Source organism: Marmota flaviventris, chromosome 7, assembly GCF_047511675.1.
Source record: "Marmota flaviventris isolate mMarFla1 chromosome 7, mMarFla1.hap1, whole genome shotgun sequence".
Classification (NCBI taxonomy): domain Eukaryota; kingdom Metazoa; phylum Chordata; class Mammalia; order Rodentia; family Sciuridae; genus Marmota; species Marmota flaviventris.
In genome coordinates this window covers 36184730-36256818 of record NC_092504.1, presented here as the reverse complement: position 1 = coordinate 36256818, position 72089 = coordinate 36184730, and positions in this window count along the sequence as shown.

Below are 72089 nucleotides of genomic sequence, written 5' to 3'. Positions count from 1 at the left end.
ACCATTCTTGTCATTAATTCCAGTCTTCAAATGTCATGAATTTTAGTTGGGTTAGTTTGAAAATAATTATGTGGTAATAAGGTACTACTTTTATTTTTTAGAACTTTCTTATCCTATGCCATTAATTATACTGTCATCTAAATTTATATCACTGAAGACAGACTAAATTTTTTTAAAAATGGAGAAAGTATTAGGTAAATTACCTCACATAACTTAGGTAAGCAACTAAATATTATCTCTACCCTAAACTTGAAAGGATATTGAAAGTTCTCACATACCAGTTTGAATCAATCAATATTAAGGTCACACACAAAACTGTGCTATGCTTCTGATAATTGTGTGATGAATCTTGCCAGCAGAGAGCAATCCTGAGCAAAAAGAGCAATGCTGGAGGCATCACAATACCACACTAATTACACTACAGAGCTATAATAACAAAACACCATGATATTGGCACCAGAACAGCTATGAAGACCAACGGAATAGAATAGAAGACACAGAGACAAATCCACATATAGTCATCTAATACTCAACAAAGGTGCCAAACAATATGTTGAATAAAAGGTAGCCTTTTTAACCAGTGGTGCCAAGAAAACCAGATATTAATAGTGTAAGTATGAAACATCATCCCTGTCCTCACCATTTAAAAAAGTCAAGTCAAAATGGATCAAAGACCTAGGAATTAGACCATAAACTCTGCAACTTCTAGAAGAAAATGTAGACTTAATGCTCTGACATATTGGCACAGGTATCAAATATATTTTAAAAACTCCTAAAATACAAGAATAAAAACAAGAATAGGAAATGGGATGGAATCAATCTGAAAACCTTCTGCGCAGAAAGGAAAACAATTAAGAGCATAAAGAAAGTCTACAGAATTGGAGAAGATTTTTGCCATTTGCTTCTCAGATAAGGGAGTAATATTCAGAATAAATAAAGAACTCAGAAAACTTAGTACCCCCCAAAAAACTATAATAAATAGGAAAAAGAATTAAAGAGATATTTCTCAAAAAGAAATTGCAAATGACCAATAAATATATAAAAAAGTTCAACATTTCTAGCAATGAGGAGAATGCAAATCAAAACTACACTGAGATTTCATCTCTCACTTGTCAGAATGGCAATTATAAAGGATACAAATTATAATAAATTTGGGGGAGGATATGGGAGAAAATGTACACTAATACATTGTTGTTGGAACTGTAATTTAGTACAACCACTTTGGAAAAAAGTTTGGAGATTCCTTCAAAAAACTAGAACTAGAACCACCATACAATCCAACTATCCCGCTCCTTGGTACATGTCCAAAAGATCTAAAATCAGCATACTATAGGCGTGCAATACATTTGTGTTTGCACCAGTGCAATTCACAGTAACTAAGCTATGGAACTAGCTTATAGCCAGATGAATGGAAAATGAAAATGTGGTATATATACACATTGGTGTTTTTCTCAGCCATAAAGAAGAATGAAATTCTGTCATTTATTGGTAAATACATGAAACTGGAGAACGTTGTACTAAGTGAAATAGGCCAGACCACTAATGTTAAGGGTTACCAGGCATGGTGGCACATGCCTAAAATCCCAGCTGCTCAGGAGGCTGAGACAGGAAGATCATGGGTTCAAAGCCAGCCTGGGCAACAGTGGAGCACTAAGCAACTCAGTGAGACCATGTCTCTAAATAAAAATACAAAAAAATAAGGCTCAGTGGTTGAGTGTCCCTGAGCTCAATACACAGTATACCTCCAAAAAAAAAAAAAAAAGAAAGGCAAAGGTTGAAGTGTTTTTTCTTATATGTGGTAGTTAAACAAAAATGGGGTTGGCAGAGAAAAAAGGGAGGTTGTGGGGCTCATGAAAATAGAAGAGATCAGTGAAGTAGAGGAAGACATGGAGGATGAGGGAGGAAGGACAGAAAAATGAAGGAATGGTGGAACGAATCAGACCAAACTTTTCTATGTACACTTGTAAATCTCACCTTTATGTATATCCATAATGTAGTAATTTTTTTAAAAAAAATCTATAAATAGATGAAAGATCAATTGATTAGATGGAAAAGACCATGGGGAGGTAAGAGAGGAGGGAATTCAGAAGCACTGGGGATTGAATTAGTGAAAATCATATTACATACTTTTATAATTTTATCAAAGTGATTATGTATAGCTATAATGAATAAAAAAGGAGAAAAAAGATAAAATCTTAATAAAACAGCTGACCATTTATTTGGAAACTTTATCAAGTTTTAAAATATTTATTTTATTAATGAAATTCAACATAATAGAATGCACTGGCATTCAGATGTACTGTTTAGTTGTAAGCTTGTACATGAAGGTCAAAATTAATATTTTAAGGAATAATAAATGTTATTTCTTGAAATTGCTTATAACTACCTCCCTGATCAATCTTTGATCCACAGAAATCTCAAATCCAATATATATGAGAAAATATTGAAGAATAGTCATTTGAATGAGTCAATAATGCTTGAATAATTCTGATTGTAAAATTCTCAAATCCTCCCTAAGACATAGGGTTAGAGAATTTTATTTCATTCATGGAAATTTAGAAAGCCAGCACAAATTAAGTGGCTCATTTTCAACACGTGTTGGTTTACCCTTAGTGAGATGGTGCAAAGATTCAAGCCTCATCTTCAGATTTACATTCTGTAGCTTTCTCTACCTCTCTTTAATAATACTGGAACATATCTACGCTAATTCTTTTTAATCAATACTTATTAGTTTCACGTTTGACTTTTAAAATGTGTTTATTTCTCCTACTTTATCCCAATAAAATGACTGAAAAAAATATTTACAATAGCAGCAAATTGTGTTTCAAACACTGGAAAACAAATTATCACAGTTCCTCAAAATGCATATAATAATCAATTGGTGTATAATTAAATATTACGAAAGGGTATTTATGATTAGAAAAATTATTTCTATATTTGAAAGGAATTTTCAGTTTGGTGCATCAGCAAAGATTTGAAATAAAAACTCTGACAACAGAAAGCAGCAGGGTATATAAATTCAGCATATTACAAATAATTACATATGATAAGTGAGAGAATTTATAGAACCTGAGAAAAAGGAAATTAAGACTTCACAAGTAAAGATAATATCTTCTCCAATATACTAAATGTTTGTACAAGTCACTTAGGTATGAAAATACAATGCGAATTTAAATATGAAGACTTATTCAGATAAAATCCCTAATGTAGTTCTCATGGTCACTAAATGCATTCATTACTAAGCTACAGAAAAACTTTTCATTGATATTATTCATTTCAGTCAGTTTCAACTGATCTTACTTGTAGGATATGTAAGGTTCCAAATTAAAATGCATGATTCATTTTCTAACTGGATAGATGGTATCTGATTTTATAGTACAGTGCACAATATCCAGAATAAGCAAAGGAGGTAAGCTGCTCTCTATGAACAAGTATGTCTTCACAAGATCCATATAGATCCATATGTATGCTCACTACCAAATGCAATTAGTATAAACTGACCATTTAAAAACTATGAGTAACCTATTCATTTCTATTTTTCAGTATATGCTGAACTATTTTAGTGATCTGCATTGATATTCTTTGTGTCTTGAAGACTTAGAATAGTATCTCTTGTGTTATGATGTTCCTTGGGCTTTTTTGAAGAAATTAATGAAAGAATAAAAATATTCAGTTCATCACCTATCCTATAGCTTTAACACTGACAGAGTGTGAATCAAACAAGACAAATGTTGATGCTCAAGTTACATAAGATATCTTGTTTGCTCTTAAGTTTGCTTGGGTAGCACATAAATTGATTGCCAGTTACAGGAAAAATAATAGTCTCACATGTCAGTCTCTAGAGAAACTGATTTATAGAATTCTATCCAGGTGGAATTCTAAAGTAATGAATTGAAATAACTCTGTGGTAGAAATATAATTAAAAACTGGCATTACCTTTTACTTTTAACACAGCTTAGGGAATGCTAAGCAATAAGACTGTCAAAGATAAATAAGACCTAATATACACTGAAAATAGGGACCAGAAAAATCAACGTTATAAAAAAGGAAAAAATTATTTAATTCTCTGATAATTTATATGAGGTATTGCATACTTTATTATAAAATTCTGAAAAACAAATAAAAAGATAAAAATATTTTATATTATGCAAAGTACCTCAGCATCTTCATGGCAAACATAATGCTTTCAAATTCAAAAAGTTAATGACTGTCAAAAGATTTTAAGTGGAGCCATTTAAATTTTCAGTAGTAGTTGTTTGCCTTAGCATTTGACTCCAAATGAGGCATGATCTATTCAATTAATACAGTGTCAGAAATATCTATTGGAGGTGATATTAAGGTGACTGCCAGGTCATTCATCAGCTCATTTCTATGTGGAAAAATCTTCTCAATGAAAAGTGCATTCAGAAAAATACTTAAAATCAATCATTTTAAATATGTTATTCTATTATTATCTAGCAGTTTTAAGTTCTATATTTGCAGAGTAAACTATATTTCAATTGCAAAGAAAACTACCAAAAAAATGTCCTTACAATTCAGTAAGCCCACAAAGAACCCAACAAGAATGGACAAAAAATTTGAGCAATCCCCTTATAAAATATGATAAATAAATAACACTATTAATAAATAAATGGCTAATCAATAAGCAAGTATTCAATCTCATTGATTTTAAGGGAAATATAATTAGAGCAATAATAAAGTATAACTAGAAAACTATTAGAAGAGCAATATTAGAGATACTAGCTGGCACAGATACAGCTGGCACTGTAATTCCAGCCACAGTTTTTAAAGAAAAGAACAGAGTGGCTGAATGAACACACACACACACACACACACACACACATATGTAGTTTGAAGCAGAAGATCACAAGTTTTAGGACAGCCTCAGAAATTTAATGAGAACCTGTCTCAAAATAAAAATTAAAAAAGGGTTGGGGATGTAGCATAGTGATTACTCACCCCTAGGTACAATCCCTAGTACTACATAAAAATGTAAATAATAAAGAGACCTTGAACATAAATGCATTAGATTGTCTAATTAAAAAGTACAGGGTGTGCAACATCCAATAAATGCAAAAAAAACTGTTTCCATCAACAGATGAATGGGTAAAGAAAACAAATATGATATAAATTATGTAATCAATCCTATCGGTCCATAAAAAAGAATAAATTGTCTTATTTGTAATAGCAAGGATGGAGCTGGAAAGTATTATGTTGAGTGAAATAAATCAAACACAAAAAGGCAAGCAGAATTGGAGAACATCTTTGCCACCTGCACCTCATTTAGAGCTTAATCTCTAGGATATACAAAGAACTCAAAAAACTTAATGCCAAAAAAATTTAAAAAATAAAAAAATTCAACTAATAAATGGGCAAAGGAACTGAATAGGCATGTAACAGAATAAGAAATACAAATGGTCAACAAATATATGAAAAAATGTTCAATATCTCTAGCTATTAGGGGAATACAAATTAAAACTACAGAGATTTCATCTCACTCCAGGCAGAATGGCAATTATCAAGCATACAAATAATAATAAATGTTGGCAAGGATATGGGGGAAAAGATTCATTCATACTTTATTGGTGGAACTGCAAGTTGATGTGCAACCACTCTGGAAAGCATTGCGGATATTCTTCAGAAAACTTGGAATGGACCCACCATTTGACCCAATTATCCCACTCCTTGGTAAATACCCAAAGGTCTTAATATACTGAATACCACAGTGAAATAGCCACATAAATGTTTACAGCAGCTCAATTAAGAATAGCTAAGCTATGGAACCAAACTATGTGCCCTTCAACAGATGAATGGATAAACAAACTGTGGTATACATACACAAAGGAATATTACTCAGCCATCAAAAAGAATGAAATTGTGTCATTTAGCAGTAAACGGATGTAACTGTATGTTGCTAAGTGAAATAAGTCAGTCCCCAAAAACCAAAGGCCAAATGTTCTCTCTTATAGGTTGATACTAACACACAACAAGGATTAGGGTAGAGAAGAATAGATGTTCATTAGATTAGACAAATGGGAATGAAGGGAAGAGAAGGGGAATAGTAATAGTAATAGTAAAGATGGACATAACTTTCCTATGTTCATATATGAATACATGACCAATGAAACTCCACATCATGTACCACTGCAAGAGAGATCCTAATAAGAATAAGTTATTCTCCATATATGTATAATACATCAATATACTCTAATGTTGTGTATACCCCAAAAGAACAAATTTAAAAATAGCAAGGACCTTCTTCATTAAAAAAAAAGCAATTGTAAAATTTATGTAGACCCATTAAAACCTCCAGATAGTTAAACAATCTTGAACAAAAAGAACAAAGCTGGCCATATCACATATCCTTAAAAATATACTATAAGTCAGCTGGGTGTGATGATGGACACCTCTAATTCTAGCAGCTCCAGAGGCTGAGGTAGGAGGATCATGAGTTCAAAGCCAGCCTCAGCAACAGTGAGGTGCTAAGCAACTTAGAGAGATTCCGTCTGTAAATCAAATACAAAATAGGGCTGGAGATGTTGCTCAATGGTTGAATGCCCCCAAATTCAATCCCTGGTAGTACCCCTCAAAAAAGAAATACTATAAGTCTATAGTAACTCAAACAGCATAGTACCAGCATAATTAGCTGACACACAAACCAATGGAACAGAAAAGAAGTCCACACATTTAGAGCCAACTGATTTCCAACTCTGGCACAAAAATACACATTGGGAAAATATAATCTGTTTAATAAGCAGTCCTTGATATCCACATACCAAAGCACTAAATTAGACCCGATCTCTTGTCACACACACACACACACACACACACACACACAAAATAAATAAATAAATAAATAAATAAAAGCTCAAAATGTACTAAAATCCTAAAGGTAACATCTGAACTGAAACTATGAAACTACTGGCAGAAAAAGTGAAAAGAAGAGCATTATGACATTGGTCAGGGCAAAGATTTTCTGGATATGGCTTCAAAAGCACAGGCAACAAAAATACAAATTACTTCAAACTCAAAAGATTCTTAAAAGCAAAGGATAACAAAGAATAAAGTGAAGGAACAATGTACACACAGAATGGGATAAAATATATGTGAATGAATTATCTGATGTGGGTTAATATCCAGAGTATGTGAGAAATTCCAACAACTCAATGTCAAAAAAGTTATTAATTCAATAAAAAGTAAGCAAAAGATCTAAAGAGACATTTCTGAAAATAAGACATACAAATGGCCAAAAAAACATATGAAAAAATACTTAACATCTTTAACCCTCAGAGAAATGCAAATCAAACCTAGAGAGATATCACATAATCCCAGTTTGAATGGCTTTTTTTAAAAAACGACAAAAAGATAATAAATTCTGGTGAGGATATGAATTAAATAGGGAAGTCTATGCACCATTAGTAGGACTGCAAATTAGAACAGCCATTGTGGATAATATTAGGAATCTTTCTCAAAATATTAGAAAAATACTACCATATGGTCCAGCAATCCAATTGCTTGGGGTGGAAGTGAGATTAGTTTGTCAGAGAGACATCTCTACTCCCACTATTCATAATAGTTGTGTGTGGAATCAACTAAGCTGTCCATCACCGAATGAATGTAGTGTGTACACTGAATAGGATACTTTTCAGCCAAGAAATGGATAAAACACTGTCATTAGTGGTGACATAAATGAACTTGGAAGACATTAGGTGGAATGAAATAAGTCAGGTACAGGCAAATACCATATGACCCCACTCATGTGAATCTAAAATTATTGATCTCATTGACAGAGAGAGTAGAATAGTTGTTACCAGGGGTTGGGGAGGGTGTAGGAAGGAGATGAGGATAGGTTTGTCAAAAGATTTATAGTTATAGTTAGCTACAAGGAATAAGTTCTGATGTCCCAGTGTACAATAAAGTGATTACAGTTAACAATAATGTATACACAAAGATGTAGAACAAAAGACTGAATATTTTCACCACCAAAAACATTATGCTATATATAAATTATTTCAATTAAGCAAAACTTTAAAAAAATGTAGTCTGTGTGAAACTAATTTCTTATAAATCTTTCAGCATCATGTCAAATTTCAAAAGATATATATACCAAACTCCATATAGGAGAAAATTGAACAACAAAAAAAAATCTTTCAATAAATAAATGTAAATTTTTTTAAGACCAACAATTCACTGCCAAGGATGCCAACAACTCAATTTCACATTAACTGTTGTGACATGATAAAAGATAACTCTCAAAACGATTTGGATTTCCAGGTATTACTTCGTAGTGGTTACAGCATGGGTTCTGAGATCAGATGTGGCTGGGGGTACGGCTTATTGATAGAGCAATTGCCAAGCATGCACAAGATCCTGGGTTCACTTCCATCCCTTAGAAGACAAAACAACAATTACAGCAGCATCAACAACAACGTTTAGATGGCAACTTGGCCACTCAGAATGCTCAGCCCCTGGGCCAATCACTAAAACACTTTGTGTCTCCTTGCATCTTTGAAAATAACCTGTCAAGATTTCAGGAACACATTTTTACTTAAAAAAAAAAAAAAGGACTCAGTTCTCTGAAAAAAAAAATTCATTCTCTTACTTATTTTTCACTATGTATTTATTAATAATTTACTATGTAGCAGACAGTATTCAGTCCTAAGAATCTAGAGAACAAGGAAGTACAGGGAGGAGATCCAGGGATCAGAAGTGTGAAGTTCAAGTTGGTTTAAATAGCCTTAAAGAGACATGGGACATCATGTTGTCTACATTTTCTTTCTTTCTTTTTTTTTTTTTTTTTTGGTTTGTTTGTCTCCCTCCAACAAGTAATAATTGAATAAAGTTCAAGAATAGAACACCAGCTCTCTATAAAGGAAAAAAAGTAGAAGCTAAATTTTAAATGTATTTATTGTGCTCACTTTACTCACTAAAGTGATAATCTAATTATTAGTGAATACTTCATGGTCTACTTATAAGCTTTAAGTCACATCCCTAGATTGCCTTTCTTTTCTTTTAAAAATTTTACTCGGTTCCTATAACTTTTAAATGCTGGTTGACCAAATCGTAAATGTTAATAGGTTTTAGGTCTCCACAAAGTAATTTAAGGCACTATTGGACAAATTATTCAAGGTGTTGTAAAATGTATTCAAAGAGCTTTAAAACAATGCAAACTGAGTATTCTACATGGTTTAGAGATGAGGAAACAATCTTTAACTTCCTTAATTCTGGACTTCTGCCTTGAAAGTTAAATTACTTAACCACAAAGAGTTGAATTTCACAAGAAAAGAACATGCAGCAACTGGAACCCTCCCAAGTGTGAGAAATAAAAATAGAAAAAGATGAATCAAAGAATTAAAAAGAAGAACAGCAGTGCTCAATGGGAAGTAGTATATCATGGAGATGTGGCATTTTAGCTTCTGTCAATTGTAAAGTTCCATCTTATGTGTTTATAAACCAGATTTGGTTTCTCAAAATCATTCTCTGTCATAATTTTTAAAGACACTCTCCCCTTAAAATTTTCATTCTGCTTCAACTGTACAAAAGAAAAGCAAAATACAAAGAATTGTCATTCTCCTTCAATCCCTTACAAGCTAGAAATTTTGAGGATGAGAAAAAAAAAATACCAGGATTTAGAGAGTTTTTCAAGGCACTGAGAGTGTTCCCTAGAGAAGCCTGGTGAAAATCTTTGCAGCTACATTGTTTTCCAATCTTATAGGCGGCACCACTTTTTGTAGGTTTCCCTTCTCAAATGTAAACCTGACATTCTGTGGCAGTAAAGGTCAGGAAATCCTTGCAAGGGATGTCACAGTTATCAACTGAATATTTACACAAATCTGAATGGTATTTTTCCTTCAGAGCAAAGACAACTTTTGTGAGATGGGGTGTGTAAAACACTGGGCCTTGAATTTAGACAGATCTGAGTTTTACATCCTGATACAGCATTGAATATCTCTGTGAGCACGAGCAGGTTAACAAAGTTCTCATTCCTCTGTTACAAATTATTCCCTCTGCAGACTCCTTATCTGGTCAAAGTTGAAAGTGTTATTGCATTTAAAAGTACTTAGTATTGAAAGCCCTCCAAAATGTTGTTACTATACTTCTCAGGGTAAGTTTTCAAAAATATTGTTAGCATTCTTATCATTCTGTTTTTAAATTTTCACTTTTGCCTAAAGGTATATATTCAACTATCTTTTTTAGAAAATTTCATTGTTATCGAGGGACAAAAGCAAGCAGAGGTAAAATCAATATGTGCTAGCTAGTTAACTTGAAAGAAGTAAAACAAACAAACAACAACAACAACAAAAACCCTGTTTAAAAAAAAACGAGAGAGAGAGAGAGAGAGAGAGAGAGGCTAAAGTAGGATGCTCACCAATTCAAGGTCAGCCTCAGCAATTTAGCAACCCTATCTCAAAATTATAGATAATAAAAAGACTGGGGATATAGCTCAGTGACAAAGCACACATGGGGTCAATTCCACATATCAAAATAATAATAATAACAACAACAACAACAATATGTCTTTTTGAGGATACAATACATTTTTGAAGCTGGAAATCAAAGATGTTAATTTAATTTAGAAATGGAAATGTCTCCCAAGGATATAAATATAAAAACTACACTCTACATTCTTTTTAATGTCTAGAAGAAAAATTACTTGGGAAAAATTAAATAAGCTTATAATATACTTTTTTCAAACAACAAAAAAGAAAACAATGCAACTCATTTCTGGAAATGCTTTATTCTTATTGGCTGTCTATACCCAACATTGAATATTTTTTATTACATTATCATCCTGATCTCAGTTTCCCAGTATTATGTCACCATGTGAATCAGTTAAGAGTTGATTACAAATATTCTTTTATAACCCAAGAGTCATCTGCAACAGAAAAGAGAGGATTTTTTTTTTTTGTACCAGGGATTGAACTCAGGGGCACTTGGCCACTGAGCCACATATCCAGCCTTATTTTGTATTTTATTAAGAGACAGAGTCTCACTGAGTTGTTTAGCACCTCGCTTTTGCTAGGGCTGGCTTTGAACTCATTCATGATCCACCTGCCTCAGCCTCTGGAGCCACAGGGATTGCAGGCATGCATCACCATGCCTGGCAGAAAAGTAGAGTTTTAGCCACTGGCACAATACTTATAGAAATTTAAAATATTATTATATGTCACTGAAATTATACAAGTTGACAGTCAATATTTTGAGGCATTAGCAAGTGCTTTAGTCACTGTCTCCTGTACAAGTGGACAGACAGTACAATAATAATAAAATGATCAATAATGCAGGTGAATGATATGTGCTAGACAAGTATGTCAACTCAAACATTGAAACAAAAATAGATACATGTCAGAAAACATTCTTTTTTATGGATTATAATCTTTCTCTCAAAATTTCTTTGCATATAAACTCAAAGGCCAATGCAGCGCAGTTTTCTGGGAAACCTTGGACTGTCCCGGTCCTCACCCTTTCCCCACTTATAAAGTAATGTAGAATATGTTGGGAATCAATATCCTTTGACAAGCTGGAGCTGGCAATAACAGCATGGACTCTGTTACAGTCTCTAGAAATAGGGTGCTCTTCAATTCTTTGTCCTAGCTGTTCATGTTGCCTTCAGGAAATAAATTGTAAAACCCAAGTGAGACTATTTTTTAGGGTCCCTCAGCTGTAGTGCAAGTGGACAGAGTTCAGAGAAGACTCCATTCACCCAAGCAGCTTTGCTGAGGTTTGGAGGAACAGCTCATCATGAATTCCCGTCCTCTGTTGTCCTATGATGCCTATCTGTATATAATAAATATGCTTCATTTAACTTGGGTCTGAATGTCCTGTCTCATGGAACTTAGGCAAGTTGGGAGCCAGTACAAGGAAGCTGAATCACAGTGTGTTTGTTAAATCATTTGCTAATTTTATTTTTAATTTGGGGGAAAGTTCTGTTTTCCGTGAAACATAGAGGTCACACTGATTTGCTTTCCATCAAAAGTCTACTAGGGCTCCCTTTTTTCTATATTCTTGTAACATTTGTTAACACTTGTTCACTTGTTTTCTTTTCTGAGTAGGGAGGTAACAGTTGTCCTTGAAAGGTACGAGGTCATACCTCATTGTGCGTTTTTTTTTTTTTTTTTCTTTTTTTCTTATCTGGTGCTGAGAATCGAACCCAGTGCCTCACACATGTCAGACAAGTGTGCTACCACTGAGCCACAACCCCAGCCCTCTCACTGTGCTTTTGATATTCATTTCTCTGATAATAAAGATGTTGAGCACTTTTTTTTTTTTTTAATGTATGTTGGACCTGTGATGTGTGAATTGCTTTTTTGTTTGTTTAGTTTGATTTGGGGAGTGTGTGTGTATGTGTGTTAGATTTTTAAACTTTTTATTTTTCTTTCAAGAAGTACCTATTTAGCTCCTTTCACCATTTTAGATCAGATTATTGGGATTTTTAGCATTGAGTTATATGAGTTCCTTATACATTTCGGATATTGATTGAATGCTAATTTTTTTTTTTTTTTTTTTTTTTTTTTGCTATGCACAGGCGTCTTTGATATAAGTCTACTTGTCTATTGTAGCTTTTGTTACCCATGCTTTGGGAGTAATAGCCAAACAATTATTTCCAAGATCTATTTTTTTTAAAAATCCCCATTTTACAGATTCAAATGTTATGCTTAAGTCCTTAGGGTATTTTGAGTTGATTTGGTATATGTTGTTTGACAAGTGTCCAGTTTCACATTTTGCTTATGAATATCCAGTTTCCCTAAACACCATTTGTTGAAATGACATTCTTTTCCTATTATATGTTCCAGGTGCCTCTGTTGAAGATCAATTCATCATAAATGTGTGAGTTTATTTCTGGGTTCTCTATTCTGTACCATTGGTCTATATGCCTATTATTATGCCAGAATAGTACTGTTTTGATTACTACACAATTATAATCTTGTAACAGGGATCTAGGAAATCAGGTTCTTTTTCACAGCCTAAGCAAAGTGACAGGGTTTATTGGAGTAACAGATTCTTGTCTTTAAATCTATTGGTATTATAAATTACATTTATTGATTTCTGTATGTTGAACCAACTTCACATCGCTAGGATGAAACTCGGTTAGGTATGGTACACAATCTTTTTAATTTTTTTTTTTGTATGCAATTTGCCACTTTTTTTAGGATTTTTTGCTTTGATGTTCATCAAGAACATTGGTATGAAGTTTTCATTCTTGGGGCTGGGGTTGTGGCTCATTGGTAGAGTGCTTGCCTAGCACGCGTGAGGCACTGGGTTCCATCTCCAGCACCACATAAACAGATTAAATAAACAAAATTAAGTTATTAAAAAAGTTTCATTTTTTGATGAATATTTGTCTGATATTGGTATCATGGTCATATTGGTTTCATAGAATAGAGTTTGGAACAGCTTCATCCTATTCTATTTAATGGAATAATTTGAGGAAGATTGGTATTAGGTCTTTTTAAAGGTCTGCCACAATTTGACCCAGTTATCCCACTCCCTTGGTATATATTCAAAGAATTTAAAATCAGCATACTACAGTGACCTAGCCATATCAATATTTATAGCAGCTCAATTCACAAAAATTAAGCTATGGCACCAATCTAGGTGTCCTTCAGTAAGTAAATGGATGAACACAATGTGGTGTATACACACAATGCAGTATTACTCAGCCATTAAGAAGAATGACTTTATACATTTGCCAGCAAATGGATGGGTCTGGAGACTGTCATGCAAAGTGGAATAAGCCAGTTCCCAAAAGCCAAATGTCAAATGTTTTATCATAGGGGACCGAGGGGTAGAATAGGAGTTCAGTAGATTAGACAATGGGGAATGGAGGGAGAGGAGGAGTGGATAGCAAACGGAAAGACAGTGGAATGAATGTAAGAAAATTTTTCCGTGTACACATATGAAAACAACACAGGGAATCCCACCATCATGTACATCCGTTAGAATGGGATGCTAACTAGAATAAGAGATATTCCATCTTGTATAATTTTATCAAAATGGATTCTACTGTCATGTATAATTAAAAGGAGCCAATAATTTAAAAATTAAAGAAAGACATAATAAAAAATTACTGTGATTGATTGAGTCTCTTGCCTTTGCAGAAGGAGATGTTAGTATTTTAAGCTGAGACAGAGCAAGAACAGAAATAGTAAGTTTTAAATTATACACAGAAACATACACACACGTATATAGTGGTTCCTTAGGTTCTTCCATTTTTGAATATGTTTTAACTTCAAAATAGATTTGAAATGCCTGCCAAATGAGGATATCATGTTGTTGTCGACATTACTAGTATGTCATATCTCCCTTGGTGTCAGCAGAGGCAAGCCAGACTGAGATTTTATTTAAACATAATAAAACATCAGGCATCAATGTCCACATTAAGCACTCTTACTCATTGCTGACAGGAAATAAACTAATCATAGATAAAATGAGAACACATACTAATTGATTTCATCTTTCCTGAGGATTTTCAATAAATTGGATGCTGTCCTGAAATCATGACATCATCTGGGCTCTTTGCTGAATCATCCTTTTCTGCAGATCTACCACATTGCCTAACAGATGTAGGAATCAAACAGTTTTCTGTTGTATGTGGAATACCAAGAAACATTTAAGGATATAGACATAATCTTTGAAAAAAATAAATGTTGTGTATTATTTGCCAGAAATTTCAGTATTCTTTAATGTATTCAACTTGTGAACCATGGTATTCTAATCTTTGAATGTGAAATGTTATCACATAAAAAAATCCATTAGAGAACTTTCAACCTTATTCTTAGAATAAAAATGCAAATATGAATTTATTTTTTTTATCTGTACTGCTCTTTAAAGTAAATCTTGGCAAAAATGGAGGCCTGGTATCAGGTTAAAAAACACAAAAGTGATCTAATACAGGTAAAGGCCATGTATGATTTTGCTGAAATAAAATTTGTTGTCATAAGTATTTGAAATGAAAAAGACTATTCACCCTAAATATGTAGAACAAGATAGAAAGCCAGGTACATTCTGATTCATGATGTTAGTGATTCAGAAATAATGGTAACAAAACTCATGCAGGTGAAGTAAAGGACACTGATCAGAAGTGGTAATCATTAGGAGATTTTGTATTCAATGATGATTTTTTCCTTCAGTTTTCCAAGTACAATTTTTTTCCACAGAAATAAATATCTTTTGAGCTCTGTTTAAGAGATCATAAAGCTGAAAAATTCCATCTCAACTTCATGAGAAAAGAGATAAACAAACATGCTAGCACCAAAATTCTTTTTTTTTCCAAAAGAAAATCTTCAGATTCAACCTGATTATAGATGTCCCATCAGTAATACATGCCATCCCACCTAGATCTGCACCTGGTAGCAATGCTTGATAAGCACAGCATAAGAAAATCATTAAGAAAAGTTTAAGATACAGTTTAGTATAAGTGTCAGGGAGGCATGGAAGACATTTTAGAAACATTTCTATTCAAATGGAATTCTGAAGGGTTTTATCAGCTCACCAGAGTCAAGTTGTCCTTAATGTTTGACTTTTAAAAGTACATAGGCAAATCATAACTTCACCTTTATTTATAGAGCAGGGATAAAAATTTATGTCATAATTTACTTTTTTAATTCAAACTTTGTGGTTTCTAGGTTGAATAGATGCTTTAACATTGAAATTTGAAGTAAAGCTAAATTTTTTCCAACATTATGCCTTCTCACTTTATCTTGATGTTTTATACACAATATTTAAGAAGTAGATAAAAGGTAATAAGATTCAGAAAACCCAATAAAATGTCTGGTACTTAATAAATTGTAGCTTTTAATAATATCAATTTTGGAAAAGTCCAATAATCAAATTAATTTGTTTTTCAGGGGATTGAATTGATAGGTTGATAATGTTTAAGGACTATAAATTAATTTTGATAAATCTGTTTTCTTCAGAGCATCCAAACATCCTATGCAGCAATATAGTTTCAGTTGCATTGTTTTTCTCATTTTTGTTATTGGTGGTCAGAACACACAGCATTTAAGGAGAAATAGAAAACCGTAAGTTTGTCTATGCCTTAGAGTGAAATTTTAAAGGTCAGATACACAATTTTATAATGTCAAAAGCTATTGACCTTGAACTAAAGCAATGACTAGTTATGGAAGATAGGACTGAATTGCAGAAATCATGGTAGATGGTATTCCAAGAAAGAAATTTAAAATAATTCACATTTCTAACAATATTGATTGTAAATACATTGTCATTTCATATTCAGCCATATGTCCCTTAATGATGGGGATACATTCTGATTAATGTGTTGTTAGGCAATTTTGTTGTTATGTGAACATCATGGGGTGTATTTATACAAACCTAGATGGTTAGGCCAATCATTTGAACTGGACTTTTTACAAAATCAAGAGCTGTAGCAAAAATACAAGACGTATGAGACATAATGGGGCACAGTTTTGCAGTAAGACAGTGAGCTTTTTTTTAATAAGTATGAGGAGTATATGCTAAAATAATAACAAATAGTATATTGTAGTAAATACATGACACAGTAACATAGATATGTGTTTTTATTATCAGGTTTGATTTTCTCTATGTAATTGCATGTGCTATACTTCCACATGACCAGCAGCACAGGAATAATACCTTGTGCTATGATGTTAAGATGACTGTGATGTTGCTAGGTGACAGAAATTTTCAGCTCCTTTGTAATCTTATAGGACTATAATACTTATTAGTGGGAAGATGTATTTAGAATTGATGAAATACAACATCCCAATATATGCAAGAACTAGAAGAGCTTCTCAGGGAACCACCAGGTTCTTAGAAGCATTCTTCTCCATCCAGAAAAACCATAATTTCCAAATCAGAAAAAATCATAGTAAACATAGCACTTCACTCATCTCTGCCATGACTGTGTAAATGATGCTTTGATAGAAAGATGCCAAATCATAGAAGCAGTGAATGCAGACCTACAAATTCCTAACCACAATGTGAATATCAAAAATGGATAACTTTGCCTCTTTTTATTTTCTTATTTCACTCATGTTGGAATTCAAGTCTCCTTGCAGTGCATCTGACTCTCAGATTTCACATGTGGAATGCTAGCTACAAAGGAGCTTGGGATATAGAGTTTCAGCTGTCCTGTTTTTGCAGTGCAAAAAGACAAAATATAGAAGGTTAGAGTTTGCAAAGGTTGTTCACTGAGTCATATAAAATGTTGGAAGTGAAAATGGGTGCCTAAATCGCCATATTCTGCATACTCCATTCTATTTTTACTATCAAGTATGTAGCTCATTTTGAATGAAGATGAGGATGTGTGGTAGGTAAACTATGGTCCTCTCCCCAGAGATGCCCACATCCTAAACCCTAGACCATGTGAGTACATTATGTTAAATGCAAAGTAAATTTAAGGTATCAATAGAATTGAAGTTGTTGATCAGTTGATCTTAAAATAGGCAGATTATCCTAGGTGGATTGATAAAATCAATGAAATTGCAAAAGATTTCAAAAGTGAAAGAAAGAGACAAATGAAGAAAATCAAAGGGGAATATTCTCTAAGTCAAACTGAGGTTTCACTGCTGGATTCAAGATGGAAAAAGGTACCACAAGTTAAGAAATGTGGGCAGCCTCTAGGAACTGGAAAGAGCAAAGAAATTGATTCTCCCCTACAGTTCCAAAAGGAATATAGTCCTATTAACTACTTGATTTTAGCTGGTCAGGTCTGTATTAGACTTATGGCCTACTGAACTATAAGAAAATAAAATTTTTACATCATTCTAAAAATTCACTGTGTGTTAAAATGTTATATTTGATAAAAAAAACTAATCCAGGAAGTAAACATCATAAGCCTTTGCTTAGTTACCTTTCAACCCATGTTTGTCAAATGATTACCATGTACAGGTGGTATTCTAGTTTCTTTAGAAAACTATGGTGGGTCTACGTTCTCAAGGACCTCAAAGCCCAGTGAGAAATAGAGACAGGGGTAAAGAGAGTGCTGCAGTATATTGTGATTGATTTTATTGTAGCAAAAAGTACTGACACCAATTAGGAAGTTTCTAGAAAGCCATTTCTCTATGCAAAGAATGCCTATTGTTGGCACTTCTGAATTCTTACAGAGGCAAGGGTAAGAGATAGGACAGAGTTCTGTTACCCAAGACAAAAAGAAAACTTGGTTTTATTTCCAGGCTGAGGTCTCAGATATTGGGCTAAATGATCTGAGAACAATAATATTGTAACCTGTGTAATAGGCTTTCCATTGAGTTCATGCTCTAGCAAATAGAAGAACTTTTCCACAGCTTTTTAAAGGTGATGGATGATTTGCCACACTATTTAAAAAACAGTGGTAGACATCATGTACTTTGAAACATCTGTGATGTGCCTAAACCCGTCCTTCTGAGCCAAGGTTTAGTGAGACAGTGTTTCAGTCAATGTCAATACTTCAGGATTCTTTCCTAGTATAAATCATTTTGAAAACTTGAGTCTATAATTGCTCCTCTACAGTATTGTCATCGTGGCCCCCACTAAAGAATCCTCCCACCTCAATTTGTATAGTTAAAAGAATATGAATAAAAAGGGATGAGTAGCATCAAATCTGGAGAGCTAACAGACTGAAGGTACACCTACTGGAAAAAGACTTCTCCAATTGAATCATCATTAGCTACTTTTATGCTTGCTTATTAGAAAATCCAAATAATTGATCTGAATTTGACACGTGGGTTTTATTATTTTGATGGATTCTCATATGGGTTCTCTTTGATATGTTTGTTCATCATAGGTTCATAGAATATGCCATAAAAGTAATTATTCACCATAAGCTTACAAAATATAGATCAATGGCATATGTTTTAGTTTTTGGTTTTTGCTACCCATTTTTAGTACTGATGTCCAAAGTCCTAAAATTAAAGACTCTCAAAATTCAGGAGATTTCCCCTTATAGATGTGGACTCAGACTAACCAGATCTCAATTTTGACCCAGGCTCTTTCTTCCTGGGTGACCTTGAGCAAAATTTACTTGTTTAATTATCTTATATGCAAAACGAGATTAAAAAGAATATATTCAGATATCCAGCAGGTATGTAAAAGGTGTTCAACATCACTAATCATCAGTGTTCCATAATGAGGTATCACTTTATACTTGTTAGGATAGCAATTATTTTTTAAAAACTAATTATTATCATTGTCAAGGATATGAAAGAATTAGAGTCCTTACAGACGGTTGGTGGGAATGTAAATTAGTAGAACCATTATGAAAAACAGTATTAAAACCCTTCAAAACATTAAAAATATGATGTTCATATAATCCCAGAATTCTACATATAGGTATATATCTAAAGAGCGATTTCTACCCCTATATTCATTATGGTATTTTTCACAATAGCTAAGACAATAGCCACAGTAGCCAATATGTCAAGTGGAAAGTGGATAAAGAAAATGTAGTGTATACACACAATAGATTACTATTCAGCCTTAAATAAAGAAGGCTCTCCTGCTGTGTGTAACAACATGGATGGGCCCGATGGGCATTATGCTAAGTGAAATGTCAGGCACAGAAAGACAAACACCATATGATTTCATTTCTATGTACAATCTAAAATAGTCAAACTCATAGAAGCAGAAAGCAGGATGGTGCTTGCAAAAGACTGGGGTGGGGAGAATGAGGTGGTGTTGTTTGTTTGAAGTATTTGTTGTGTCAATTACAAAAGATACTTAAGAGGTCTACTTTATAGTATAGTGCCTATAGCTAATGTGTTGTGTTGTATGCTTTAATATCTACTAAGAGGACAGAGCTATGTGAAGTGCTCTTGCCACATGAAATAGTAACAGTAAAGAGGCTGGGAGGAAACTTTAGAAGATGATAAATACACTCACGGCCTTCATGGTAGTGACGGTTTTATTGATGTCTACTCATCCCCAAACTCATTGACCTGTATACATTGAATATGCATGGTTGTTTATATGTCAATCATACCTCAACAAAATGATTTTTAAAAAGTATTTGTCTTAGAGAATTTTTGAGGATAAAAATAAGTAAACATTGAATTTTACTTAGAATTTTGCCTGTCATGTAATAAGCACTACTATTTGTTTGTCAAATAACAGGAGATGAATTAAAATCGCCTCAATTGCATATAATGCATTAAAATTCTGTAGCATTTGTTCTACTACTCTGTTCAAACACAGTCAGGGTGTTTTCTTACAATCTCTCCAGTCATTCATTTAATGTGAGAATCTAGTAAATGGTACCTCATAAAATGAATGCAGAATCTCAGGCTGCAGTTTAATGGTAGAGTGCATGCTTAGCATGGATAAGACCATGGGTTCAATCCCCAGAACATACACACACACGAATTTGATGTAAAAATGTTTGAACTTCACAGAACCTAGAGTTTAGTGACAGGTGCAAATATTACACAAAGGATTACAAGAGTAATGATTTCTTTGAAAGGGGAAGCACACAGGGCCTTGTCAGCAGATACATGATAGGATTTAATGAAATACAATTGAAGGTAAAAGGTAAAAAAAATTCAGCAAATCATCCAAAATATAATCAAAATTCAGACACTGGCTATTCCATGAGGACTAAAGTACTGAGTTCATGACATGATATTAAGGTAGGTGTCATGATGAAATAGACTTTCTGACAAGTTCTTGTTATATTAAAACTAAATGTTTCTTATGCTACACTGAGCCCATTTTCTCGAGTACAGACTTTGGATACAGATCAGGATACAAACATTGTTAAAATAAAAGGAAACCAGGATTTGCCTTTATTTCTCAGACAGTGATATTCTATTCTTTTAAAGAAATTTTGCAAAATTTATAGAAAAAAATAACTTTTAAAGTAGCAGCTATTTAAGAAAGACAGATTTGGCTAGAGAAAAAATAATCATGGGCAAAAAGACAATTTAACCTAAACATTTTAACTCTAATTTAATTTAATATATGATATATTATTATTAATTTAATATATAATATATTATATAGTCATTAAATTTGAAAATTTCTAGTGAATTTAACAACTGGCAATAATGTAACCTCTAATGGTGAGATCTTTTAAATATACAATGAACTTTAAGAACAAATTGTTTATTCCTCTCCCATCAAGTAGATTTGAGAACAACTGCCTTTAGCTACATATATAATTAAGACTACACTATAAAAAGTCATTTCCAAATTTCTCACATCCATACTGAGTAGCCTGATCCACTCATATTAAAAGGTAAGTATGAAATCATCTAAAATCACTATTCTACACAGTAGTGTGATTCTATTTCTCTTCAACAATATGGATAATCAAGATTGATCGGGAAGCCTGGGCACAGTAGTTCACACCCCAGCTTCTCAGGAGATAAGAGGGTCACCAGTTCCAAGCCAGCCTCAGCAAAGGAAAGGCACTAATCAACTCAGTGAGACTCTGCCTCTAAATAAGATACAAAAAATAGGGCTGGGGATGTGGCTCAGTGGTTGAGTGCCTCTGAGTCCCTGAATTCAATCCCAGATACAAAAAAAAAAAAAAAATGTTAAGGAAGGACCACTTCTACTGGGCAATGTTCCACATCAAAGAGGAGAACACACTCCAGCTGGTAGAGGCAATAAGAAATTCGCTACAGGGTGTAAAATGCTTCACTGAATCACTAGGATGGCTGGGGAAAAAAAAATACAGATACAAGATTATGCTTTCAACAAAGACTTCTAAAGCTTCAGTAGAGAATATACAACCAAAGCAACCACATTGCCTATGTTCAGAAAGTCACACATTGAATGACAAACTGACTTTGTATGTGTTTCCTCTGGATTCACAGATCACCATTGCAACTAGGATGGCTCCTCCATGACTGAGACAGCACAATTCCTGCTTTCAGCTTTTGAATCATGCAATAATGGGAATGTTCAAAATAGATGTCCTTCTGATGCTGCTTATTGGATAGTGGTGGGTCTGCTAAATTGTTCTGAAAAGATATAAATATATAATCAAATAAAAAAATTTAAAGTCTCCATAACACCGCTCACAAGCAGAATCCTTGGAAACATCAAATGTGCAGCTTCTGACACATTTTTTCACTTTCCAGTAATGCATGGAGATATTTCCAAACTTCTTTGAAATCTTTCTTGCAAATAAATATAGAAATTTTTCAGTATCTGCAGTTCAGAAAATGTCACTACCAAGAAGTACAAAATAATGTAATAAACCAACTCCCCAAATCACATATTTCCATACTGCAAGTGTTGCTGTTTTCTAGGAGATTAGTGTGTTTAATCTAATAGATATACCTTCTAAGCAATCTGAGCCATTTACAACCAATTCTTGTGAGAAATCATGAAGAGGAAAAATTGCCCTGTCTCAGAAAATTTATCCAAATCCATTGTTTCTCAATACAAATAGAGTTTAGATGAATGAATAATGGCTACAGGTGATAATTTTTCTATCATGAAATAATTTGTAGGTAAAAGCCCACATTAGTGAAGTAAACATGCTCTACAGGGGCATGGAAAACATAAATATTTTACATCCTGTAGCTCTGCATATCCTGAAATGCTGCACTCAAAGTATAGCCAAAGCTAGGTGACAGCTATTTTCTGTTGGCTATATTTTGAATGTTGAATTTCCCCTAAAGGCCTGTATGTTAAAGGTTTGCTCGTTCACCAGTTTGTGGTGCTATTGAGTGGTGTAGCCTTTAAGAGGTGAAAATATAGGGAGAAAGTTAGGTAATTGGGGGTGCACCTTTCGAGAAAATGTTGGGATCCCACACCCTTTATGTTCTCTCTCACCTCCCGCTGCCATGAGGTGAGCAGTTTTCTCTACCAAGTGTTTTCACCATGATACATTGCCAAAAGCAATAGAGTCAACTGATCATTAATAAAAAGTTCTGCAAATGTGCCCCAAAATAAACCTTTCATCTCAATAAGTTTTTTATCACCGATATTTTGTCACAACAAAAAGCTAAGTGGCTTTTTGTAATGAAATAGTGAAGGGGAACTTGCCTTTGATACCATTAGGTCCAAACCGTATAATGATGTATACCAATTCCTCTCACATTCCACTGGTAAAATGGTAGTACATTTGACTGTTTCCAGCTGTAATAGAAACAGAAATGTAGTCTATTGGACACATCTATAAATTTATGAATCCACAAAAAGTAGGAAAGAGATATGGATGGAACCATAGAATGGGAACAGATGGGAATGGAAGGAGATTTGTTTTAGTGGTGGCTCTAAAGTTTATGTTAAAAATCACATGTTGATCTGCCATCAATGTTTATATGTATATGTATATATGTATATATATATATATATATATATATATATATATATATATATATAGAGAGAGAGAGAGAGAGAGAGAGAATTTTTTTAATATTTATTTTTTAGTTTTTGGCGGACACAACATCTTTGTTTGTATGTGGTGCTGAGGACTGAACCCGGGCCGCACACATGCCAGGCGAGCGCGCTACAGCTTGAGCCACATCCCCAGCCCTCAATGTTTATATTTAATAATTATTTAGTTTGTACTTTAACTTCTTTATTGGGTATCAACTGACTGGAAAAATAATCCATAACTGGAAGCTTGTTACCAATAATTAGAGATAATTTTTTCTTTCTCAATTTCTGTGAAGTATGTTATAGGCAGAATTGTAAGATAATCCTAATATTCTCATCTCCTTGTGTACACACTTTGAGTGACAATAGTGTGGATATGATGGATTTCAATCCTGTTACTAAATTATATTAAATGGAAAAGGAAAAGGCATTGACAGATGGAATTAAGATACCAAATATGTTGATTTGGAGTTAATAAAAATAGACATAATTCTGAATTATATTATTTAATTTAAGAAAGCATTTAGAAAGAAACTGAGTCTTTCATGGAAAGAGATTCTCCTCATAGCTTTCAAAAAGTAAGCTGCCATTTTACTGTCAATGAATTGGACATAATTTTTCTTTGCTCATAAATGAATACATGACCCATGTAACTCCACATTATGTACAAACACAAGAATGGAATCCTAACTGGAATTTACTCTATATTGGGTTTTACTCTGAGTATGTATAACATGTCAAAATACACTCTACTTTCATGTATATCTAAAAAAAGAAAAAGAAAGAAAGAAAAAAAGCTACCTTATTTTGAGAAATGTACACCATGTGGCAAGGTCCAGAGCACAGTTTGTAGGAGCCGAACATGGTTCTGTTCTACAGGTAGCAGGAAAGCAGACTCTGCCATCATGAAAGCACAAGGAAATTAATTCTGCCAACAACTACTGAGTTTGGAAGAGGACCACTGATGAACCTCAGGTGAGTTTTCAACCTTGATGGGTTGAAATCTTAATAGTAGCTTTGTGAAATTCTGAGCAGGGGATCCAGCGAGACTATGACACATGGAAATGTGAGGTAACAGATGGGTATTATTTCAAGCCACGAACTTTGTAGTATTTTTATGTGGTAATATGAACTAATATTATTCAACCTTAAAAAGAATGAAATCCTTCCATTTGTAATAACATGGATGAACCTGGAAGACATTATTCTAATTGAAATAAACCCAATGTACAGAAGGATAAACACTACATTATTCCATTTATCTAAGAAATCTGAAATAGTCAAATTCATAGAATCCAAGTGTAAAATATTGGTTTCTGGGGGCTGAGGTGGGGAACAGGAAGATGTTGGTCAAAGTTACATGCACAGTTGCGGTATTGCAAGCTAAGTAAGTCTGAGGGATCAACTGTGCAGCAGAGTTCCTACAGTTACCATTACTGTACTGCAAACTTGAAAATCTGGGGAAAAAGTAGATTTTGTCCTAAGTATTATCACCACAAAAAAGTAAGTATATAAGCAATAAAGAGGAAATTTTTAAGATAATGGATGTGTTTATGATGTTGATTATAGTGATGGCTTCACAGGACAAACTTTTATTCAAATTCACCAAGTGGTATGCATTAAATATGTATATTTTATTTTAACCATGATTTAATACATCAATTTTAAAAATAAACTAATACATACAGAAAAAGATTTTATAAACACTTCCACATTTACATAATTTATGTATGTTTTAAATGTGGCATTTTATTAAAGTCAATAAACATAAGGGAATTAGAAAAACCACATTATTTATTAATTTTGGTATATCTTCATAACCCATGTCATAGTCTAAGGAAATTTATAATTGCTTCATACATTTCAAATATATCAATACCACAGCCTTGGAGCTATGAATTTAGTACATCCAGTTTGCCAAACATGTATAATATATAACAATGAGCAGACCAATTTTTCATTAAGTCACTTAATCAAGCTTACTCTGTTTAAAAAATTTAATATCATTTTTAATTCAAATGTAGATATGAACTATGACATTTCAACTCTTATCTCACTTATGATTTCCAATGATTAGATAAACCCACAGTTAGCTAAAACATAGAGTGTCACCATTAGTTTTACAAATTAATTAATGAATCATACTTATCAAAACTTCTTCCCATACAACTTGTGCTTTTCATTAATGGGCTCTTAGGAGTAATTAAGGTATTTTTCAGTATTCAAAAGATTGAAAAGAACATGTCATTAAGTGAAAATTATCATCATTTGAATTGCCCCACACTATCTCTGATTTAACAACAACCTAATAGGACTTTAAATACCACATTTTCTAATATAGATATTTACCCTTAACAGAAATATGTTATACCTAAAGAAGCAACAATTAAGAGATTTTCTGAAATCAATACATAGAATTGCTTACTTGTTTGATGTCCCTTCAGATTTTTGCATTCTAAGGTAATGCATATCATATTAAGATTCAGGATGGATGAGTTACACCTTCTTTGATAAAATAAGACAAAATGTGCATTTTGAAAGCACATTTCATTTTCATGTCTATGGCCCAATCTCAGATTAATTTCATATGTGTGTATTATAGAGTTTGCAGATATGGGATTTTTTTCTTGTTAAAATATCCATGTTTAAACAACGTAATTTGGTGTCTACTGAAATAAAAATAGTGAAGCAGTCTAACACACTAACACCAGTTCAATATATACATTGTAATTATAATAATACCATATATATTCTTCCTAAAAGTTCTCTGGAAATCAAAACAATTGCAAGCTGTGACAATCTTTTTATAACTTTTTTCTTTCATATGATTAGTATTCTATAATCATACCATGATGAACTTTAAACAATTTCATTTACCATACACATTGGTTATTTCAATCAACATATCAGAAGAAACCAAGAATTTGGGGTATATAAATCTGAAAGTCTAATCTTTTTTTCATCCTTCATATTTCTCCCCAACTCAGGGACAATAAACCAATCATTTAATTTGTCTCATTCTCAATTCAGTTTAGATGAAGAGGTACTCAGGAACATGCCCGTTAAAACTCATTCTGTAAGGACGTGGCCAAAATCCAAAGAATTTTCCTCTGATATATGCATGTGCTTATGCACCCACAGGAGCAGATGCTTCTAGGTTCTTTCAGAAGATATTTTATCTTTCCACATCTCTACAATGCCATAGTGAGATTGTGTCTTTGAGTAATGAGATGAGGAAATCCCCTGTCATCTTCTTTTCTTTTGTTGGCTTTACTTTTATTATAAGAGACCTGCCAATATTATTGTTTTTTCACTGTGATAATATTCAGTTAATCTTCCTTCTCCTTTTCAGTTTTAGTTCATAGGTTTTTATGTGAGACTATAGTGGGTTATTTTAGCTAGGTATTTGGTTATGTCAGCATATGTCTTTCTTTTTCAACTTTTTTTCTTATTCAATTATCAGAAGAAAGATAAATTTCTTGTCTTTTCAGTTAGTACATTTTTGTGATTATTGAAAAATATATTATTTTTCAGTTTGCAAAATTTAAGGTCAGCTTTAAAATAATTTTCTACTGCTAGAGCTACATTTAATATTAAACACTTTGTAATGAGAGCCAAAAAAACCCTGTCAAACCTTCATATATGTGACTCACATGTAAACTTGAGCAAGACTCACTTAACTTTTCTTTCTCCTTCAACAAAGTAAAGGAATAGAATGATCTCAAAATTCCTTAGATGGGCTGGGGATACAGCTCAGTTGGTAGAGTGCTTGCCTGCATGTACAAGGCCCTGGGTTAAATCCCCAGCACCACCAAAAATAAATAAATAAAAATTAAAAACTCCTTAGAACTCTGATGTTTCTAAAATCTTAATACATATTTTTTTCTAATGCATCAACTTCAGAAACCTTTCCTGATCCCTTTATCATTAATTGAAATTATTTATTCAGAATTATTTACACAGTAATATTAACATCCACTTACATTATGGAAAGTTATTAAAGTCTTACTTTTATTAATGCAGAACACATAGCATAAAGTATAATGCTTAGGGATAGTTATATCTTTGTTTCTTTATATTCCTGGAATTCCTAATGCCTAGGATTTCCTGGTTAGGAGTTTATAATGCTGAGATCTGGCATTTTTATTTCATTGCAGAATCAGAATATCTGCAATTTGCAATGTTTGTTTACCCTTATATAACCCAATCTTCCCTTTGCAGTAGATAAGACTTCCTATAAAAGTCTGTTCCAGGAGAAAGACCAAATGGTTTTAGACTTAAAATCCAGCATGCTGCATGCCATGTGAATAGTGTTTCTGCTCATTCAATACCCACAGCCAGTGCCAGTTTGAGGTAGGTGACTTTGCTGACTCAGTTTGCATGAATAAACCATAAAGAAAGTTGTGCATATCGTACCAGTAAACTCTGCATTTCCCAAAGCATGAGAAGGAATTTCCAACATAATTTTTTTAAAAAACGATAAAGAGTTCATGGGAGGGAAAGAAAGAAAAAGAAAGAAAGAAAGAAAGGTGAAAGGAAGGAGGGAAAGAAAGAGAAATCCACAGAATGAGAATTAATATGAAAAAGCGGAGAAGAAGATGAGCACGAATAAAAAAGGTCATTTAAGGCAAAACTTCAAAGAAGAGTCAAATATCTTCAGGACTGACCCCTACTTGCCCCACATCAAGAACCAATTCTTCCCACTGGCGTGCGTAATATAAGGTTTACCAGCATAGTACTTAATGACCTCAGAACTAGAAGCTTAGCAAGACAGAAGTGAGAGAAGTTACTGTACCATAACAAAAGAAACTTTTTATTTTGGAAAGGCAGCCAGGCTACAGAACATATATTTATGACAGATTATTAAGCAGTAGAAATATTTTTGACATGTAATATTTATGTCTATATAAAGATGTGATAAAGACACCTGGTTTTCTAGATTTAAAAGAATTGTCCATGAGTTTACCCAAAAACTACGACCTATACTCAAAACTGTTTCTGGATTTTCAACATTAGTAGTAGAGGCTTGACCTCTTATCTTCACCCCATGTAAGCTGCAAAGGATTTCAAATCCAACATTGACCATACAATTTTACAGGGCCATTTAAGAGCTCCTTTATTTAGAAATAGGTTCAAAAAAGGAGTATTTATGCAAGACTATAAATGAAATATGGACAAAAGGAAAAAATGAAGGGTTGCTATTTACCTCTTTTATCTTACAGAGAGTAGAAATTCAGATAGGTGAAACAACTTCCCAAAGCAATACAACAATAAGGTAGAGCAGGTACATGTGGATATTTTTCCCCTATCACAGCAATTTCTCAACTTCAGGTGTAAATTGTAGGAGGTGAAATGTTATACTGCATGGTAAATAGATACACTGTGATATAAATTTCTCAAGCAAAAAGAGATTGCTTTTCTGTGACTCACAGTATCTTTTCTCCACACTCCCTAAGGCCTAAACTTATTTTTTCCTCTAATAGTATATCAACATTACATTAAATATGCTCTCAAGTTATGTGATTTCCACTTACCAGTTGAGAACTGAAAGTCTTTAGAGATTAGAAAATGTATCTGTGCAAAGATAGAGATGGTGGTAAACCAGAACAAGAGTATAAATTCAAGTACAAAGTGCAAAACCGAACCGCAATACCTTGTTTTATTTATATAAAAACATAAGCCTGGGAATTGTGTGCAATAAATTTGGAGTACAAAAATCTGTATTTAGTCCTATTTCATTTCTTTTCACTTTGCACCTCTGCCCATTAGATGTTGAGTTGTTGGGGCACAGCATCCATGCTATTCTCACATTCTATGTCATTGTCTTTCTCAGCACATGGCTAGAATGCAGTTCCCAGCCTGCTTTGCATTTGAAGGATGCTAGGGACTTGAGTTCTAGCCAACAATATGAGTAGAAATGATGTGCATTATTTCCAGATCTTGCCCATAAAAATACTTTGCCAAGTGATTTTTCTGTGCTTTTCCCTTTTTTGTTGGCTTGACACAAATGATCACAATGATCTACAAGATTGAGATAGAATAACAAGATAAAAGGAGGCAGAGTACCAGGAACATTCATTGGATGAAAACCATTTGTCAGGGCTGGGGATGTGGCTCAAGTGGTAGCGCGCTCGCCTGGCATGTGTGTGGCCCGGGTTCCATCCTTAGCACCACATACAAAGATGTTGTGTCCCCCGAAAAACTGAAAAATAAATATTAAAAAAAATTCTCTCAAAAAAAAAAAAAAAAAAGAAAGAAAACCATTTGTCATGTGGAACACCAAGGTTGGACTTTAGGTAAGTAAGAAATATGCTTTCATTCTTGTGTGACATCATACCCTTTCCTGTATGTTCATTAGAGTCACTAGCTTTACACTATCTAACATATGATTTAACTGGCGAGAATCACATTTTCTTACCTTAACAGAAAAAGTGCATCAAAAATGTAGAACTACTGCTTAAGTCATTTATGTTACCAACACAGTTTAAACATAGGGATTCCCACCCAGAGTGTGTACCTCAGTGGGACGGGTGATCCACCACTCCTACCCCTCATCCTAAAATTGAAAATCACTCCTTATGATGACATTTGGTGCCAATGGGAGTATTTAATGTTGTAGAAAATATCCAGCAATGTTCAGATATCCCAATTAAGATCTCACATCTTCTGAGATACAATTTATATTTCTCAGAACTTTTCAACCTCTTAATTCAGAGCACTATCTTTCTTAATATGGGATTCCATGTCAGTAGTGGTAATGAGACAAAAGGGAACAATGACATCCCTTTTGGAGTGAAGGGAGAGTTTCAGCTTCTTAATACCTCTCAGTGGGTGGATATGGACACTGATTCTACATAAAGTTGGTGTAATCTCCAGCAATTCAAGTATGTCTTCTTCTTTTTTTTTCCTACTTAAAAGGACCTCAAGTCTGTCGCTGAATGATGTACATCTTGAATTTTTTTTTCCATATAACATAGGTGGAAATTGCCTACAACCTTAATATATGCACTGTGAGCTTTTGCATTAAAAATCTAGCAAAATGATTATTGAGTGATTACTAAGGGATACACAATCTATTAAGTTAAAAGAAATATTTAACAACCACATAATCTATCAGTAAGTAAGCCTTATTGGCTTAGCCTCAAAACTATTTAAATTAGTTATAGCTCTTCCCCATAGCACAGGGATTCGAACAGGGATTGAGAGTGGAGTTAGCAAGCATTTCCATTCTTTCTCCAGGACAATAATTCTTACTATTTACCTGATTCTATCCAGTGAACCCTCTAAATCAATTAAACATTATTCAAAGTGTGGGTAAGACAAAAATTGTTTCACCTTAAGAAACAGTTGGTATCCTAGGACTTGGGAAATTCTCTTTAAAATTATATATATATATATATATATATATATATATATATATATATATATATATACACACACACACACACACACACACACACACATACATTCATGTTAGCATGTTTTAAGAAAATATTAGTGAACCAATAGATTTTGTTCATTTTATCTTCTGATGCTTTGATGTTAACAGCTTTTTTAAAAAAAAAAAAGGTTTTCATCTTGGGGGATATCTGATAATAATGTCTCTTCGCTTTGAATTAAATTTGTTGCAGGGAGTAAAATAGAGTCTCCATAAACAATTAAATGATTCAGTAATTGGAAAGAAATAGAAATTTTCATCCTAATTGAGAAGTGTTCCAAACATATATAAAAGAGGGCAGAAAAGAACTTGGGAAAAGTTTAAGGATATAATTAAATGGACACTGTTTTAGAAACAATTAAATGCATCTTGTAATCTTGACACTTCCTGAGGATGAAGTGTAAATCAACTCCTGAATGTCAGCACTAAACAAAATAAAACAGGGCAAAGAGGATTCCTTTAAGATTCAGATATTCAAGAGTAGTTATGCAATATTTTAGTTTAAATACATATGCAGAATAGTTTATCTGAATTATTAAATTACCATGTTCACCAACCAGGAGGAAAATATGCTGAGAGTGAAGTAAAAACTAAAAACTAAAATTGGTGTATTTCAAAATGTGATCTGAAAATGTCTATGTGTGATTTATGCATTCTAATACAATAAGGTAATTTTCTTGGAACCTACTTAACAGAACAATGGGATTTAGTGATGGGGCTTTTGTTATTATCAGAGACCTTGATCTGATAACAAAAACTTTTATTTAACAAAGTTGCTGTATAACAAAAGAATAGAAATCATAAAAATAAAACTAATAGTCTAGTGTTATGGGCCTTGGCCCAGAGACTGGTGTTGACTCACAGTTTCAGAGTAAAAGGCTTCCTGTTTCTCTGAACTGCTGTGGTCATGATGAACATGCTGTGTTCTGACAGCCATGATCTAAGCTCTTCAGAGCCGCAGAGGCAAAATCAGCTATGAGCTCTGCCACATTTCTCTCAGTTCTAGTGCTCTCCCAAAACATAAAAATGTTTTGGCTCAGCCTCCCTTAGAGTAATTCTGGGTGGATTGCTAAACATTTCTTCAGGCAATTGGGGTACTGCATGTCTGGGGATAATGCAAAGGGACTCTATGTCTCTTAAAAGGAGTTAATTATACTTTTGTGACATAATGATACCCATCACCAACTGCAATCTCTAAGGTTTGAAGGGATTTTGAACATTCAAGGAGGCCACATCCTTTCTGATTCATGAGTCTCTTCAGGTTCAAGGAACTCAGTATTTCTCAAGAGAGTAAACAGTGTCCTGAGACAGCTGCAAAAGAAAGAAGATCATTCCTTATATTGCACTCATAGTTACTTCAGTTTAGTTTCATAGTACAAACCACCTGGTACAATTTCTTATAAAATGGTCTATAAATCAACACAACAAATTTGTTCTTTATGGAAGCAATAATAATCTTAAGTTAATTTCCTTGATGAACCTAACCTTGTCTCTTTAAAACTATACAGCATTCCATTTATAAGATATTTAATACAAATGAATAATTTTGCCTACTGAAAATGAAAGGTGATTCCAACAAATTGATATCACCTTTCATCCTATACCTTTATAAACCCAACAGAGACTATGATAGGCAACTTCAGGGATTTTCAAATGTTACCTGTCTTTATTTCAAAATATTGCTAATTGATAGACCGGATATTTAATATAACCATTCATAAGATGTAGCTTTGCAATTTTGGATGCCATCTGCCATAGGCAGAGCAGAACAGAAACACAACTTCTTATCCAAACTTTTACATTTTAAACACAGTTCAAATTAGCTTGTTGGAAACTCCAACAACTGCCAACTCATAAATATCCCACTGTTGATTAAAACGAATACTCTTAAAAATATATATAAGCAACTAAACAAAATTTCATAAAGCATTGCAGAATTTTACATGTTCCACATTTCACTAGATTTTATCATGATGAGTTTTTATCATGGATCATTACTTCAACCTGTGTCAATATGTTAGAGTTAAAATATTCTCAAACATAACATTTACTATTTTCTTATTGTAATATCAATAGATTTTCTATGTACACATGCTGTATCTTTACCCATATTAATTTTAAAAAAGGAAAAAGGAAGAACCATAAGAGCATCTATAGAAAGAACTATACATCTCAGTTTTGGAATGGAAATCTAAATTTGAGACTAAAGCCAAGAGTGCCAGAGATAAGCCTCTGATCCAGAAGAAAACCATACAATGACTATATCCAGCAAAGGCTAGTGAGCAGACCCAAGAGAGAATATAGTTGTGCCAAATAAAGACCACCTTTTGTGTGAGTTTCAGAGAATTGTTTGTAAGGAAAGGTGTTTGTAATGGAAACTACATTCTAAATGGAATGTAGTTGAACCAGAGAGATTGATTTCAATAGATGATGGCACCCATAGGAGCCAAGGTATTGGAACCGGCAGTAGTTCTACTAAGTTGGGAATTGGCATAGTCAAAGACATAAGAAAAAAAGTAGCTAGAGAGAGAGAGAGATGTTTTCCCCAAGATCAGGCTGCTTATTCTCTACCAAGGAAATTCCTTTAGTGATTATTTTAATCTAGCTCACTTTTGCTGTAGGGTGATACATAGCCACTTCCTAAAGAAATCCCTCTTCTCTTACCAAGGTTTGCCTTTTCATTTTCAGCCCAAATATTAATATTTTCAGCAAAGAAGGTAAAAGTAATTAGCAACTGAACAGCTATTCAAGAAATTGTGTAAAAAGCTTCCAATCATAATTTATAGCTCTATTTTCTTTACTAGATTTCATCTCAGATATTTCATTTGTATAAACATTATATTGATTTGCATATGTAACAAATTTCTTCATACATATAATAAAAAAGGTACAAAAAGTGAACATGCAGATGCTATAGAAACACTCTCCCACACATATACATATAAATGATTCAATATGATTTTCTAGATCATCCAGAATTCACTATTAATTTATACATAGGAGAACTTCGGCAATTTTTAGGACAATTCTTATAAGAAAGAAAATAATGCATACAGTTAATCTTTATCTTGTCATTGAATAAGGAGGAGTCAACAAGATTTTAAAAAGTGGTTACTCATAAATGGTAGCCATCATTAAGTTAGTCTGTACAAGAGAATCTTAAGGCCAAATGAGGCTTAGATACCCATTATTTAGCCAAATTTTCCCAGCCACAGGGAAGAAAACAAGCAGTGAGTAAAAAACCAACAGGATACGAATGAGCAGGTTAAATGAACTCATTAAAGCAGAAACTGGGCAGAAATAAAGAGCACATAGAACACAAGAGCAGCATTTGTACTTGGGATGGGCTGAACTGGAATTAAACCAGATGAAGAGCATGGCTAATTAAGGACATTTAAAAAAGGGTTTCTATAAAATCATGTCAATGGTGCATACAGAAACTTCATCAAGATACATAAATGACTTCCCTCTCATTCCAGCAAAACATATAGGCCATTAATAATAAAGTCTATTACTTTTTGAACAACTATAGACATCCTCAGCAATGTCTTGGCATTTAAAATGGCCTTGAAGCTGAGCATAGTAGTACCTATAACCCCAGCTATGACCAGGAGATTGCAAGTTTGAGGCCAACCTCAGCAACTTAGCTAGACTCTGTCTCAAATTAAAAAAAATAAAATAAAATGGTGCAGCTCAGTGATAGAGCACTCCGGGGTTCAATCCTCAGTACAACAACGACAATAATAATAATTTGAAAATAAAAATGACCTTCATTTGTCTGAAGAACCATCTTTCACTCTGCCTTCTTTGAATAGGAAATAAAATTCTCCCAAAGCATTTTACACCTAGTTCAGTAGGAGGGTAACACTGAGCATAACTGATGATTGTCTTATTTACTCTCAGGCAAATCTGGAGATTTTCTCATCTTTTTTTTATGAAAATGGAGAGATCCCACAGGAAAAGTTAATGGACTGATGACCCTGCTCCATCACAGGTTGTGGCATATTAATTCTCAAATTACCCAGATTGTTAGTTCTGAACATGCAAAATGTTTTAGGGTCTTCATAAATCACTGAGACACTAGGGGGTTCAGAGGTGATGGGAATAAGAGGTAAGTAATTAATATATCCAAACTAAACTATATAACCTAGTTTTTCATAAGGCCAAAAATAAGCCTCTCCTTTCTCATGTTCTAGAGAAAGAAGTATGTTTGCTTAAAGAATTGTCCTTGGAACTTCTAAGAAAAGGAAAAAACTACTTAATATCAATCATATGAATCACCATAAAGTGTCCTAAATGACTGCTTCATATAAAAAGGGGAAATTAATGGTCTACTTAAAGTTTTTTTTTTTATGTGAATAACCAAAAATATCTCACATTTAACAGAAAACCATGTATATATTGTTTTATGGAAAAATATGATATTAATGTTAAAAAAGAGAATGTCTCCTCCTCTATGTATGTATCCTCAATAAATCATAGAGAAATGTAGGCTGATGGCAAACTTTAATATTAGTATATTCAAATTTCCTTGGGTTAAGTCTTCAGAGAGGCAATCTTGCTCACTGCACCATACATAACATACATAGTTGAAGTGTCGAAATCCCTATTAAAACATTCCTTCATATAATAGAAAATATTCTGTGCTTTCCACACAAAATAGATGAGATCTCTTATATTATTAAGCTGAAGGTAAATTATAAAAGGGGTCAAAATCAAAGGAGTGCTAATGTGTTTACAAGGACAGCAGACTCCTCAGATTCAGAAGAGACCATTCAACATAGAGTCTGTACCCACAGTTCTGTCTTTTCATTGAATCTCATCATAAGCTATCATTTCCAGTGAAACCTCTGTGCCTTCAGGTAGTCTTAACAAATATGAATTTTTTTTAATTTATGAAAGAGGTTATTTTTCTTTTCTTTTGTATTTTTTTTTTCTTTCCTTCCAGTTTCACGCTAAGAAACAAACAAAACCATCAAGGGTCAAGAGAGCATATCATCTCAATTCTGTGCGTTATGAAATGGATTTTGTTTTTCTTTACAAACCCTCTATAGTAAACAATTACAAAAATATTGTCTTCTAGAACACATACTGTATTCATATTCATGCAGAATAAGAATAGGTTAAGAGGTGTTTATAAGTGCCTGAAATCTTGTCAGTTTAACATAGTGTTATGATCAAGTTTGTGGATAAGATTTTGCCCAGCTCTAGGATTTACTATCAAATGACTGAATTTTTTTGGTTTCTTATATTCAAAAGTGGGGCAAAAAATGGATGAAATTATTTTCATAAAAAGAGGAAATGATTTTTGACTATTGGTGCATAGTCATAGTGCTACAATAAACATGGAGTGCAGATGTGTCTTCAATATACCAATGTCATTTCTTTTGGATATATACCCAGTAGAGTGAATGCTGGATATTGGTATAGTTCTATTTTCAATTGTGGTGAATTTCCTTATTATTTTACATAATGCAAAATGAACATAGTTTGACATAAAACCAAACACAAGATAAAATCCATTTTTCTATTAAGCATGTAACTCCATTTGCAAGGAAAAGCTACCAGATGATAGCTTAATCCACTATTTGTGAACCCACAGAACAATAAAATAGACCTGAGAGGGATTTTCAGGGAATGTATGCTGGTTAGGTATGTGCTAATGCTGTCACAGAAGGAAGGTCACATTTGAGGTTTTCTCCCTTGACACTCTTCTCTATTGCCACATTCCCAAATTCTGGTGTAACCATCCTAAAAAGAAAGAAGTGATCTTGGTTAAGAAAGAAAATATGTGATTAAAAGGTGCACATCTCTACTTCAACAAAACAAAACAACAACAAAAGATGAAAACAGGAGGAGGAAAGGCATGTGCTTGATTGTTACTTAAACTGTGGGCAGAGTTTGTGAAAAATAAGAGAATATATAGATCAACTGTGTAAATAAGGAAAATGTGTAAGTGAAATAGCTGTTCAATAGAGGTTGTAAAATGAAGGATTGAGATCACTGGTTTTGTATGCCCCCCCCCCAAAAAAAAATTAAAAAAAAAAAAAGAAGAAGAAGAAATGATGACTTTTTTCCACTAGTATTGAGGCCAGGGTCAAAGGACAGTCAGTGTAGGTAAGGAATGTTCGGGTCAGGAAGATGGAAGGTGATTTAATGGAATATTAATTCAATGGAATATTAATATCTTCAGGACACTCCCTCACAACCTGTTGCTGAGTTTATCTGTCTCCAGGGAATTTTTCCTCCCTGTAGGGAGTTGTTAATGGGCACCCCTTGTATAGTCCCCTTCTTGCCTGTACCTCTGGGCAGCTTCTTCTCTGTCCTTGGATCACTCTATTTTGGTCATGTCGGCAGGATGGGAGGAGGGGGCTTGAAAACAAAGGAAATCTGAAATCTATATAAGGGGCAGGACACCCCCCACTCCCTTGAGCACCAATTTTGGACTCCCTCCTCTTCAAAGGAATCTTTCCCTCCCTCCTCCCTCCCTCCCTCTCCTTCTCCTTCTCTCTCTCTCAACACTCCCCCCCCCCCCCAATTAACCTTTAAATAAAACTTTTTCCTCTTGCCTCAGCAGTTTTTGGTGTTCAGTCTTCAACTCCAGGGAAATGGGACTTGGACTTGATTTTCAACACTGGTATCATCTCTGGATCTCTGGTTTCAGTATCAAAGAAATAGTGTCACACATGCAAAACGAGTTCATGGCTTCAGACCAAGTATAATACCCCAATTCCCCACTTTTCAAAATTAGTAACAATAGCTTATAAGTATCACTCAAGATAAACTATGAAAAACATCTGTACTTACACACCGAGAAGTCTAGGCCAATATTATGAGATAAACAAGCAGAAATGAGGTTTGACTCCAGGTCTCCATATACATTCAAAACAGGAAAACCGTGTGGAAGACACTGAATATTGTTTTGGATTCGAATTAATGTTAATTTAGGAATCTCAGAGTTATTTATATGAATAACTTTACTTAATTGTCACACTATGCATATGATTACCATTGCCCAGATGAGAAAATTGAATCTCAGTGAAATTTTTCAGTACTCAAAAGATTTTAAAAAATGGGGCAAGACCACAATATAAATACATATAGTTCTAACTTTCATTATTAAATTTATTTTTTAACTTACAGGTGATATTGTATATACTTATTAAACACAATGGGATATCTTAAAGCATAAATTAATTGGAATCTTCCTTCTACTGTATTTAGTTCTTTTATCTTATTTATAGATTTATCTGGGATCTGTCAAAGAAAAGGACTTGCAAATGCAAATCTTGAGCTAATATATCCAACCTCCTACTTAAAATTTCCTGGACTTGGTATTTCTGAAACCAAGCTGGTTGCCACATCTGCTCCTACAGAAATAAACAAAGGCTAACAAAATCCCCCAACAATTTTTCTCATCTCAATAAATGATACTGTAAAACTGCTCTACTTTATGGTTTGAATATAGCCTTTGCCACTCTGCCACAGTGATTTATTTTTAAAGGACATGTTTCTTTCTCCTCTCTCCCTCCCCTTCCCTGATCTCTCCTGCTTCCTAATCTCTCCCCTCCCTCATCTGAAAGGAAACAAGATTACCTTTCTTCCCCTCCTAGAAGGGGTTATCTGTCCTTGAGTACCTATCCACTAGGGAAACAAAGTAAATTCAGACTTGTGGATAGCTCTAGAAAATTTAAGAAATTAGTATCTCCTAAATTAACAAGTGAATTACAACTGTGGACAGAGGACACATGGAATATAGCCTTTGAATCAACTTTTTAAAAATCCCCTGTTCCCCTGAAGGGCAGAATCACAGTTCCCTGTATTTCTCCTTTGCTAGCAAAGCAATAAAACTTCTTTTTCCTTTTTCTCAAAACTATGTCCTCATTATTGGATTGGCTTTAGGGACACGGACTGAGCTTTTATTAACAACACTACTGTGTATTCCTGTAATTCACACCTCAAACCCAGAGGTCAGCCTGGATTCTTTCCTATCACTCTCCATGTCCCATCAGTTCCATTTCCCTCTATTTGTAATATTTACTCAAAGCCACCACCATCTCTACTTTACAATATGACAACACATTAAAAAAAATCTGCCTTCCTACCACCTATGTGTCACCTCTTTCCTCAATGATCTCTTTCCACAGTAGTCAGAGTGATATTTTTAAAAAAGCACACAAGATCTTAACTCTTCACTCACCATCTTCTATTAGATTCTCTTACTGATTTTCAATTGCTAATAAAAAAAAAAAATAACCCAACTCCGTTTTGATGGCCACAGATGCTACCTTGATAGTTTCCATTCAACTTCCTTGACTGTGGCATTTTATTCAGCTAATGAGGTGGGGTGGGGGTGGGGTAGCAAACTGAGGAATGATGCTACATTTATCTTGCCATTACCCTCCTACACTTCCTGAGTGGCATTTCTAGAGATAAACATTTTGCACCCTTTTAAAAGATTATTTTAGTTTTAATGTATCTAGGATAAAATCATCATAATCAGAATAACTGGGCAGTCCACCTTGAGAAGCATCAACTCAGATGACAGAAGAATGTGGTAAAGGTAACAGGATGCTTCTGTCAAGTCTATCATCCAAACACTCCAGATCTATCTTCCAAAACTACTGCCTTACTTACTATAACCCTATTTTCCATTTCCCAGAAGAACACATTAATCAGATTGATTTATTTGTTGTACCTTAAAATTCTCAGTACATTCCTTCTTCCTAAATCACCTAGAAGAGTATAGTCTGCATTGCCCACAGATGAACTATGTTCACCAGTTATAACTCTCAAGAAAAACTTCATGGAGGATCTTCTGTGACACCTATTTATTACCTTGAAATGCATGATTTATGCTATCAACATGTTTTACTTTTATATCTATCCTCATATCCAGGTAGCTTTATGTAAATAATGACAAAATATCCCGCGTTCTGAGATATTTTATCTGTCTGTATAATGCATATGCTCCTCACCTTCCTCTCTAGCTCTCTAAATAGTAGCCATAATTCAAATATTGGCTAGGTTCTACTATATCATTCACTAAGTTCCCTGAAAACATTGCTTAAATCAATGAAGACAATCTAAGAGCAATGTCTTTGACAAATCAATATGGGTGGAAAGAAAAGAGGCAAAGAAGAATTTCAATACAATCTGATAGACTTAGGAGTATTATTTTTGTGAATTTCTATTATTTGTTTGAACATTCAAGATAATTATACTTCTTCTCCATTAAACATATAAATGTAAGAATGAATAGAGGCTGATCTTTTCCAAATTCAACTTATGTTTAAATTGTTTATATAAAGGAGAAGTGAGCTATATCAAAAGTAGTCTTCATAACTACTTTCAATGCAGAAAATAATTAAAGTAGATGAACAAGCAACCAAAATAAATGACTATCACTAAATATCACCTTCTTAATCAAATAAGAAATGAAGGTGAAATTATTATCCTATACCAGCTACATTTTTTTAAGTTCAGTGTTCTTTTTTTGTAAATTTTTTTAGTTGTAGATGAACACGATATCTTCATTTTATTTATTTATATTTATGTGGTACTGAGGATTGAACCTAGTACCTTACACATGCTAGGCATGCACTTTACCACTGAGCCACAACCGCAGCCCAATCAGCTATATTTTTAAGCTATTTAAAATATAACTATTCTGCCTATGAATTAAAGAAAACTGACAATAAAAGGGTATTAGCATACACAAAATAAATATAATTCACATTTTTTAGCCTAATAACAAAGTGTTTACAGACCAATTTGTGGTTTATTCTAAAATACATAACAATTCTGAAGTGCTTTTTTACACTTTCAGACCAAGATTCAAATGAGAATTAGAAATAAAATGATTTTCTTATTTCAGCAATAAATAGAAGTGGAATGGTTTGATTTTCTGAAGACTGAGTTCTTCAGCATTCATCTTGGTTTAACACTCTAAAGAGGCACTTCCAATATGTCGAGTTTGCGAGACTAAGACACACATTTCTCTGCTCTGTTTGTTATTCTGAAGGACCCATCCATATCAAGGATTAATACAATATGCATCACAGGTTCAAAAATTTCAATTTGCAGCTATCTTTAGCAAATAAAGAGGAACATCTGGACTGATTTAAGTGTAGATTGAAAGTGATTGATCCTGCAATTGAGAAGCTTTTATGAAAAATAAAATTATACAAGATGGTATTAAGCATTCTAAAGTTCAGCAGAACGACACATCAAATATGAAGTTCATTTTCCTTCATATTTATATAAAGAGCCCCAACTTGTAGGACAAAACAGATATAAAAACTAAAAACATCTAGATATTGATTTATTGATCAAAAGTCAATAGCTGATTTGCTTTATTTTAAATAAACATTTTATATGGTACTTGGAGACTTTGAGTAAGCAATTATTAATAGAATTATAATTATCAATATGCATAGATTCCCCTTAAAACAAGCAAATTTTTATAGAAGTGAATTAGCAATAATTTTACCAAAGAGTAAAATTTTAGATTATTCAGGTCATTTTCTTATTATCTGTCTCTTAAAAAGAAAGGAGTCTTACAAGGCTAGTGAAATATTACTTAATTTTCAAAGCAATTATATGGTAAGCCAGGCTTATCCTTCCCATTTAAAGAATAAAAGGCTAAATTTTCCAGTGGCTAGATCACTTGCTCAATGCTTGGTAAATAGTAATCAAGATCCAAAATTTGTATTTTTAAAAATTTCTAGCTCCAAATGTTTTCTATCAGACCTTAATTCTTGCACAGAGAACACTGTCACAAACAACTAAAAGTTTACAAACTCATTTACTTCAAGTTGTTTTCAAAATCCCATATTACTTATAGTTCTTACATATTTTCATGTATAAATGACATATTTCTTCAAGAAAACATCTCTATATTTGCAAGACATTCACCTATTAGTAACTCAGACACTATTCACATAGTTTAGCATTGAAGTGACATTTGACAACAGTAGCCAGCATGACCTTCCAGCTGAACTATAAGGCGTGCCTTTTAACTGGGGAAAGGTATTCTTCAAATTTATGAATGTACAGAACACATTATTTTAAAAAATCAAGGGCCTGAGCCCATTATAAAGCAGTGTCACTATTCCTGGAAATGTTTAAAGATCAAAGATTTTCACAAAATTGGAAGTTAAAGTCCAAAAATTGTCATACTACAGAATGACCATGAACGTATTTCTCAGTAAGGAACATTTTAGAATGTGACAAAGCATACATTTACTAAAATGAGTCATTTATCTAAATACTAAATAACAATCCAACCTGTCAAAGATAAACATCATATATGTGTTCACAAAGATAATACTTATAATATTTAAATTATATTTAATACTCATGATATGTACCATCATAGAATTGTGCATATTTACCCAAGGAAGTATTACTCTCTTTTTGCTGCTAGAAAAACTTCATGGAGAATATATTTCATAAGCAATGCAAGGAAAAAAAATATCTTAAGAGATTGTGGAGGAAAGGGCATATTTGGGAAATAAAACACAGCTGGAGAAAAGCCCAGGGGCAAGAAGTAATGCATCACTGGCCAGTGTAAATGAACCATTTAAACTGTAAGATGTGTCCACCCAAGCAGTGAAGCTACCTTTATATATCTAGACAAGTGACACAAACACCCACATGGAGCCCTGTAACACTGGATGTTTGCTTAATGTGAGCCCCATCATAGGAACTGAGGGCAAACAATTGACTAAAGGTGCCCATTAACCAATGAGAAAGAAAGAATGAACCGTCAAACACTCCTACCTTCATCCCTTCTCTGCATTGACTAAGCAGATAAGCCTCTTGAACAATGTAGGAGAAAATTTTAGTCCTTGAAGAAAAAGATGAAATTAATAACTTACTTGAGGCTATGTGAGAAAAGCTAACTAACGATTTTCTTGGACATTCCCATTGCATTCCTTCTTATAGGGATAGATTTACCCTTGATCATGAGGATTAAAAACAAATAGCTCAAGATAATCCTAACTCCCATTTTCCCATTTCACTCCCTTCAAAACATTTGTGTTTATTATCTTTTTTAAGTATATCTTTAATTTTATCAAAACAAGTGTTAAAAGGGGTGCCACATGTTATCTGTATCTTGTATGCTTAATATATTCTAAACACTTTTTTGTGTGTTATCACCATTCACATAATTGTCAGAACTTTCAAGATGTAACAGCTGAATATCAATTCTGAAGGTATGCGCTATTATTCCTCCTGATTACTCATGAGAAAATAAAGAAGTAGAGAAGTTGAGAAACTACTGAAGATTTCCTGATTCCTGGGTGGTATACCAAGCATTAACCTGCTCTGGCATCAGTGATCAATCTGTTGACCTCTTGGCCATATTTTCTATTAGATCAGCAGAAAGAAGGTATGAGAAGCATTAATTAACATATTAACTATTAAACTGATACAATGAATTCTGATATGTACAATAATTCTTAGAAAATACGAATGCATTGTTCCATAATAATTCAAAGCTGGTGCTCCTGATGAGCAGATTTCCTTTTTCAGGAAATAATTCAGGGCCCTGGAAGCCTGCCATTATGTGGCTCTTTTGCCTTTTTCTAATATGTTATCACTTTCATTCAGAACAGGAAATGGGAGGAAAAGAGTGGGAGGAGGCATATCTACAGCCTAAAGGCCTTGGCCCAGACCTGGTACACTCCACAGACAACTTCTCATGTAGCCACAGCTATTTGGGAAATGTTCTCCAGCTGTGTACAGAAGAAGAATGGGAAAGTGATTTGAGGGAACCCAGATCCTAAACCATATAGAATCAGTTAACCATGAGAAGACTCAATGATATGTTCGATCACTTAAAAGTTTAGTGAGATTGGTAAGTATTATCACGATTCCAGATATGGAAAAGCTATAGCAAATTTTAAAAATAACTCATCTTTTAAATTTTAAACATTCTATTCCCATAACTTCATAGGATGGTTAACAATGAAGTGTTTTATTCTCTTCCATTTCTTTCTAAGAAGCCACTAGAACAACAGTGTTGGAATTTCCAGTATGACATTGAAATATGTATAATTGTTATGGGTTAGTGTCTTAAGGACAAGCATAGTGTTCAGACTTCAGTTTGGCAGATCTCAAACATGTGGTCTTCATCAACTTAATTTCTTTCATTCTTATTTTAATGAATATTGAAAACAAAACAAAATATCTGCTTTACAAGCTGGTTGTGAGGATTAAGGGAACATATAAAATATTGGAGCTCTTTTGGCTGAGAGATCTATGAGTAATATTAGCTCTCCTGTCAAGCTTCCTCCTGCATGTTCTACCCCACACCTTGTTCTGTTCCCTCATACTGCCAGGGGCTTAGAGTAACTATGTTCACCCTCACTGCAACCTCTACCCACAGGGCAAACTTCAGTTTTAAAATACAACTAAAGGGAATGGAGGCATAGCTTATGGACAGAAGAACACTTGCCTAGCCCTGAGTTTGATCTCCTGCAATAAAACTAGAAAGTATTTAGCGATTTCATTCTCGATTTTTCATTATATGGATCTAACACTTTTACTTGGTGCCAAGTAGCTTACACAAACAAGCATTACAATTGTTGATCCTGATTTACTAAATCCACATACCATGTTATAAATTATTAGCATCACAAGTGTTAATATAGTTAGCATTCTGTATACACAGATTAGAGAAAACAAAGCATGATATATACCATTTTACCTCCAACTAATTAATAGTGTACTGTTTTCTAATCCAGGTGTAGAGTAACTTCTACCTCGTAGTCAGCTGCTCCCTCTTCATAAACCATCAGGAGTATCATTGTTCTAAGTAATGTTTACTTCATGCAATTATCACACTTAATTTAAATTATTATTTGAGTAATCATTTTATTAGAGAATAACTTTTAATGGTACTTAGATAAAGAGGATACAATTACAACATGATGAACTTAATTACCAAATATGACAAATATGCACCATTTTATTCTACTTACTTCTTTAGACATTTTTAAGAATCCAATGGTGGGCAGAGGATGTGGCTCAAGTGGTAGCGTGCTCACCTGGCATGCGTGTGACCCGGGTTCAATCCTCAGCACCACATACAAACAAAGATGTTGTGTCCACCGAAAAGTATAAATAAATATTAAAATTCTCTCTCTCTCTTTCTCTCTCTCTCAAAAAAAAATCCAATGAACACTTTTGAACTTAGTATCAAATCCAATAACCAGAAATTTAAAATAACTTAAATGCATCCACATGCTTCATGTATTTTATCTCTATCTTATCCTTCTGTTACCAACCAAAAATAACTGCTATTCTATATTTTGAGGATAATTATCTGTGCACAGACAAGTATGCATCCATGGGTATGTATGTGCTTTATCTTTATGTTTGAACATTCAAAGTATAACAATATATACATAATTTTCTGAAATTTCAATTTAAAGCATTCAACATCGTCACACTAAGAATGAACCATTTACACACCTATGGTTTGTTCATTTTCACTGTTACATCAATTTCCATGTTAGAAATATCCCTCAGTTCATTTATTCAATCACATATAGATGGGCATTTGGGATTTTCAATATTATAAAGATTGCTTCTACAAAAACCCTTGTACATGTCTCTTGGCACATATATGCGTAAGTTTTTCATAAATATGTATTTAGCTATGGAATCTCAGGGTCCTGGGACAAGAAAATGGTTATGTTCTGTATTTATTATAGCAATTCACACTCTTTGTGTCAAGACATATCACTGGGGAAAGGAAAAGACTACACAACAGATGAAGATGGGAACACTAGTAAATCATGTGGAAATAACTGAAATTGATTCTCTCTCTTAAAAATAAATATTTAATCTATATAAAATAATTTAAGTGAAATGAACATGAACAAAATACAAAGATTATTTCTACTTTGGACCACTTTGGAGTAAGAGGGAACGGCTTCCCCAAGTGAGCAACTGTAATAAGGACAAAATAAATAAAACAATGACTCCCTAGACCTTAGTTATCAGGCAGTAATAGATAATGATCCTTGACAGACAGAAGGGGGAAAACAGAATGAGTCTTATAATTTCCCCCCCCTTACCACCTCAGGAGAGTTTCTGGGCTTTAGCAGAGAAAAGGAGAACAGAGGCAGATCCCAGGGAGTTGAAGAGAGGGAGCTGAGACTGGAGGAACAGAGAAGCCCATGTTCACATAACAGAGTACCAGCGAGGAAGGAGCTACATGGAGAAAGAATTTCAGAATCAGCAAAGGGAGCCCTTCAAACCTTCTCCCAAACAACAGCCTTGCATTATGAGGAAACCAAAGAGATTAGGTAGGTATAAAACAAAATTTAAAAGCAAAATCTAAAAGGATCAAAATGTTTTCAAACTTTAATACATTTGCAGAGTAAAGCTAATGAAGATTTACACAAATATGTAAATAACATATTATATGATGTGGCAAAATTCTCAGGCTGACATCTTAATAAAAATTCCCAAGCATGCAATGAACCAGGAAATGCAAACCAGAATGAGGAGAAAATAAAAATCAATCAATCAGAACTTATGCAAAATTAGAGTAGCAGATAATTATATTAAAATAATTATTTTAATTACATTCCATGTGCTCAAGGAGATAAATGGAAGGAAAAACATATGAAAAAGTTCCAAATCACAATTCCAGAGACAGAAACTATAAGTGTAAAATAAAAATATATTGGGAGAAATTAACAACAGATTAGAATGTTGCAGGAGAAGAAAAATAGTTATGGTAAAGTAGTAATATAAATATGTACAGAATGAAATAATTTAAAACAATCAATTTAAACAACCAATTGGATTTATAACAGTCAATCTGAAACCACAGGGAGCTTTGGAACAACTTCAAGCAGCCTAATATACATGTAATTAGAGTTCCTTAAGGAAAGAAGAGAAAGGATGAGAAAGAATGAAGAAACCATGGTAAAAATAAACTGAAGTTTTGATGAAACCATAAACCGAGATCAACAAATTCCCAACACAAGTAACATGAAGAAAAGTATACCAGAGCACATCATATTTAAATTGCTTAAAAATAGTGGCAAAAAATTTTAAGAGCAGTCAGACTTTAGTTGAGGTGGATAGAAAATGTATAAGAGAAATAAACAAACAAAAAGTCTATCCAAGAACACTAGGGCGGTGTCTAAGAGGGAATTATGAGCACACCTAGATACATTCCATTAGCCAAAGACAGTATAATTAGAGCATCAAGGAAGGATTAAAGTGGACATTTGAATTAAGATACATGAAATATATTTAGGCCTGTGAGTCGACAATTATGTTAAAAACATCCAGTTGGAAAATCTTTAGAAGATAAGAGGAAACAAACATTACTTTGAGAATATTTATATAAAGAGAAATAAGGAAACACTTTTCCTCTTTATTTCTCTGCCTAAGGGCTACAAAGTTAATGAGAAGTTGCTCTGTATAGAACCATTCTACTAATAAACAAAGAAATCATGATAGAATTGAAATATTACCTATTAGCAGCTAATGAAATAATAGATAATAGCAAAAATCAGTGGTTGATAAGATCATAAAAAAGACAATCAGGTTTTATGTGCATTCTGCTAAAAGTATACAGTAATTGCTATGAAGTAAAGATGCCAAAAGTTGCTTTGGTAGGGAGGAACTCTAAAGTATCCAAATACTAGATCTAATGGCTGTAGTGTTCCCTGGGTGGTAGAGTGCTTGACTGGCATGAATGAGGCCCTGAGTATCACTGCCAATCACTGACCAAAAAAAAGTAAAATAAAATAAAACAACCATCCTATGTCTAATAATAAATTTGCATAGATAAAAAAGAAATGAGCTTGGTAAATGATACCACAATAATACAAATCTCAAATTTAGAAGTATGGAAACTCTACAGATTAAATATAAAGTCTTCAACAAAACAACTGTCAGAAGAGAAAATAAATGCTGGAGAACTTATTAATTGAAGAACTTATTAATTAATTCATATAAGTCAATGACATTCAAATGATTATAATGTCATTGACTTATATGAACCTATTTCAAACAAATTAAGAAATTAAGATGATCAGAAAATGTGAATACCAATTATTTTAAGATATTAATGAATTGTTATTACATCTACATGTATACTAACAGCATTGTTGTTACCATTTGTTAAAGAGCCCTAGTATTAAGACATACACTATAATATTTACCATTGAAAATCGTATGACATCTAGGGTTTATTTAAAAATTTATATTGGTGGGTGAGTTGCAAATATAGAGGTATAAAGGGAAAAAATTGGTTATATATTGATTATTGTTTCTGAGTGGGTGATGGATATTTCAGGTCATTATATTGTCTTCCCTACTATTTCCAGTAACTTACATTTTCATAATAAATAAGAATATCTGATTATCAAAATGTACCTCAGTGTAAGTGAAAAACCAAACCAAAAAGATGGAAATTTTATTAAAAATACAGTGGGCCAAGGATTAAAATCAAGTGTTCCCACATGCTATATAGTAAAAAGAAAGACAAGCAACTCAAAGGCACAATGGGTAAGAGGCTTTAGTAGGCGCTTTACAAGAGTGTTTCCAAGTAGCCAACAAAATATGATAATGTCCTCAAATTTGTTATCATATAAAAGTAAATGAAATTGTATGAGGGAAAGAATTCTCTTTTCTCTGCACTCACATCGTTATCAATAGTCCACTTTGTTAAACCACGATGCAAAGAAAAGACCACCGACTCCAATTTTAAGTCAAATTAAAGCAAGCTTGTAATTCAAGCTTGTAATTCAGGAGAGAGGTCTCTCCTGAAATCTTTGGATTAGAGAACAGTACCTCAGCTCTCTAGGAGCATAGTTTTAGAGCACAAAAAGTTGCAAAGCGGGGTGTCTTGAGAACTTACAGATACCAGGATTTTGACAAGCATAATACAAAGGCAGATAGTAGGTTAATGATCTAAATGGTTATTTCAAGTTAGGGAGTAAATTTAGATCCCAACACCAGAATTTATGAGGTTTCAGTGAGGGTTGTTATCTGGTCAAGGAAAACCAGAATTTATGAGACTCCACTAAGGTTTCAGAGAGGGTTGTTATCTGGTCAGGGAAAGCCAGGCATGGGTAAGTTCAAGGCACAGGCAGACATTCCAAGCAAGTTTAGAAATTGCAGTAATTTATAGTAAAACAGAAATTAACTTTTCATGACTTTGTGACGAGATGGCTCCCAATCTTAAAATGGAATTAGGCTGGCTTCATCAACTTCTGACACCAGATGTTAGGGGGTTTCATGCAAATCAATTTTCCAATTGTTTAGATTACCCTACATTTTTAATCAGTTCTGGTACTACCTGGAGTTTGCAGCGATCCCAGAGATTGAGGGCTAAGTCCCACAGGATTACCCCCAGTCATAAGCCAGTCTTCAGTCTGGGTAATCAATCACCTGTGCTCTGACTGATTGATCATAAATTAAAGCTTGCCAGGACTCCTGTTGCAATCAATCATTTGCTAGAATGGCTCAAGGAACTCAGGGAAATGTTATACTTATCAGATTCAGATTACTGCTCTATAACTAGAGAAAGATGGAAGAGTTTGCATAGGATGAGGGAGGTGGAAAGGGTCACAGGGCTTCCATGACCTTTCCAGGCTCCCCACCTTCCCAGAATCCTGAACCCATGTTCAGTAGTCCCAGAGTCCTCTCAACACTCATCCTCTTGTGTTTTGATGGAGTTTTCATTAGGTATTCATAAGTGATTAAGTCATTTTTCTTTGGTGATTAGCTCAGCCTTCAGAGCTTCCTCTTACACTGGAGGTATGAGGTAATATAATATCATTCCAATGCTCTAATCTCAGGGCTGCTTCACTTGGTGACCACCCACCATTCTGAGGCAATTCAGAAGCTCCCACCCATTAGTTATCTCATTAGAGTACAAAAGGACACAAATCATTTTGAAAATTCCAAGTGCTTTTTGGAGCTGTGTGCTATGGCACAGAAAGGGGGAACAGAGGCAAATCCCAGGGGATTGAAGACCAAAATGGATGAAGACCAATCTAGATATTTCCTACTTAGAAAATGCATACACCAAATCTATTGAGCTTCTTAGCCACACAGTACACTGTAGAGTACTACTTGTTCACCCTCATGATTATGTGGATGCTGCTGCTGTATTTATCATAACATTATAGAACATTATCATCAGTACTATTTTTTAGCTATCTGGCAATAATTAAATATCAAACTATCAAGTCTGAGAAGTTCAGAATCAATCACACTTTGTCAGGTGTTGTTAGGAAAGGGCTTTTTGAAAATTTTATTAACTGAGATTGTATTTCCATTATAGATAATCCCTGATGTAAAATGGTATTAAACCAAGAAATCATGAGTGAGTTTAAAGCAAAAGCAAAGGCAGTTTGTCATCTCACTAGAGAACATATTTGCTAACCAGGAGACCTAGGGTCAATTAGTAATGAAACCAATATTCTATCAAGGGGAAGGAAGACTAAGTTTTTAAAGAAAAAAAAAAGATAGAAAAACTTGTTGGGAACAATTTTTACTTGTCCCTGTTACTTGCACAAGTTATTTTGTACACACTTATATTGATACTAGGGTGTCTGTCATATATTAAACTACACATGGTTCTATCCCTAGGAGTTTATCAGCAAACAATAAGTCTTTTGGAACAGGCAGCAAGTCAGCAGAAGTCTGATGGTTGGAAACTACTGCCATCTATAGTCTTGTATCCACATTTTGTTTTTTAAATAATATTTGTTAAAGAATTCAAGATTGGGGGACTTGTACCTGTAAGTAAACTGAAGCCTGCCAAATGTGATCTCTGAAGCATATAGAGTGTTTTTTCTCCCTTTTGGCCCATCTGCAGCCATCTTAATTTTCATTTCCAGAGGTTTGACTACTAATTTTTTTGACTTTGATAGTGTGAAAGTAATATACATTGAATAGAAACTCTACTTTGGGTTTTGATTTGTTTTGCCGGGCTAGCAATAGAGAGTACAATAATTCCTTATTATGCTGGACAACATCTGTGAGACCTGTCTTCCAAGCAACCACATAATCATAAAGATGAACAGTGGATGCTCTAGAGTGACAGTGACCTATGTTGCTAAACTATGTTATTATGTTAGCTTCCTGTTACTATAACAAAATACTTGAGATAATCAATTTATGAAAAGAAATGCTTTACTTTTGCTCACAGTTTTTAAGGTTCCCATTTATGATTGGTTGGCTCCTTTGCTTTGGGCCTGTGGTATGCAACACATCTTGGCAAGAGCACAGAAGAACAAAAACACATACCAAGAACTAGAGAGCAAAGAGAGAAAGAAGAACGAACCAAGTCCCACAATCCCCTTTGGACCATACCCACAGTGACTTAAAGACCTTACACTAGACTCTACCTCTCAAAGTTTCCTCAACCTCCCAACAGTGCCACCATGGGAGCTAAGCCTTTAATATATGGGCCAGTAGGGGACATTCAAGATCCAAATGATAGCACATGTTTAAATTAGATGCTTTAAATGCATTTTTTACTTGCAGTATTTTCAACTTATGATGAAATTGTCGAGACATTAGTCCATCTTAAATTGAGCAGTATTTGTATTTTTTTTCTGAGCTTTACCCCCATGAGTCACACAGGACATGCCATTTTTGTTTTAAGCAGAAAAAAAAAGTGAAGTTAATTAAAATAGTAAGGAAAAAACTGTATGGCTGGTACAGGGTTAATTTTATGTATCAACTTAGCAAACCATAGGATTCCCAGCTTAAATATCGCTTCTGAGTTTGTCTGGTAGGTGTTTTGGGATGACATTAGCTTTTGAAAGTAGACAATAATATAGATCTCCCTCTTGGTGTACTCAGGCATCATCCAACTCACTGTAGGTCTGAGTAGACTAAAGCATGTAGGCAAGAGGAATTTTCCCTTTATTTTTTGCCTCACTGCTTGAGCTAGGACATCTCATTTCATCTTCTCTTGCCTTCCCAATGAATTTACATCATTACTTGCCCTGGTTCTCAGGCCTTCAAATTCAGTTATACCACTGATATTTACCTGGGTCTTCATCTTACAGATAGCAGATCATGGAACCTCTCAGCCTCCATAATCGTAATCACTTTGGCCAATTTCTCTCTCTCTCTCTCTCTCTCTCTCTCTCTCTCTCTCTCTCTCTCTCTCTTTGTGTGTGTGTGTATATATATATACACACACATTCAGTTGAGAATTCAATATGTATATTTAAAATACAATACATATTATATAATGTATGTATATACATATATACATATTTCTCCAAAGAAACAGAATAGATGTGTATATATATTTGGAATGTATATGGAATATGCATATATATATATATATATATATATATATATATATATATATATATGTGTGTGTGTATATGTATATGTACTTATATATGTGTAATTGATTCTGTTTCCTGATTATCACAGTAGGGAAGAGAAAGGTTTATAAATTCCCGCATATACCATACTAAGCAAACATACAAAGACCACACACTCTCATTTGAAATGCAAATTTTCTGAATAATTTTTTGGAGTCTTAAGGGACTTGAATAAAAGGAATTTCAAATGGATAAAAAGAAGATTGCAGCATTTAAATATAATCATTGAACCATGCTGCATTTTAGCCTTGAAAGGGAAACCAAGGGGCACAGGAAATAGCATAGTAATACTTACTATATAAAAACATTTACTATATAAAAATATTACTAAGACACCTTCAAATTAAATTGTGTAAATACAGTTTGAAAAGTCAAATATAAATTTACATTTCTATGCTGACTTTTACAGAATATTTTAATGTTCATAATCAAAGCAACAACATTTGAAATATTTCTATTAATCACCTACTGCAAGAATGTTATGATTTATTGGTTAGTATTTCTGAATTGAAACAAAATTCATATTTGCTGCATTGAAAATACTACTTGGAAAAGTAAATAACTAAAAATTACTCAAAATTTAGTAGCGTTTAATTATCATAGGATATATATGTAAAATATCCACATGGATAATTTTATTTCCATGATCTATAATCATACAAAGATATGTTAAAATATTCAGTTATATTTGTGAATGTCTCTATAAAAACATTTATGCTTCCTCGTATAAATTCCTCTCATGCTAGATTCAAGTATATAATTTTACAGTCTATTATACAGTTATTATATTTATTTATCATTGTTATTCTTTTTATATATTTCAAGTTTTTTCCTTGTAATGGAAATTATGTGCTGTAAGAGAATGTTAGGGGAGATCAAAATAACAAACAGTAAAAGTATGGAATAGCAATAATTGAGAAGTGCTTATCAAGATAAACTGAAAGCCTTGGAATTATTTGCATATGTTAAGCATCAGCTTTATTTTGATAGTAAAATGGCGTTCTATTTATTATATCATCCAGCTTAATTCTCCCCCAGAACTTAAAATGCATATCATATTGCTATGACAGAAACAGTAGAGCTATCTATATTAGTCTACTTAGGTTGCCATAAGAAAATACCACCAAGTAGGTGGATTATACGAGGGATCCTTTGTTTCTTCCTCACAGTTCTACAGGTTGGAAGTCCCTGATCACAATGAAAGCCTGTTCAGTTCCTAGTGAGAGCTGTCTTCCTCATCATTTTCTCCCTGTGTACTCACATGGGAGAGAGACAGACAGATTGACAGAGTGTGTGCGTCCTTGAATGTCTTCTACTTCTTACTAGAGTACTGGTCCTAGGAGGGTCCTCCTCTTATGACTTCACTTAACTTCAACTTCTCTCAAGGTTCTGTTTCCAAATACAATCATGTCAGAGGTTAATGTTTCAATGTATCATATCCCAGAGAACACAACTGGGTCCAAAAGCTTTCAACCATTCTGACTTTCCCATATATGTTCTAGTTAGGCCACTGCACTTTTACAGGGACATTGACTAATTTAGCCAATAGGGTTGAATGAGAGTAATGTGTGTCTAATATATATATATACATATATAGTATGTATATATATATATATATATACATACATATATATGGAGTCTAAGTATAAAAAGGCTTAAGCAGAACTCTCCAGCACTCTCTTCCTCTGCCATCGTGATAGAAGAAAGCTCGTACAGCGGATGGTACACTCCATGTGAGTGGACCTCCACATATCACAGTCCCCATATGCCTACATATAACATGATTAAAAATAATGTCTTCAGATTAGCCACTACACATTTTGAATTGCTTGTTACTGCAGTTTATATACACGAGCTACAAGTCAAGAGTCAAATTGCCTTATGTCAACTCTGCTACATATAAAACCTGAACTTTGACAAGTTTCTTAGCATCTTTCACATTCCTCACCTGTAAAATGGGGGTAATAATGATGCCTATGCCATAACATTCTCATGTAGGTTAAATGAAAGGTTACCTGTGATGTGCTCTTTAAAGTGGTTTGCATTTAACTGGAGATTAAGAATTGCCTCTCATGTTTATATTAAGAATCTGTAGCTCAGAGTTTATGCATATATTGATGATAAACCTTAAACTTTGATGAGTATTTGGGGGAGTTCTTTGGGACAGATAGTGATTTGTCAAAGCAGAACAATAGCAACTGAACTGACTATTTGTATAGGATTCCCCTAAAAATGGTGAAACTCAGATGCACAAAGTTGAGTTGAAAAAACTTCCATTGAATTGCACATGAGACCACATTCACTCCTGGTTTCCACCACATGAACACAGTATTGCTAGTGATAGTTATGTAACAATCCTTGTCCCAATTCAATCTGTCCACATACATTTTTCCTGGGCATACAAAACCCACAGCAATTCACTCAGATTTTTAATTTATGGATACAGACTAGAAACCAAGACCAACACATTCATATATGGACTAGGCACCTAGTGCCCCAAGCATTCTGTTATAAAAATTTATTAACACGCATCACATCTTGAGGAAGAAGTTTCTAGTTGCTTATATAAATCTAAGATACATTAATTTCAAATTTCCCTAGCCCACATACTCCAGTAGTCACATTTTCAACATGTCAAAAGACTGTAACAGCTGTCAGAGGGAAGATTTGTCTGAAAATTGAAAAACAAAACAAAACAAACAAACAAAAAACGGAGGCTTCTCTGGGATTAATATACTTAACTCTTCTGTAACCTCTTGATAAACTTAATTATTGCTTTCTTCAGAAAGGTAGATATGTATTGCTGGTGCTGTTAAGTAATAAAGGTATTAGGCTTCCCTCAATGTATTTGGTCACAGAAAGCCTTAGCTTTGACTGTCTTACTGAGATACCAACACAGTAGTCACCATAAACACCCGGGTGGACCCCATCTTGAGAAACAGAGGGTTATGCACTGAGAGCTAGTATGTAGAATAGTTAGGAAAACACACCAAAGCCTGAGAATGTAGAGACATGAATGCTAAACTTCAAATAAAGTCCTAAGTTATCTGAAACATAGTACACTTTCAATAAATGTTATCTTTATCATTAGGGGTTAGAACAAATTATACACACATTATATGTTAAAATTTTACAATAAACAGGGAAGAGGTTAGAATTGTTCATGTGGTATGGAGTTGAAGACATCAGTAAGAATTCATGTCTAGCTTAATATGTTACAGATGGCTGCAAATGGAAATACTTATAAGTATCTCTTTGCTCCATTAACTGAAAAGGCCACCACTATAGTACTGCCCACATCTAGTAACCAAATCATTCTCTTGTAGAAGGATCTAGAAGGTCCTTGGAGAAATGATTGCTTCAAGGACTGGCACAGGAATTATACAAGAAAAGTTTGTAGCATCTTATTGTGCCAAAATGTAAGGAAGTACCAAAAACAGAAAACAAAAATAAAACCCAGTAACATTATTGGAGAAGGTTGAAAGAAACTGGAGACAAATGAAAGCCCCAAGTGGCCAAAGCTGGAATAATATGAGCAATAAAATAAGTAAATCACATTAGATTATAACACAGTTTAAAGTTACCATTTGTGAGTCCATACTGATGTATGTAAATGACTGAATAAATTAACAAATGTAGAAGATATGAGTCTCCTATGGAGAAAAATTGCAAACAATTCATATAGATACTTCTCCTTCGAGAGAGGGAACATAAATCTCAAATTCCTAATTGTGGGTTGTTTGTACTGATGTTCTTTGAAGAAACTACAGCATGGACAGGTGAGAAAAAAGAGTAAATTTACAGGGGGAAATAGGATAAATACTACCTCAGCCAAGTTATTACCAATAGTCATCAGGCAGGCTTCCAAGATGTGATGTGACAAAATTGTTCATGTGATGTGACAAAAATGTCAATTTATGTTTATAATCTTCCTCCTTGAAACCCATGAAACCCATATTCCAAGTCTAAGCATGAGGAAAAATATCTGAAAATCCCAGTAAAATAGAATTCTACAAAAGTACTAGTCAAAACCATCAAAATGATCAGAAACAAAGAAGTCTGAGAAACTGTCAAAGTCTAAGGAGCTTAAGAAACATAACAAGTAAGTGTAAAGTGACATAGTATAGAGGATTCTAGAATCCTTTCTAGAGGACATTAGTTTAAAAACTAAGCAAAATTGAATGGATTATTACCTTTAATAATAACAAACCAATACACCTTAGCTAAAATACATGTACAAAACTAATGTTAAATGTTCAAAAGATACTGAGTGCTGGGTATATGAAAATTCTTCACTATCTCCTCACATTTTCTCTAAGTTTAACACTATTCTAAAAAAATAAAATCTATTTTAAAAATGCATTACACTAATTATAAGCATTCTGTCTAAAAACCTCAGTTAATTATTCCAGAGGATAACAGGTTGCATGGAAAGCATTTTAACATTACGCAGAGTTCAATCCCACCTCTGCCACTTAGTAGATGCATAAATCAGCACATTATGACAATAACCTCTGAAAGTTGCAATGAAGTTTAAATGAAATCTAATATGTGGATGATACAAAACAATGCTAATAACAAAATCTTATATGCCCAAAGATTTAAAACTGGCATTCAGAGAGCTAGGATTTGGATCTGGCTCAGTTAGAACCCATTGCCATGATCTTGCCATTATGCTATCCACTAGTTGAAATTAAAAAATCAGAAATTAGTCTTCAGAGCATTGTTATTTGCTTCTCTAGCTCCTCAACTGGGAGATTATATATACCTCTTTTAGCTGTGAAAATGTGACCTTGGACCCCATGTACAACAGTAAAAGTTAATCTAGATTCCTCGACTGCAGTCTGGAATAAATATGATACCATAAAGGATGTTGGAAATAATGAAGACACAGAGATGATAAAATGAGAACAAAAAGGAATATAGAGTACTTGAAGTGAGGCAGGAGATTAAAATTTATATCTACCTTGTCTCCAACCGAGTTGCCTCTGCTCCAAGCTTTCTGCAAAGCAGATTGCTGAATTCACTTGAATTTAACACACTCTGATTAGGCATTCATCATGACATACTTTAGGGTGAATATGACACATGTTTCTATGAAATATATTTTATTCAATAACAATTTAAAACAACCCTCTGTCTTTGCTTTTGTTTCTTACATTCAAGTAAATTGATTTTACATTTTGGGGCATGAAATCCAAGCATAAAGGAAGTATTATGTCAGAAATAGATCTCTACGAATCATATTCTTAGCTCCAAGCTCATACAGGAGGTTAAATGGTCAGCATTGAGGAATGGTAGAAGTACTAGTTGTATAAGGCATGAGTGCTTCCCTCTCTGTCCTAAAGCACAAACAGGCAGCACAAACATGCAGATGGGTAATTAGAGTACAACATAATTTGTGCCACATAGAGGTCTGAAAGTGTAGAGATGAGACGCATTAGTTGAGGTCTCACTGCCCCAAGCCTCTTAGTTAAATCTGCACACATCATCAAATCAATCTGAGGCCCCAGGTTCAGTGGCTTATAGCTATTGCTTTACATTAGCAACTAATGATACAGTAAGCAGAACCTAGATATGGATTGTGGAAAACAGACAAATTCAGAGTTGCATTTTTTGTTGGTTTTTATTTTTAAATTGAAGGATGTCATCATAGTTAAAAGAAAACAATAAATAAGAATAACCTAAGGAAGAACTAGCTTATACAACGAAAGCTTTAGGATACTTTGAGAAATGGTTTCCCAAAAGAAATTGTCATTCATTCATATATAAACATATATAAACACTGACAATGTAGAGGGTGTGATGTTTGCACTGAATCAAGACCTATAAACACCTATTTGAAATATGCAACTTCAGCAATTTTAATCCTCAAAATGTTACTATAACCTGTAGCAATTTATGATAATACATGTGTCAGAAGTCAAAAGAATTTAATATAATTTCCTCCCTCTTTGAATTATGGAGTTACTGTCACTGGTTTCTTCTGCCTCTGAGCTGCATCACTGTTTCTGAAAAACAGAGTTTGAAAAGCACTAGGGAAGAACGTCAGGTATAGAACATCATCTATTTTTAGACTTTAGCTCATTCTGATGTGAATGCAAGATCCACTGCAGCTACAATACCTGGGAATTTCCTGTACTTAGTAAACAAGGTCAATATAAAGCATTCAGTGCATCTCAAGCTCTAAAATTCACAAAATATTTGACATGTCTTAACGTAGGATTGAAAAAAAAGCTTGAAAATTTCACAGATGCCAAATTGAATCATCGTAAGGAACAAAGAGATGCCTAGGCGGAAAATGCCTTAGAGATTCAAAAAAGCAAGCAGAAGGAGGAAAAGATAGGGGAGAGGAGGGAAGGAAATAAAGAAAGAAGAGTTGCACTAACAATGTAGAGGGTGTGATGTTTGCACTAGGTATTTTTACATGCATCTCATTAGTTTTTATATATTATTTTCTATACATAGACCATCTCTGAGCCTCAGTCCCCTCATCATTTGAACCATGATAGATGGCTGCAAGAATTAACAATAACATATCCTAACCCAGGGGCAGGTATGTAGGAGATATTCAGTAAATTGTAGCTAGTATCAGTGTCAGTTGCCATACTGCTATTTTCCTAAAGATCATTCTGAACACTTGCTCACATTCACAATAGAAAGAACAAAGAAAAGCAAACAAACGTTGTTATCGTCCTTAAAAGAAGGAGATTCAGGGTCATCAGCATCATCTTCCATCTGCATGAGTTATTGCAGGAAGTAATGCCTACTCTCCTTAAGGCACAGCACATCTGAGCCACTGCTCACACAACTACAGCATGCAGCTTGTGTGCCAAACATGAAGTGGTAGCCTGGTGTGGTGGCACACGCCTGTAATCCCAGCAGCTTGAGAGGCTGAGACAGTAGGATTGTGAGTTTAAAGCCAGCCTCAGCAATGGCGAGGCGCTAAGCAACTCAGTGAGACCCTGTCTCTAAATAAAATACAAAACAGGGCTGGGGGAAGTGATGTACCTCAAAGACTTAAGGGGCAGTCGAATGGTATTTTCTTTTCAGGATCAGAAACATCACAATTCACACCCTACAAACAGTAAATGAAGTATGAATTAGTAATATGTTCCCCAACCCTGAAAATGAACCAGAACCATCCATAAGAATTCCTTCCTTGATTTCTAAATTTTACATGCTCAACATATGTTTATTTTGGATGTTTACATGGATTTATTTTCCTCTTATTAACCAAAATGATAATAATACTTTTTTTAAGTTTATATTTTTAATTACAACTTATATTTTAATAATAATCATTATCATAGGATAATATACATTATTATATGGTAAAAATAATAAAAACACAGGGTAATAAGTATTATTCTTTGGGGTACGGGGAATGGAGCCAAGGGGTTCTCTATCACTGAACTACACCTCCAGCCCTTTTTATTTTTAACTTTGAGATAGGGTCTCATTAAATTGTCCCACTGGATTCAAACTTGCAATCCTCCCTCTTCAGTCTCCCAAGTGGCTGACATTATAGGCATGCATACTGCACCCAGCTGTGCCAAAGTTATTTTTATTGTGTCAACTACTTAGAAAATGTCCTAAATAGTTTAAGGGATTAGACCTTGTACTACTTGTGAAATTGTTTTAGTCAGCTTTTTTTGCTGCTGTGACTAAAGGATCTGAGCAGCTCGACTGTAGGGGAGGAAAAGTTTGAGGGCTCACAGTTTCAGAAGTCTTAATTCAGAGAAGGCGGGCTCCATTTCTTGGGGCTCAAGATGAGGCAGAACATCATGGTGAGTATGTGGCAGAGGAAATCTGCTCACATCATTGCAGTCAAGAAGCAGAGAGAGAGAGACTCTAGCTCCAGATACAAAATATATACCCCATAGCCACGCCCCCAATTAACCACTTCCTCCAGCCACACCCCACCTGCCTCTAGTTACCACTCAATTAATCCCATGAGGGATTAATTCACTGATTGGATGAAGACTCTCACAATCTGATCATTTCTCCTCTGAACCTTCTTGCATTGTCTCACACATGAGCTTTTGGGAGACACCTCATAGCCAAACCATAACAGAAATGGAACAAAGTTTAGTGATAAGAATATAAATAGGCATCTCCTTTGTGATTTTTGCATAGTGTTTATGACATTTCCATACATATTTATCTTCCCTCTACCAGATTTTATGGATAGATAAATAAAACTTCAAATTATAGACATCATTTCACGGCCCCCCATCTTTCACATCTGCTGTACTTTCTATTGGCTTATTCTTGCATAGCATCTCTTCATATGTCAGCAAGAATAGACCCTCAAAAAGTTCCAGTATTGTATGATTTGCAGATTTACAGGAGACAACCCTTTCTTCCACAATATTTATATCAGTTCTTCATAAAGAATGTTTTTTGGACATGCTACAATTTGGGGTCTTCCTGTGGATTGGTCATTGTTTTTATGTTACACAGATAAGAAGATTGCATCCCCCTGTGATGAAGAAGATAACCAAGCATTTAACAATTCCTTGCAGTGCAGGAAGGAGTGAAGTGCTGCTTGCAAAAACAAACCTCACCATGTCCACTGTATTCAATTTCCCTTAATTTCAGCCTTCTTGTTTATAAAGTGTAGATGGTAACCACTATCTCACTGGTCTGCTGATAAAACTCATGGCAGTGGGAAGTGCCCAATAAATATTAGCTGTCTTCTCAACTGAAAATTCAGAACATGATAATTGGATCTAAGGATATATGACCACTCTTAATCATCAATTGTATGTCTATATAAATATTATATCCACAGTAGTGAAGCAAAGTAACATTCTACCTGTTTTTAGTTCAAGAGTTGAAGGAAAATTGCCAGTGTTTAAGTGAATGAAAGCTGTATCTCTGATGCAGCAATTTGCTTTTGCTTGACTAGCTTATTACACCTGAAGGTCACTCATTATTCCATAACAATCTCATCACTAATGAAAATGAAATTACAATGCAACATTGCCTCATGAAGTTACTTGATGATTTCCCAATTTTTACATTCTGTAGGTTAATCACAAATGTTGTTTTCATTTAAAAAAATCATAATGCTGATCTTGCTATTCATGTCAAAGCATTAGCATGCAGAACTTTTACTTAGATACTGAAACTAGTGACATTCCTGTCTCCACAAATTAGCTATTTGCTATCAAAAACAGAATGGCAACAACTGGGAGAATTATTTCAATCTTTCAGTTTGAAAGGCCACAAAATATGGGCAAGTTGAGAATAAGCTAGCAAGACAATTTTGTATACTCTTTCAACCTAAAGGCCAGCATCTGGATATATTCTTGTGATGTACTCTTTACATCTTAAAATTCAGCCTGTTCACAGTTTTCCCACCTTTAAAGCTCAAGTGCAATATGTCCCCATTGGTCAAACCTTCTAAAATTATCTATCAACCACAAATGGAATCATGAAAGTGATCTTGTACCTCATTAGAAATAAAATACTCTCAAGTTATTTTATTAACATTATTTCTGGAGAAAACTTTAAATATCATCTCTTATAGACATTAAAGTTTTGGACCATCTCATTACACCCTTGGGACCCCAGGTGGTATCTAGCATAAAGAAGGACAAAGAATACAGAGAGTTCCTTTACAGTGATATGAAATAGCGTGTTTTCCCAGTAAAAAGTGAAATGGAGTCAACAAAATTCTTTCAGAGAAATTTATAATTCATCTCAAAGAAATTCAGTCTCCTTCAAGAATATACAGATCACAATTACAGTAGACATATTTTACAAAATAATATATATATGGAATTTGAGGAAAACAATTTCAATGTAGGAAAATTTCCAAGAATCTCAGACATTCTGGAGCAGAAAATGAGACTTTGTTTAAGAAAGGCTCCAAATATCTAACTTTGACAGAGAAAAAGGTCTACCTCTCAGGGGCAAAGAGGATTGTGTTAAGATGGTCATGGGACACCACCAAAAATAGCATGGAAAGAAATCGATCAAGTTAAAAACATAAGACATGGCATCTGCAAGACTGAGCATTAGAAAGATTCTCTCCTAAGGCACCTAGAACATCATACAAGGATCGATTCATGAAAAAAAAAATTACAGCATATATTGGGGGTGGAATGTTGCTCCATTATTTTAACATTAACCTTCTAAATTTTGATATGTGTCAATTATCTTTAAATTTTCGCCTCTGGTATTATTCTGGAAGATACAAAAGGACTTATAATTTTTCCTACTTTTTATACATTATAGCAACTAACCTGGTTATTATAAATATAAAAATATCAGCTAAATAAAGTATACATTTTAGTATCAGTTGAAGAGAATTCTTTAGGCTAAGTATCATAAAATTATAATGTAATACTTTGAGATGAACTTCCTTAATACTAAATGTATCATTAGGACATATTATTACCTATTAAAATAATTTAAACTAGGATTTAGATAAAAAGACAAAATAATACCTTATTTTAAAAAATCAGAATCCTTCGGGGTAATGATCCCATCATGTGATAAGTGCAGTGTTGTGGAAATTTAAGGGGAAGATTGGCATTTTTTGCTACTTATCTGGAGACTATAAGGAACATTAATTTTGAACTCATGGCCCATAAGGACCAATCATGTGCATCCGGTTCCCTGATGGATGCCATTACTGGCAATGTAAACTCCTTGAATATGATAAAGAGTAAGCATACCTGATTTTGTGATGCTCGGTAGTCAGCCATCATTGCATAGGTTCATCTTCAGTATAATAAATTGCCTTTTGTGAAAATCAAAAGTACCAACCCCAAAACCATGACATTCCCAGAATGGTTATGGCCATTATGACCAAACAACAGATTCTAAGTGAGAATCGGGAATTCTCATGAGATTGTGAGACTAAGTCACATGAAGAAAATAAGTCTGAATTCAAAGTGCATTATAGACACACAGAATTTCACAACTCTTACTGTATTTTCTCCATCCTCCCACCTCTGTCTCTTTTACATCAACTGAGGGCCTTAGATGATTTAATAGTCCATGGTGTATCTGAACAAGAGATCAGACATTACCTTTCCTAAGAAATTGAAAATGGAATAAGTGGCAAGAATGTCACCTAACATTAAATTGAGATAATGCCCTCCTGTGTGTGGCATGCTTTAAGCATAAATCATCACTCTTAGAGATGTGCAAGAATTGACAAAAGTGAAATCACCACTATAGCTACAAAAATGTAGGCTGCATCCATAGAGAGCTGCCAGGCTTACTGCCTTGACAAAAATAGCTTATCCATTCAAACAGCTCCTCGGGTTAGACCAACTATCAATTTTGTTGACTTTTCTCTAAATTGAAAAGTTTTGACTGAAGTAATTGAGCTAGCCATTTCTTTCTTTCTTTTTTTTTTTTTTTTTTTTTTTTTGGCCTCCTGAAGTTATATCCATGTAGATGCTGGCCAAAGAAATAGATATTCTCAGTCCCAAAATGCTCTTTCTTATGATACACAAAGTAGAATTTGCAAAATCAAATATTTATAGAAACTATGCAAGTAAGGCAAAAATTAGCAAATAATAACAGACTGGAAAGTTCATAAACCATCTAGAAAAAAACAGTTGAACAAAAATTAGCATCACATTAGTCATTTATTTCTATCTAATTGTTGCTAGGCTAGAATGGAGAAATGCTGTAATGTTTAAATTTAGGAATAGAATTTCTGGACCTTTTAGATTTTTGAGAAAATTAAAAACCCAGATTCCTATTTGTTTTTTTTTTCTGCTTTTAAATTCTAAAAACTATTTCAAATACATAAAATAGAGGTTAACATTTACTCCACCTCTATATAAATAGACTTATTTGTATATATGGGAAAATATATGTACATATACATATACATAGGTGATTGTTTTAGTTCTGAACCACTGTGAACAAAACACCTGACAAGAACAACTTAGAGAAGGGAAGTCTGTTTTGAATTCAAGTTTTCAAAGGTTTAGTCCATAGTTAGTCGAGTCCATTATTCTAAGCCAAAAGTCATACATCACATCATGGCAAAAGGCCTTTTGGAGGAAAGCTCCTTAACTCACTCACGGTCAACAGGAGGCAAAGCCAGTGAAGAGTAAAGAAGGAAATAGAAACCTCAAAGGCATGCCCTAATGCTCTGTGTTATTTGCTGTTCCTCCCGTATGATATTTCCAACCCAACATTGCCTGGTTACCATAAGTGTTTTTACACATCATTTTTATGAAGAAATCTCCCCAAAACTCCAGCACATCCACCCTGACTCTATGATAAGATCTTTCCCTACTCATATTGCTTTGCTTAAGTCCTATCATAATACATATTCTACAACATTAAGTTTATCTATGTATGTTTCTCAACAGGAGCATTTTTTTGTCTTATATTTCAATTCTTGCAGCAAAGTAACTGACTTACAGAAGGGACTCAATAAATTATTGCTTAATAACTAATTTTAGAGTAAGATGAGGACAGAGAGCAATCTTTTCAACCTGTTGTATGGAGATGAGTACATTTTTAAAAAGTAAGAGTTAGCTCAAAGTCATTATAGATAATGAATTTTCAGAACAAAGTTCTTTGACCTCTGTCCCTCATTTTGAACCTCATACCAAGTAAAAACTTTCAAATATTTTTGCACAAAGTTTTAGTTACTCTGTAACATTTCTCTCTGTACCTGAAGGCAGTTACAATTCAAGGACAGAGAGGCCTTGAGAATACTAATGCTAATATGGAGGGTGTATTAACTTTGTGTCACTGTGACCAAAATACCTGATAAGAACATCTGAGAGGAGGAAAAGTTTATTTTAGGCTCATGGTTTCAGATATTTTGTCCAAAGTGAGTCTACTCCATTGCTCTGGGTCCAACTTCCTCCAGCTTCCATATGCCTACATTTACCACCAAGTACTCCACTCAAATTATTAAATCATCGAATGGATTAATCAATTGATGAGGTTACAACTCTCATAATCTAATCACTTCACCTCTGAAAATTCCTGTGTTGTCTAGCACATAAGTTTTTCCATGGAAACCTCATATGCAAACAATATCAGAGGGGATATTTTTTCACTATAACTTTAAGAGTTTACCATGGCATGTCATTCAAACAATTGGATTTGACAGCCTAAAGAATCCCCAATAAATTTAAATTCTCTCTGCCCCTTCTTTATTGACTTATTTTTAGTTTGAGTCCCACACTTACACATTCTTCCCAGTATCCACTTTCATTTCAATGTGAATTTGTATCCTTCCCATCCAGTATAAAGTATATTGATTTATCTCTTTACTTTTGACTGATATTTGTGACTTGCTTTAATAGTGAGATGTGGTAAAATTGGGGTTGACCTAGTTCCAAATTTAGGCTCTGCTATTGCCCACTCTTTCTCTTTACCAAGCACCATCATATAAACATGCTCAGGGTGGCTGCTGGATGATGAAGGTATGTGACCCAGTCACCACTGTCACTGCAGCCAACATCCACTCAAACCCCAGAAGCAGAACTCCTTAACTGATATTTATCTATCCACAAAAGAATAAGGGAGGCCAACCATGACAGAGCAACTGTTCCAATGAGCCCAAACTAATTTGCTGAACCACAGAATCAAGAACTAAATAAATGGCTGTTATATAAGGCACTAAGTTTTTGAGCAATTTGTTATACAACAGAAGTTAATTTATACAACTCCCTGGTGCTTCAGTTTCCTCATTTGTAAAATGAGATTAGAAATATTACCCATCTCATATGGATAACTTGAAGATTATATTAGCTAAAATTCACTGCATGGTGCTTGGCAAGAACTAATAATGATAACTATACGGTATTGTTATTTGAATAGAGCAGCTTTGCATGGAGCAAGCTATTCAAACACTCTTTTCTAATAGGTCATGTTCATGGCAAAAGCAATGCTCTCATCATCTTCTAGAGGTGACATGACCCAAATACCATTTTGCCAAGAAGTAATAGTTTCCCCCAAAAGTTGTTGACTTCAAATTACATTCTTATAAATACTTCAGTTGAATAAACTGTCTCTTATTTAAAATGACATAATATTAAATTTTGAATATATATTAAGAAGTGTTTGCAGAGTGTCCATATTTTTTGATAACAGTACATAAAAGTAATACATACATTGTCAATACTCTATTATTAAACCCCACTAGAGTATCGTCATAATACTTTCATGATCGTCTATGAAATTCATTACAAATACATAACTAAAGACTATATATGTCCAGAAAAAAAGATAAAAACACTGAATCTAAGAGGTTGGTTCGGGATTATTGATTCAGACACAGATAACAATTTTGAAATCATGGGCAGATAGGATGACAACAATTGATGAGGGAGCAATAAATGCTTATGTTCCCGGCTCTTCTGTGAGAGTGTGGATTTGTATTTAAATAAACATGAGGAGAATTCTCGTGTTCTTCCCATCTGCTTCTCTTCAGGTATTCATTCCTTTCTCTGGGGGTTGTTGTTTATAAGCATCCATACTGCTCCATCCCTTTTTCCAAAGCTTATTGAGGTAGAGAAGAAAATACACTACTAGTAATGTCAGTTTGAAGATTTTTAAATGGTAGTAACAATTCTCTTCTCCTACCCTTTACCACACTGATAAAACCTACATAAAACTGGATAATGTTTTAGTTCAGAAATTCAAAAATGGATTTTTATAATTTTTCTGACAACACAGAGCATTTAATTTTTAAAAATATAAACAAATTAGTTTTGATGTTTCAATTAGCATTGGGTTCAAGTGAAAGTGATTAAAACCAGTGAAAAGAATAATATGTTAGGCAATGCTACAATGTCTGCATGAGAATTAATAGTCCAATGACAGTGTCATCGGATGACTCCTATGAGCTCTAAAACCAGTTTCTGATATATTTTGCTACTTCTTATAATCAGAAATCTTGAATTTTGTTATCAAAAGGCTGAAATGGGATTAGTTCCTCTGGTAGTATCTTTAATGAGTGACTAGGAAAATAGTTGTTTCATCTCCCTACAACTTTGTTGGTTGTAGAGATTGAAGATCTTAAAAGAGGAATTTGTCTCCCAGAGGATAAAATAAGAACTCTTTTGAAATGGGAGCTGAAATTTTCACTAGGCCACTTTGGACCTTTTCTGTTTTCGAATCTATAGTCAAATAAGGGAGTTATTATTCTCGTTGGGGGGATTAATCCTGTTTATTAAAAGGGGATAAAGTTTCTACTACACAAGAAGTAATAGAGGAGTGTATCTGTGATCCAGAATACAATCTAGAGCACCATTTATTACTCTTAGGTTCAGGGGGAAAATGTAATTGAAGGGTACTGTAATACAATATATGCAGGTGACAAATACCATAAACACCTGGATAGTTAGATTTGGATCCTGCCAGGTAAAGACTCATGAAGAGTTGAGGTACTATCTGCCAACAGACAAAGGACACAATAGTCAAAGAAGTTCTAAAATGTAAACTACAGTCCTGTAACCATGGAATGATAGTAGTTATACATATTTTACATCATTACATGTACATACTTGCATATGTGATAGAGTTTTCTGAGATCTCAAGGACTGGAGCTGCAGATGTTAAGGAGTTATGTCCTCCGAGCTCTTGGCAGGCCAGAGCAATCAACAACTGCAGTCTGTTCTCAGGACATGCTCAGTTGACATGGTCAGACTTGCCATAAGTTCCTCTTGAGATTGTGGACTTGCTCCATGGTTTTCCCTTATGGTGAAGTTATTTGGGGAATGTTCCTGTTAGTTTATGCTTAGCTGTTAGTATAGATCTAGAACAAAGATTAAGGAAATAAATGTAAATGTAGCATTGTTTTTAAAAAAGATATTTTGGTATTTTGTCTGCCTAACCTCAAGGCTGCATTCCATGGTTGGGAACCCACTGTAAACTATAAAATGCTGTACCTGCTAATAATAAATGTCTTTAGCTGCACCAAGCTTTGGATTCCCTGTGTCCTTTCTTTCATCTCGCTCTGCTCTTCAGTCCCTGTCAACACATATGAAAAACTTTTTTTTCTTTACAAGTCCTGTTTCTATTGAGTTATACATATACTAATGGTAGTTAAGTATAATTCAATACTTATTGTATAACCTAAAGAAAAGTAAAAGACCTAGAAAAGCAGTGACCAGAAGTTCAAGGGGGGTAGAGGCCATGTGGGACTTTACACGATCTGCTTATATAAGAGGAGTTGCATCATGTTACCCATGAGGGCAGCACTGTTATTGTCTTTATTTGGAAGTTTAAAATGTGTTAAAGCCACTGATGGATGCTGAGTCGAAGAAGGAAGAGGAACATGGGATGCTGTCTGTTGACAAGTAAGCATCTTCACAAACCCATTATAAGGTTTCTTGTAACACTAAAGAATTGCATTTCCTAGAATCCTTTTCCCAATGATTTGAGGTTAGAATTTTCCAATGAGAAATCCTCATTTGAGATTTGGAGGTGAAGAAAGGAAAGGTCATAGCTTCTGGAGGCAATGACAGAGTGATCCTCAAGAGTGTGACTCAGAGCAACTTCCAAGTGAGCTCTGTGACCTACTCACTTTGCTGCTGCTGACAGAGAAAACCAAGTGGGAACTTCTCAGAGATTCCTCATATACTCAGCACACTTCCAGCAAGCTCCAAAGAACCACCCTGTTTCTTACTTTGGGTTAAGAAAATCACTGGTATTTCCCTGACATTTGCTTCTCCCCTTTTCCAATTACTGGCTGGATAAGCTCTGAATTCTCTATATTAATCTATTCAATGTCTGGAATAAATAGAATGACTTTTGTTAATTGACTATTTTATTTCCATTAAGGATTTTCAAGAAGTTGATCATATTACTTTTGCAAGAACTTAGTGCAATGAAAGATGAGAAAGACCATCCTTTTCAGGAAACAGTTACCCCCATCTCCCTACTATGAACCAATTTAAAATCAAAAGTGCTCTCACTAAAAAGGAAATGAGAGTAGATACCAGTGGCAACCAGCAGTCTCCACCTCAAATAAATGGTCTCATTATGTTTTTTTCATTTTTGTTTATTTCTTTGTTTTTCTTTCTTTGGTCATCTCTTTCTCTTTCTGGTGATCTCCTTTAAGCCCTTATTATTTTATTCAGGTGTGTCTGGATATCACTGAATACATAATGCTCTAATATCATCTTAGCCTCCCTGAGCCTTATTTCTTTAACTATAAAGTAAAAGTAGTGATGCTTTTGCCCTGTTTATTTCACAAGGATATTTTAGTGATAAAATGAGATATGGATGTATAAGTATTTTGTGACCAACAAGAGCCCTATGCAAATGTAAAGGATCTAAATTAGTATTACTTTAGTGGTTATACCAAAGCATTCTGTTGATTCATTTCCAAAAAGTTTCTGTCTCAGGAGAAAAGACCTATTTATGGTCTTGGCACCATGAAATGGATAAAGTCACCTTCCTTTTAAAATTTCTTCTGGCATCTTTAAGTAATCCAGAGCAAACGGGTCAGCTGAGTCATATTTCCCACAACAGGATGACCCCAGCAAGTGTGTTTTTGCCACCAGCAATGTGCGTGTGAATCTTAACATTCACGGTCAGTGCTTATGGGCTGACAGCTGGGATTTAAAATACTTGTAGCTAAATCATAAGAGCAGCTGAAAAGCACAGGCCATCTGCTGCAGGTGTGCTCTAAAATGCCCTCGAATTCATCAAATACACGTTGACACCCATTAACAAAACATTTAGCAGTGCAAGTTCTCTTCTGGAGTTGTATTTGGAGTTAACTCCAAAATGTATCAGTAGGCTTTATGTCTTATTCACAGGAAATGGTCACTGTCCTTAGCCCAGCATATTCTGACAAGAGTGTTGTTCACATGGTAACATCTATCAGACCCCAGGAAAGCTGGTGACCTGGCACATCTTGGCTTTGCACCTCATCTGTCTGCGCTGGACATTTATTGAATAGATGCTGGCAGTGCAGACGGAATTTTCTCTATCTCATTATAATCCATTGAATTGACTTAATAAGCCACAAAAATAGCCAGAGTACAAGATAAGCCATGGGCTCAGATTTCCAGGAAGCTGGAGTTTATGTTTGCAGTTTAGTTTTGCTCTCCTTAAGTCATGTATCTACTTCATGTGCTCCTGCTATTTTGACTATCATTTGTCTCAAGCTTCTGATGTGCAGCTGTCTCCACTGTGTTTTATTTGGTCTAACTTTTTAAGAATGCTGCATGAATACTATGAGTATTCCCAGCTTGGATTCTTACTTACTTTTATAGGAAAATAATTGGATTAAGTTATTCTATAACAAGCCATGAGTGATTTCCCATAAATTCTTATGTCTTCAGTTAAGATGTATATTGACCAGGATTCTTCAAAAAAATAAAACCTATAGTGAGTGAGTGTGTGTGTGTGTGTGTGTGTGTGTGTGTGTGTCCAAAATGAAACTTATAATCAAGTTTTGATTCACATGATTCTGTAGGCAGAAAAATCCCACAATCTGCTGTTTGCAGGCTGGAGATCAAGGAAGGCTGATAGTGTAATTCAAAACCTGAGACCCAGAGAGTCAATTTTGTTGATTTCAGTCCAAGTCTAATGGCCTGAGAATCAGAAGCACAAAAGGGAGTCCCAGTTCAACCAGTCAGGCAGTCAGAGAGCATAAAGTCAACTGTCCTCTTGTTTGTTCTGTTTATGTCTCAGCAGATTAGATACCTATCTACATTGGGGAAGGCCATCTACTTTACTCAGCCCACCAATTCAAATGTCAATCTCTTCCAGAAACACCCATATACTCATTCATAAATAATGTTCAATCAGCTATCCAGTCATCCTATGACCTATTCAAGTTGACATAAGCCAGTTATGACTCACTATAAATCCTTCTTTGATGAATTGTGTTCAAATATAGTTTTATTTAGCTCAGATACATCATCTCCCCACATTTTGACAAAATATAAATAGTAGTGTACAAATCTATATAGAGATGATCCTGTACTTACAATAGGGTTTTGTCCTGATAACCCATTATAAGTTGAAAATATATTGAGTCAAAAATGCATTTAATCCATCCCTAACAAACGTTATAGCTTAGCTTAGCCTACCTTAAACATGTTCGAAACACTTTTATTAATTCACAGGCAAAGTCATAGGACACAAAATATATTTCATAATAAAGTATTGAATACCTCATTTAATTTATTGAATGCCATACCAAAAGTGAAGAACTGAATGGATATGTGGGTATGCTTTGTTTCAACATAAAGATGAAAAATCTTAAGTCAACTCATTATAAGGTAGAGAGACCTTCTGTATTTATGACTTGGCAAGCCTTTGGAAATCCTCTTAAAACATATTTTCTAATTAAATTTATGTGTAAAATGTAAGTGAAGCCAGAACTAAACCTATAGCTATGCTACAGTCCCTTGCCAACATGTGGTTATTGAGCATGCACATTGTGGATATTTCCACTCAAGCTCTAAATTTAATTTACTTAATTTGATTTAAATTTTAAAAATTGAAATGGTCCTTAATATGTTTCTATTAAACATGACTCAAAAATATTTTAACCATTGAAACTTTTAAAAATTTTGTTTTTTTGAACAGGACTAGAGATCAAATTCAGGGCCTCACACATTTGTTAAGCAAGTACTTTACTACAGATCTACCACCCCAGTCCAACTATTAAAATTTCAGTACCCAAATTGAGACATACTATATAAAATAATCATCAGATTTTACAGTTTTAGTGGGAAAACATTTAGCTTCAATAATTTTAATATTGATTACAAAATATTAATGTTTTGAGTCTATTTTAAAAATTAAATTATTAATAACAGTATCTATTTCTTTTTGCTTATCATTAATATGACCATTATAAAATTTAAATGTACTTGTTACTCTCTTTATATTTTCATTGGGCAATATCATCAACAGGACAAACCCAACAGAGTCCCTGTATTGATCACTGCTTTTGCTCTTGGTAAAATTAGAGTATCCTACACATCATCCAACCA